This window comes from Trifolium pratense, linkage group LG7 (assembly GCF_020283565.1).
Source record: "Trifolium pratense cultivar HEN17-A07 linkage group LG7, ARS_RC_1.1, whole genome shotgun sequence".
NCBI classification, from domain to species: domain Eukaryota; kingdom Viridiplantae; phylum Streptophyta; class Magnoliopsida; order Fabales; family Fabaceae; genus Trifolium; species Trifolium pratense.
The window spans coordinates 43,198,313-43,270,401 of NC_060065.1; the positions used below are offsets into that span (position 1 = coordinate 43,198,313).

The 72,089-nt window shown below is 31.6% G+C and overlaps 3 protein-coding genes and 1 long non-coding RNA gene across 7 annotated transcripts; 3 read left to right on the forward strand and 1 right to left on the reverse strand.

Moving 5' to 3' along the window:
- The first annotated feature begins 15,200 nt into the window (after positions 1 to 15,200).
- Positions 15,201 to 37,114, forward strand: LOC123895104. 4 transcript variants are annotated; one of them, XR_006804102.1, is made up of 5 exons: positions 15,201 to 15,616; positions 16,004 to 16,275; positions 35,712 to 35,840; positions 36,314 to 36,691; positions 36,792 to 37,114. It is a non-coding gene; the product is annotated as an uncharacterized LOC123895104 (long non-coding RNA). The 4 variants fall into 4 exon arrangements; XR_006804104.1 differs by lacking the exons at positions 15,201 to 15,616; positions 16,004 to 16,275; positions 35,712 to 35,840 and adding an exon at positions 35,847 to 36,118; XR_006804103.1 differs by lacking the exons at positions 15,201 to 15,616; positions 16,004 to 16,275; positions 35,712 to 35,840 and having other exon boundaries at positions 35,855 to 36,429; positions 36,558 to 36,691.
- Positions 37,115 to 40,498: 3,384 nt separating this feature from the next.
- LOC123895106 (transcription factor TCP4-like) lies at positions 40,499 to 42,421 on the forward strand. The gene has a single exon (XM_045945312.1). The coding sequence runs from the start codon at positions 40,998 to 41,000 to the stop codon at positions 41,970 to 41,972; it is 975 nt and encodes a 324-aa protein (XP_045801268.1). The 5' UTR covers positions 40,499 to 40,997; the 3' UTR covers positions 41,973 to 42,421.
- A 1,889-nt stretch (positions 42,422 to 44,310) lies between these two features.
- LOC123895107 (protein IQ-DOMAIN 10-like) lies at positions 44,311 to 47,499 on the reverse strand. Its single transcript, XM_045945313.1, has 6 exons — positions 47,383 to 47,499; positions 46,728 to 46,833; positions 46,195 to 46,365; positions 45,158 to 45,385; positions 44,919 to 45,032; positions 44,311 to 44,842 (listed from the first exon to the last, which is right to left on the reverse strand). Exons 2-6 carry the CDS (start codon positions 46,803 to 46,805, stop codon positions 44,525 to 44,527), a joined length of 909 nt encoding a protein of 302 aa, XP_045801269.1. The 5' UTR covers positions 46,806 to 46,833; positions 47,383 to 47,499; the 3' UTR covers positions 44,311 to 44,524.
- An 18,321-nt stretch (positions 47,500 to 65,820) lies between these two features.
- On the forward strand, positions 65,821 to 69,602 carry LOC123895108. Its single transcript, XM_045945315.1, has 5 exons — positions 65,821 to 66,510; positions 66,712 to 66,825; positions 67,636 to 67,808; positions 67,974 to 68,112; positions 69,378 to 69,602. Exons 1-5 carry the CDS (start codon positions 65,854 to 65,856, stop codon positions 69,543 to 69,545), a joined length of 1,251 nt encoding a protein of 416 aa, XP_045801271.1. The 5' UTR covers positions 65,821 to 65,853; the 3' UTR covers positions 69,546 to 69,602.
- The last annotated feature ends 2,487 nt before the right edge of the window (positions 69,603 to 72,089 follow it).

A 72,089-nucleotide genomic window follows, 5' to 3' on the forward strand; every position in this document is an offset into this window, starting at 1 on the left:
GCTAGGGCGTGGCTATTCATATATTTTCTCACTCTTATCCAATGTAGGCTTGCTCCGCATACAAAGGCTACATCTGGGTTCCCAATCCTAAGTGAAATAAATATCGCAACTTCTATTTATCACGAGTGAACTAAATATAATATTTCTACAAGTAGACTGTTTATCTTTTCGAAAGAAAAAAAGCGTAAAAAGGGTCAACCATCTAACTGGTTGGACCAAAATGAACCATTTGTTTTCGAATATGTAATTAAGAAGACGAGTCTACTGACCTATTGGATCGGGCCGAAATTGACATTGGAGCTTTTTTTTTACTAAACATAGGAGCTGCATTTTAAACTCTACAAGTATTGAAATAGAGAACTGAGATCAATATCAAAATCTTGTTTTGGTGATCCTACATCCACTTTTGATCCCACATTTTTGCTTAATAAAGTGATTCATTAAAAGGTTGCAAATAACAACACCTTGTTTGAGTTTTCATCCACCAATAATTATAGAAAGGACACAACTTTTCTGCATTTGACATTTTACAATAGAAAATAATAAAATGAGTAACACTAATGACCATAGAGTTTGGTGTGTGGCTACAAATAAATTTTATGTTAAGTGCAATATTTATTTTTTTTCCAATTTGTGTGAGATTATGCACAAGAGGAACACTACACCAACAATTTCAATTCAATACGTCAGCAGTGACAAATACCATAAGAAAATTTTTTAATAGAAAGGACACAATAAAGGTATATATAAATTTTATAAAAGAATATATACTATATTTAATGATTAAAACCTATTAATCACTTTGTCCTCATCAAAAAATTCAAATTGTCAAACTTAAGCACATTAGGAAAACAAAGATAATACAATAAAATAGAAGCATTGACACAAAGGCCACAAGTTTTTGTCCCTTTATTTTCTAGTTTTTGTTTTTGTTTTTTCTTGATTTGCCTTGTTGGCTACAAATTATAAAGTGATCTTAGCATGCTGATCTATTTTGTATTTTTGCTATTGTAAATTTTGAATTCATTCAATTGGGTTTTCATGAGATTGAATACATCATGGCACAATGGCATTTACAATTTCCTTCTTTTCTTGCTTGAATTCAACAATGAATCACGTTGGATTCATGCAATAGTAACACCAAACAAACTTCATTCCATAATTATAAACAATTATAAGGTTGATAAGATTTAAACAAATTGTGTTGACACATTTTCCATCTACATTGTAAGTCTACAACATAACAAAGTCAGATATGCACCAACAAAACACATAGGAACAAAAGTCAAAAGGGCATTTCCATATCAAAAGTTTGGTCTTCCTTTTCTCTTTAAACTTTATATCAAACTCAACGACCGACTAATTCAAAGTCCAATTTCACTGTTCACTTATGAGCAGGGGCGATTCTTCTCATGGGCAAGCTCGGACAGTTGCCCAGGCTCTCACAAAATTGTTTGGTATTTTTAGAGATTAATTTAGAGCAAAATTTAAAAAAAATAAAATTATTAGACTAAAATTTTGCCCGAGCTCAATTAAATTTCTAGCTCCAACACTACTTATGAGGACCCCACTTAAAGTTAAAGAACTTTACTTAGTTAAAGAACTTTACTTTATATGCACTAGCCTACCAAAATTAGCATTGAGAAGAACAGGATGCGAGACACAATCTAAGCTAACATCACTTAAAATAAACAACGGTTATTGCCATATATTATTCTCGAGTTAAGGACTTTGTTATATATAAATATAAATGATGGAGATGAAATTTTTAATTGCAAAAATAATTTGGACTCCGAAAATATATATATTGAACCCATCCTCTTAAAATTATTATAATATCAAACGGTATGTTATGAAACTTTTTTATGCAAAAGAATAGTCTTTGAGAAAATTTAATTTGCTGAGGTCTGAATTCAAATTCGAAAGATTTTATTTCTCCTCATATATTAATTAATATGCGAGTGTTACCACTATACATATAAAAAAATAGTCTAACTAACACAAAAAGTTATTTTTATGATAAGTAATATTGTTAGGGGCAGGATTGTAATTTAGATTTAACACTTTCTGTTGAGAATTTTTCTATCACTTTCGTTTCCTTATTTTTTGTACATTTCAATATGCCACCCCACTTATATTAAATTGTAAGTGAAAAAATGCTTTATATTATCCTCTATATATTTTCCACGCAAGAGAGCTTTTGTGAGTTGTGAGTGCATGGCTGACTCTCACATTGATCTTCCTCCAGCTGGATCAGCATCACACAATAAGGTTACTTTTTGTCTTGTTCCTATCTGACTCACTTTTTTTATGAGTTTAGAACCAAATTTTTATCACCATTAACGATGATTAATTTTTGTTGCAGAATCTATAAAGTATAAAGATGAGTTCTCCTCTCTCAACTGAATTCTTTTTATACGTAGAAGTCAAAAATTGAATTTTTAACCATCTACTTAAGAGCTCCAATATTTTTATTACTTAAATCAATTCATTTGTTGTAGGGATGGCAATGGGTAGGGTATGGGTAGGGTACTATAGTACCCATCCCCATACCCGCGGATTGAAAAAATACCCGTACCCATCCCCATACCCGTGTGGGTAACAATTTTTGCCCCCGTCCCCATACCCTATGGATACCTAGGTACCCATACCCATACCCGTTACCCACATTTTTACTAAAAATAAATTGATCAATTATAAAATATCATATAATTTTAATAGAATTAAAAAAAATTAAAGATTTTAATATTGACTAATGAAAATTATAAACAAAATTATTACTAACCTTATGTTAAAGTCCATATTTATGTTAAATATTCACATTATTTTTATATTATGTTATAAATAAACATTTTTATTAAAAATATGTAATAGTTTAGTAGAGTTGTATTGTTTTAAATTGATTTACATATATTATAATATACTAATATAAATAAAATAAATAAATATATATTATGCGGGTATGGGGCGGGGTGGGTACTAAGGTACCCGTACCCGCACCCATACCCGTTCATTTTTGCGGGTAATTACCCATACCCGTGCCCGTACCCAAAATGCGGGTTTTTACCCTACCCATTGTGGGTAATTTTTGCGGGTACCCTCTGGGTATGGGTCAAATTGTCATCCCTAATTTGTTGGTTCTATTTAACTCATTTAATATTATTTATTTGACAAGTTGATAAAAAAATTATTTGTTTAATGAATGGCTTATTATTTGAGGATGGAGTAACGTTAAATTTTTTAAAAGAACTTTAATGTTTATATAGATTTCATATGATTTGAACGATTATGCAATGCATATCTAGACAAATATTGCTGACTGCTTAAAAAGACAAACGGTGCAGACTTTTTTCATTAAGGTTTTGTGTTTGGATAAATAAATTACTCCACGTTATGTGTAAATTGGAAGAAAAAAAAGTTTACAGTTCGATCCTCCAACTTGATTGAAAGGGAGTTGGAATCACGTTAGAACTGACTTCGAACCAGATTAAGTAGTTCAGTGGACCGGATACTAGTGATGAAAAAAAAAAGAATAATACAGCTAAAAATGATTATTTTAGTTATTATTTGACAAAAAAAAAAACAAGTAAATGCTTTTATTTGTATTTACCTAATTAAACTCTGTTTTTTAGGCCAAAAGTATCTTTTATACTTTTTTTTTTCCTCATTTTAATATATTAATTTTGCTATTAAAAAAAATTATTTGTCTCTTTTACTTCTGGTTAGAGAGATACACATAATTGAAAAGTAAATAAAACCCCTTCAAATTCTTATCAATTATTGAACCCATATAGATAGCACTAGTAGTTTGTTTTTGGTCAACAAAGTAGATATGGGAGTGGATTTACTCATGAAATGTCTGCGCACGCACTTGGCATAGTGGGATCAATGAGTTTTGGCTTCATCTCTCTATTTGTTACTACTAGCTAGTAGCTAGTCAGTCGGCATAACACCGCAAATGTTAAATGAGATGGTCTAAATATGTGTTTATAATTGAGGACAATTTTTATAAGTCGGTTTTGTAGGATTGAGTAGTTAGTCCAACACCCAATTTTAAGACAGTATCAGAGTCTCTCCACGATCCTTTGAGCCATCTGTTATCAAATTTTGATCAGGTCATCCGCCATTTATATCTGCACACCAAGCCCAACAGTATTGGGCGCGAGGAGGTGTATTAAGAAAACTCTCACGTCGGTTACGCCCAATTTTAAGAGTTTGAGGAATGTAATATTTTTATTAACTGAATTAAGTTTACGCAGATAGAATATTTAATTTATCTAACAATTAACAATAAGTAAATTTATTTGTCAAAAGAATAATAAGTAAATTTATAAACCGTAAAAAAAATGTACTTCTTCCGTCCCAAATTATAAGGGAAAAAACAAAAATTACACTTATTAAGAAAAATTAAAACATGATAATTTGAACTATGTTTTTGTGGATTTTCTTTGGAATAAGTTGCATGGAAAGATGTAAAAACAATTTTTATTGGTTGTTGTTTATTGAGAAAAGGAGAGAGAAAGAAAATTAAATGCAATTTGCATTTAATTTTATGAGATTAAGGAAAAAAAACATTCTTAAAAATGATTTTTCCCTTATAATTTGGGACAAAAAATAAGGAGTTTTTTTCCTTATAATTTGGGACGGATAGAGTAAATTTATAAGAGGAGTAAAATTAATTTGTAAGTATACCCCATTTATTTAAGACTTCGCAGTTGTGTATGTAAGTTTCAATAATGTTTTGCGCAACGTTTAAAGACCAAAAACAAATCAGCAAAAATGAAACTCAAAATCACAATAATATATGAATAGAAATGGAGGTTTATATGTTTTTATTTTGAAATTGGAGAAAGCTTGTTCTACATAAATTGGTTGTAAAGATTGTGGAAAAGGAGTTAAATGGTTGCGAAATAAGAAAAATATGAAGGAAGTACAATGGAAGAGGAGAGAAAAGGTTTGGCATAGAATGAAGATGATGACAATTGAAAACTTAATTTCAATTTAGGGTATTTCAATTCATCCTTTTTGTTTTTAGCGATTTTAAATTTGTATTGCATCGATGTACTCTTATCAATTTAAATGAATAAATACCTTTTATTTAGTAAAAAATAAATAAAAATCAAATTTGAGGTGTAACCAGATGTTTAAAGGGTGTTATTTAAAAATCTTCATCCTAATATGTTTTTGTTATTTGAACCGTTGTTGTTGTTACAAAACCAAACATGGGCCAAAATATAAAGAATAAGAATACCCATTGGGCTCACTGGCCCAACATGCCACCTCAAGCCATGGTGGTTGGGAATCATTTTGGCAAATCGATATTCTCAATAGTTTTTTTTTTTCTTTTTCCCAAGGGATATTCTCATAATTTGTTTAATAAGTAATAACTTTTGTCTCAAAACCCATCAAATAAATTACGAGGTTAAAAAAATTGATGATATTATTTTATTTTTATTTTTACAGTAAATTGATGATAATATGATGATTTGTAAATTAAACATGTTTTAGATTGGGTCAAGGCACATTCTCATATTGGATAGGTCAATCATGTTTCGTCACTAATCACTATATATCCCTCAGGTGGACCACCACATGAACTCGTGGCGTATAGGAATAGGGTTAATAGACCATTACAAATCATTAGATCAAGGATTTTTAAAATTCGTATTCGTTATAATAAAATCGGTGACTTGTGCACAATACACCATATAGTACACTTGTGCATGTTAGCTAAAGCCTATATTACATCCTTGAATAAATGTTTCAACGTCACTACAAGTGAGAATGGGATAATATAATAGTATTGTTTTTCCTAATGTATGGGGGAAATGAGAAGACGACAAGTTAGTTAGAATATTTGATTAAATCATGCATGATTTCATATGTTGTCGTATTTTGCATTTTCTCCAATTGAAAGTTTGAAAGGGATTTGACTTAACATATTATATTAGGAGAATCAATCAAAGACAATACAATGATCTTAATATTATAAGGCAATGTCGACCAACAAGAGGTGGTGTTGTATAAGTTGATTATATGAAGCATGGGTATTATCTTTGAAGTTGAGTATCAGTACTGTCAATCGTAAATGGAAATTTAATGAAGGAATAAGTTCTTCCGAGAGAGGTTTGGGGACGAGATTTTATCTCCCGTCCCGTGGAGACTCCGTTCTCGAAAAATTTATTAAAATAATATTTATAAATGTATATTTATGTACTTTATATTTTTTTTTAATTATATTTTCACACAATATGTGTATACATTTGTTTATATATGTTGTTTATTATAATGTTATGTTAGTTTTTTTTCTCCTTGCCATGATATGAACCTTGGACCTCCAACACCTTAACCCTTAGCTCAACTAGCTTAACCAGTTGAGCTACTTACCCCACCCCAAATGAATTTAATTTGAATTTATCCACTTAAGCTAGTTGAGCTACCCACCCCACCCCAAATAAATTTAATTTGAATTTATCCACTTATAAAAATAGCAATCACAACTTATATAGAGAATTTACTTGTTTCAATAGCTAATTAAAGTTCACATATGCAACCAACAATGAATTAGTTCAAGTGGTAAGGGTTGGTCCCCTTAAGCATGTGTTCAGGAGTTCAATTCCCGACTCATGCGTTTGGAGAAAATTCGGTTGGGAGGGAAGAACCCACCTTGTGTGCCCCGCATGTTCGGTATGGATCACACTTTTTTTTTAACGACAAATATATTATTATTATTAAAACCGGTCTCTGCACAATACAAATAGAGGCCGGGAAAAGCGTAACTACAAAACAAAGGTGTCGTATATAAGCGGAACACCAATGAAGAAAACTAAAATTGGCACCACCTAATAGATGTCCTTCCAGACCACCAAAGAAGACATGAACTCGACCTACAAAGATGCCACTAGACTCTAACTCCCAATCTCGAATCAAAAGTGATCGGCCTATCAGAATCCAAGAAGCAGCTCTACGGGTCAAAATTGATGGGTCAACGGTAGCAGGAAAACCTAGGTCGACAAGTCTCGGCTCGCAATCCACCTCCAAAACAGTCAACACCGACGTGGAATAGGCCAAATCAGATACAAGGTATGGATCACACTATATGTGCAAAAGCTGAAGTTTGGACCTCAGACACTCAATTTATTCACCTTTAATGTGAAATTTCTAGCCACTAAACTACTTTAAAAAATTCACATATGTATTGTAACCCAAAAGAATTGAAAATATGTGAGTACGGATCGAAAATTCAATATTTTTTTCTCCATAATTGAAGATATAATATTTAGTCAAAAAATATGTTGTCTACCTTGATATGAGTCCCACCTATTGTCATCCTAAATGATCCTTAATTTTAGTGTAGAATATACTTCTGCAAATTTCATTATAATAGTCATACATTAACAAAATAGGAAGACAACTGAATGAATCTATCTAAACATACGAAGCTAAAACATCACAAACTATAATTAAAAATTTATTAAACTAATACTACCTTGTCATATTATTAATTTAAATTTGAGTATTTCATACAAATTAACAATATAATAAACTACAAACTCTCTTAAGAAAAGGACAAAAGGACAAATTACATACGAAAGAAAAATGGTTATATATTCTTCGTCAAAAAAAAAAATGGTTATATATTTATCAATAAATATTATCATGTAGTACTAATGTATTAGCTATTATTATAAATTTAAAGTGGAAATATATTTATTTGAAAGTGATGCACATAAGTATTAATTAAAGAGTACAATTGGATGAATATAAACAAGAGATTATATTAAAATATTAAAATAATAATTAAGTCATTAGGCTCAAGTGATTAATGAGTTTTGCCAATGACGGATTGTTCGGGAGAACCCGAGTTCGACTCTAAGTGAAACAATTTTTTTATCATACTTTACTTAACTCGTGACCGAACTCCAGATTACTAGGACCTCTTTCCCTAAAAACCGGAATATTTAACACAAAAAAATTGCGAATGTGGCACCATTAATAGCTGTCTAGTAGTTTTTGGATAATTTATTTTTAAAAGGAATTCTGCATAAAATATTATGTCATTTATTATATTAAAAAAAATATATTATGTCATTTTTCCTACAATAACTGTCATATTTGATAATCTTCCATAGATCGATTAAGTAAATAATTATAAATTTGTGAAATAGAATGGTGATATTACTAAATTATCTTTATTAACCATTGATGTGTGCAAAGTGAAAAATAATAATTTGAATGGAATTAGTGCTCATATATAAAAAAATAAAGCTAATATTAAGATTAAAGTGTACCCATGATTTTCTTGCATTCACTAAAAAGAAGATTAAAATGTCATCATCTTTTAAAATATTACCGAGGGTTAATTCTTGCATTTCTTCATTCTTGAGCCAGCACTATTTATTATGTTACAGATGGAGAATTAATTTTTGATTTTTACCATCAGTTTATTCTGCTTCGGCAGGGACGGATTCAAAGAGGGGCAGACAATGGCCAAGCCCCCCCCCCCCCCCCCCCCCCTCCCCCTCCCCCTCATATATGTATATAATACTATATATTATCAAGTCTCAATTCAACTATCTATTTACAACACTTTACCTTAGTACTATACATACATAAAATAATATTATAATACACGCATAATATATATATATATATAGAGCAATTTTTCTTTAAATATATGAGATGTTGTCAATACAGTGTATTGAAATTATTAAAATATTTTCAAATTTGTCTATTATTAGTAATGTTTTGGACAAATTAATACAAAGCATATTTGAGGACCAACTAACAAACAAAAGATAAATTTGAGGGTTTGAGAATCAAAATAACTATAAAAAAAAAAAGTTTAAGAGTCAAAATAATTGTTCATATTTTCGGCCCCTGTATAGTAAGTTTCTAGATCCGTCCCTGGCTTCGGGGATCAGTTCTGACATCAAGTGGTTATATTATATCTCTATCTCAATCGCAGTTGCGAGATCGAACCGTAATCCTCACTATCAAGTTCAACATCAATCATCACTAAACCAACTAATAATTGATTACAGATGGAGAATTTAAGTATGTGATTATCATTGATCTAAATAGTTCTCAAAGACATTTATGCATGTGGAATATACATATGTACGGGAAATTCTATTATAGGCACAACCCCAAATCAATAATATTTGGGCGCACACACATTAAAAAGAAATTTTTTAAAATAAATGATTAAGTCACATCAATTATTATTAATCAATTATTTTATCTTTAAACATTTTAAAATTATGTATGTGTGTGCCTAACGTATCATATTTGGGCTTGTACACAGCACATGACAATAGGACCCGCGCGCATGCGCTATTTAAGACTAATTCATTGTATCATTTGTATGTACCTTCTTTGAAAGAAACTTTGTGTTTGAAAACATGCAATGCGCTTTAGGAATAATCACCCCTAGTACTACACAAATTATCCATCAAAGTTCAAACCTAATGGGACCCTTTTTGGTTTAATTGCTTCCAAACCACGCACAATCAATTTGATATTACTTTTATCATTCTACTAGTTTCTCGCGCGCCATACGCGTCCCTTTCTCTACTTAAATAGCGAACATTATAGAAATATTGTCCGCTACTTAAGTAAAGAATGTTATAAAAGTAGAATGTTTTTGGAGGTATCCAATACCTAAGTAGTCAGGGCCGGTCCCGACAATTTAGAGGTCCGGCTTTCAATATTAAGCGTGGACCTCTTAATAAAAAAAGCAAAAAATTCAAAAAGAATAATGTCCTTTTAAAATGTAAACAATATAATTAAGTAATATAAAAAATAGTCATATTATAATCAATACCAACAAAAATATCTTCTTACTACTTAAAAAAAAAACTTCCTGTGCAAAACACCTCACACGCATTTCTATTTGTGTTTGAGACAAAAAAAACATTTTTTATTCATTTTATTTTTCTTAAACTTGAAGCTAGCAACTTTAGATTGGGGCAACAAAAATAGATTAAAAAAATATTAGTACTTTTTAATGAATTTTTGATTTTTTTTAAGAGATCTACTACCATATAAATTATTTTTTAGCCCTAAAAATCGAGGCCCGACGCCGTAGGGCACCCTGCACGCTCTCAAGGCCGGTCCTGTAAGTAATAGATGGAGGTATTTTGATAAATTCATAGAACGCGCGAGAAAATAAATATGATGACAAAAATAAATCTCCTTCAAAATAGCATAATACCAGAACTTGTTGATCTAACATGTTCAAGACAATTTAATTTTTCAAATCAATGTCAGAAAGTTTTGTACCCAAATTGAATTGTCAATTCACACACAAATTCATCTCCGAAAGTCGCTTGAATGAAATGGAATTTAAAGCTATTATTAGCTCATGATTTAGAGGGGGAGATGGGTGTGGCGGAGAAAGTTGTGGGCATGGAAGGAGGAAATGTTGGGGGGTGTTAGGCTTTACTTCACAATTTTGTTTTGCAGGCTAAGTCTCCAGACTTCTGGCAATTGCAGCCTGATCCTATCAGAGGCTACTCAGTCCGGGGGCTTATCAGATATTGACTTCTCATCAGTTTGTTCCTTTGGACGCCGATCTTATTTGACACAAACAGGTTCCTTTGAATGTGTCTATTTTGCTTTGAGATTGTTGAGAGACAGGCTGCCAACTAAAGTGAATTTGGTGTTTCGAGGCATCATCTCTCTAGAGACTCGGTCTTGTGTGGCCGGATGCGGAGGCATGAAATCAGCTTAGCACTTATTTATTTCTTCTAGCATCTTTGACTCTCTTTGGTCATCAGTTAAGTCACTGATTGATTTGTCATCGGTGGATCCTCAAAATTTATCAGATCATTTTATTCAGTTTACTTTTTCATCCGGTGGTCTCAGAGCGTATCGCTCCTTCCTACAGTTTATTTGGCTGTTATGTGTTTGGATTATTAATTTGGAACGAAATTAAGAAACAACAAGTTATTCAGAAACTTCGAACAATCCTTACCTCAGCTGTTGGACAAGGTCAGACTTTATTCTTACTAGTGGTTGAAGACAACAAATATTTATCTAGTCTTCAAATACTATAGCTGGTGGTCGAGCTCATTTACTTGTTTGGGTATGGTGTAACTTTGTTTTCACGATTGTTTCTTTCGATAGTTGTATTTGTAAATTTTTGTAGTCTTTTTCGACACGCCTTGTGCTGAATGGATTAGTTGGTTGGTTAATATGTCTTATTTTTGGCTTGTTAAAAAAGAAACTAAAAGAAAAATAGGTCATCTCATTGCCTCCAAAAATTCCCTTCCAAACAAACCAGTAATGATTAAGTAATCATTTATATAATAAAGGGAGTTAATAATTTACAAATCAATATATCGGTGCCACACTCAACAATAAAAAACAACCATGCACAAAATCGAAAATATAAATAATATATGAGAATTAGAAAAATAAATAATTATTGTACCAAAAAAAATAAAATATATAAATAAATAACTATGGTATAGGCTTTGGCTCTATCATATAGAAAACAAAATTCGACATTATATATATTGCATAAATAGTAGCATTGTTTATGAACTATAAGGTATAGGTACAATAATTTCAATTTTTTAATAAATAAGGTACAATAAATTTGAATTATTGGTTTCTTAGGGAAAAACGCAAAAGTATATTATATTATCTTTGTGGTACACTGTCAAAAAATAAATCTTTCTTTTATGTCTTTCTCATATGTACCATAGAAGCTCACAATTTTTATATGTATACCAAACTAGAACAATCAGCAATCATGGTTAGTTGTAAATGATAATATGGTTAGATAAACTTCACACTAACATATAATATATAGATTAATGTATGGTTTTTAATATGTTGTTAGTTTTTGTAAATATGCCATTTTTTTTAGTTTAATTAGTAATTCCTATAAAAAAAATTGTTTTTGCTATCTTGTGAATATACAACTTTTTATTTATATAGTTTGAATTTTCATTACATATATTTCTATCCACTGATCAATTATACCCACGGAGACTCGTTCTAATTTTTTTTCACCATCAGTTTAATTTGGTTTGGGGGTCAATTCTGACATCAAGTAGTTTCAATCCCTCTTAATTGGAGTTGTGTGAATCGAACCGTGATTCTCTCTACCAAATTCAGTGTCAATCAACACTGAAGCAACTAACGATTGATAAAAGATCAATACCGCTTGTTTTTAGTAGTACAGGATGACCACCACTTATTTTTAATTTCCACAGTCAACAGTTCTTAGAGAAAATTGCTTTACCATCGATAAGCCATTAGTTTATTTTTAAGGATTTTTTTTTTATTATTAATATATTTAAGGATGTTGATTAGCGGTTAATGTCGTTTCTTTTTAACTTTTTGCTGCATGATCACATACTCTAACTTACAAACAAAAAACTGTACTACTATATTCACAAAGAAAATATACTATCTATAAATATTTCGCAGAATATCATAAGAGAAAAAGTACTACACATGTAATCTTTTATTAATTTAAAAACATCAAATCTGATTCTCTACCTATTTCATTATTATAATAGTGTATAAAAAATGAAAGAGACATGTTGATTTAGTGATGATATATTGACATTGGACTTGGTAGGGAGGAATACAATTCGACCCCGACAATTGCTATTAGGAGAGGGTTGAAATCACTTGATGTCAGAACTGACACTCGAACCAGATTAAGGAGTCCAGTAGGCCGGATACTGACGGGAAAAGTAAACAAATAAAAAATAGAAAAATGAAAGGCAATATGAATGTAGTCAATTCGGTTTTCTGAAGAGATTAATCATCAGCTAAATTGATAGATAGCTCACACGAATAATGAGTTATGTTGATTAGATTTATATTTCTATATAAAAAAAAAAGTGTTCATTAAAGTTATGTTTTTGGTCCAATTCAAAAACAATGATTTGAAAATTTTCATACCCATGCATTGAATAGGATCACAAACCATGTTTGAAAATTTTCATACCCATGCATTGAATAGGATCACAAACCATGTCAAGAAACCAGAACCATTTTCAAACCTTTTGTGTTTGGTTACCAATGAAAATGGCTGTGTTTATTTATTTATTGTGATACGTCTCACGCACAAATATGTTACTAGTTATTATAATAGTTGTGTATCAAAAATGAAAGAGGCACTATAAACCAATAAACATTCGTATATTTGTGGTTAAAATTGTGCCCAGGCTTAATATTATTCCTAGAGTCGCCACTGAATGTAGTCAACTAGCTAGGTTTTTTGAAAAAATTAATCATCAGCAAAATTGATAGATAGTTCACATGAATAATATGGGTACAAAAAAATATAGTAGAGTTTTAGTTAATTATTAGTTCTTACACATTTAATTATCACAGACAAATTTGTCGATGAGTTAAATTTCATATGCATTAACATACTAACATTGATGTATGATCAACGTGTAATATCAATTATGAGAGGTATTATCACCAATAATTATGAGAGATGCTGTATTTTCTGCTTTAGGGAGGTGGAGGATTCTCAACATATTTTTTTCAATTGTCAAGTGACTCAACAAGTGTGGCATAACATATTTAGGTGGATGAACAGAAACTGCTTATCTTTTGAAGATATCCCTCAACATTTTATTTTGTTTGGAGACATTGCAAGAGGTAAATTTAGCAAAGGATTCCGACATATTATTTGGTTAGCGACGACATGGAGCATATGGCGTATGCGCAATAATATATTGTTTAAAGGTGAACATGTTAATATAGCTACTTTAGTGGACCAAATTATTTATATTTCTTGGTTTTGGTTCATAGGCCGAGGTAGTGATGTTAATGTTGTTTTCTCAGAATGGTGCAATAATCCGTTAGCTTGCTTTGATTGTATTTAATGTGATTAATCTTGAATTGTAAGGGTTGAGTACCCCATGTACTCCTTATAATTCAAATTTTACTTATCAAAAAAAAAAAAAACGTGTAATATCAATTAGTTCAAATCTATGTTGCCTAGGTACGGGTACGGTACCGGTATCCGGTACGGGTACCGGTACGCGGTATGACATTTTTAGAAAATTTAAGATACGGGTACGTTAGTATAAAATATTAGAAAAATTATTTTTAAGAGAATTATTATCATCATGCTTTGAAGATTTATTTTTTTCTCCACCGTCTCAACCATTTTCATAAAAAATGAGAGATAATTGAAATATAATAAAAAATTATAATATTTTAAGAGATTTTTCAACCGTCAATATGTTTTTTCCATATTCATCATCATAAATCAACCAAATAAAAATGGATACATAATCGGTGCGTACCATACGAGTATCATGGAGTATCCGGTACCGGTACGTACCCGGTAGTGTACTTCACCATTTTAGGAGTACCCATGCTACATAGGTTCAAATTCTTTCAGAAGCCAATGCTTTAGAATATTCCATTCTAGTAATCGCTTCGGATCCTGCACGTCTGCAATTTCTGACCCATATATAGTTAATATCTAAAAAATGATTCAAGTACAAATATCTTATTTAAGGTATTGTGTCATCAATTAATATTGATTTTTTTTTGTACTTAATATTAGATTAATACGAGGAACCTGTTTTGTAACCAAACAAAAAAAAAAAAGACTAATAGGAGGAACTATTTTTTTTTTGTTTTATTTCTACGAACTTATATTTGTACTTGTATATTAATACGTGGACCTATATTTTTTTTTTGTGATTTATAAAGACCCCATATTTTACTCATATATTAATAAGGATGTCTATTTTTGGATAATTTCTACGATACGTATATTTATACTCATATATAGTCATACCAAGGACATGTATAACCACCACTACTACAAAAAGGAGTTTTAATAGCGCCCATTTAATAGCGCTTATTGAAAAAGCGCTATTAAAACATAAATCGGAGGCCTTACTATAGCGCTTTTGGGAAAAGCGCTGTTAAATCCTTGAACCAAAGTATACTATAATAGCGTTTTGTTAAAAACCGCTATTAAAGCCATAAACGCGCAGCTTTATAATAGCACTTCTGAAAAAGTGCTATTAAAGTTGATACCTTATAATAGCGCATTTTACGTAACCGCTATAGTAGATGAAATTCATAAATAAAAACCTGTCGTGGGTGGGTCTCGAACCCTTGACCCCTTGTTGCTAACAATAATAATATAATATATTAATTAAATAATAATTAAAAAAAAAAAACAGAGATCTATCAAATTTTCGCACTCCCAATCTCAATCCCACGATCTTCAAACCACTTCCAGCAAACATAGAACTCAAATCCTAGAAACAAAATCAACTTCTTCTAGCTTCTTTCAAACCATTCCTAGGAAACATTGAACTCAAACCATAGATTCGAAATCAATCGTCTTCTAGCTTCAAACTTAAAGGATCGAACTTCGATAGAAATCGTTCCTCTATAATCAAACTCAGAGCAATCAGAACTCAGAGAAATCGAAGTTAGAGCAATCGTTTCCCATTAATCGTTCCTCTTCTCCAATCACACTCATCTTCTCCAATCACCCTCGTCAATCCTAATATCCAAGAACCCAGAAACCACTGTGAACCCTATCCCATAACCCATAAATTCTCTTCGTCGCCGTGCTCTTACAACTCAAATTGTTGTCATTAAGGTATGCTTAGGGATAAGTTACAGTATATGTTGGATATAGCTCACATTATAGAAGTTTGAGAAAATTGAATTTGCAAAATTGATTTAATTTAGTAGACAAAGTTGTTTTTGAGTGTTGGCTATTTGGATGTGATTTTTTCAACTGCAGTGCTGGTGTTGTTGAACATGTTTAGTGGAAAATATTAAATTGTGATTTTTAATTGCACTTATCTTTAGTTCATTGTTCCATATCAGGCTAGTAGATTTTTAATTCCACTTCTGGTTGTTCCATATCAGGCTAGTAGATTTTTAATTGCACTTATCTTTAGTTCATTGGATTGTTTGGCAGGGTGGGGGGGTAGGATTGATTTTTCTGCTTTAGGCTGCTCATACATATTTGATATTTTAGGTGTTGGGGACTTTCATCACTGAATGGGATGAGAGAAAGGCTAACTGTGATATACTACTTTCAACAAAGGAGTCTGCACAAATGTATGCAGAACGTCTGGCAGAGCTTGCTGTTCATTTAGGCTTTGATGGGTGGCTAATATATATTTCTTCATCTCTCTGTACTTATAAAGTTTCTATTCTTGAGCCCTATGTTCAATTGCAGATTTCTTTGAATTTTTTAGCTCTGACTACTGCAGGATGCCTCTTCTTCCTCCACTTTTGCTCTTTGTGGTATGTTACTACAATTGATTTAGGGTTTTAGGTGATTGGTTTGTGGTTTGTTACTACAATTAATTTAGGGTTTAAAGCGATTGTTTTGTATTTGTGGTTTGTTATTTTTCATATTTGGACTAGTGAGCCTATTATGCCCATCATGTGTATTGAACTTCATATTTACAAAGAATATATTTGATATATATTAGAATTAGAACTTTAGAAAAAGATGCTTTGAAATCAAATTAAATGGAGGATAAGACCATGCTTACCATTTAGTCAAAAAAAAAAAAAAGACTATGCCTACAATGTTTGATTTCTTATCATGCTTTAGAAGTTGTGAATTTGGCAAACAAAATCTTCAAGCTGTGATGCTTAGTGTTTTAGCTACAGCTGTTCTATATTTTTGTGTTGCTACAATTTTTTGATGTGTAGCTACTGCCTGTGTTTTTTTGCTATTCGGACTGCATTAGAGTTTTGTATTGGATTTGTTTTTGTAGCTTTAGAGAGGGGTGTTAGGAAATCGTTTCATAAAACACTTTTATAAACGCAGCGGAATTTTAAAATTAAGATTTCCCATCAATGGATTCTTGTGAATGAGCATGATCAGGTCTAGAATATTACCTTTGAAGAACAAAACTGTGGCCGCCTTTATCGATCACAAGCACCGCACTTGCAGCACCTCCACTTAGTCCACACGAACAGAAACCTTCAATCTCACAGTGCTAGCTGTTCTTGGATGAAGGCTGAGGGAATTTTGTGCGGTTTAGGGTTTAGAGAAATTCAGAATTTTCTAAACTCAGTTAGGGTTTCAAAAAGTGTAACTTCTGAACTTCATAAGGCTCTATTTATAGAGTTTCTTATGAGGTCTTTAGTTTACACGAAATTGGGCTTCTCAAGCCCAATAACCGTTTTTCACTAACTGCACCCCCACAATAAGTCTTACTTATTTTTCCCTTCTTAACTGTCCTTATGTGTGTGACCCTGTAGGTTCTTATGACGTTGGCAATAATATTAATCGTAATATTATAAACAGTGAGCGGTATCTAGCAACACATCACTGTTACCCAAGTCATAAGAATGTCACGTGATCTGACTAACCTTTCCGTGATAAATATCTTGTGCACAATTACCCTTTTGTCCTCATGTCTATATTGAACACAAGGCATAGTATGTCATCCTTGTCTAGTTCAATATTGGGCCCATAGACATATCTCCCGTTATGTAGGAGGGACAAATTCCATCTAGGTCACTCATGTCCCTCAGCATGATTCGTGGGATACCCATCAACCATCTTTATAATTATCCAGTTACGGATAACGTTTGAATGACAACAAGGTATTACACTCCTGCATCTAGGGTACATAGTGGTTTCAGGTCGAAGGGTGGAATACACCTTTTATCACTATGAGAAAACTTATGACATTTCATAACACTCTATGTAGTATTCTCATGGTGGGTCAATCCGATATAAAGTTACCCTTAACATTTATATCTATGTGAAGACTTGATAACTCATTATCCATGATCAGTGAGATATGATCATCAGTCTACCAACATAATAGTCTTTATGCTTTATTGTTATCCCATTTCACAATAAAACTTGACTATGGATATGTTTAAGAATAGTGTTCTTATATTTAATGGAATCTCACGATTAAGTCATACTTAACGTTCCATAAGTGAACTGACTATTCTAGGGACTTTATCATTTTATCATATATAAAATAAATAAAGAAAAGCCTTTTATTTGATAAGTAAATTATTCAATACATCTATTATTCAATTATAAGTAATTGGCCTCTAGGGCTTACACCAACAATCTCCCACTAGCACTAGAGCCAATCAGGCATACTCCTAATACCTATGCCCCTAGTGTGGCCCTCATGCTTCGGCTGAGCAAGAGGCTTTGTAAGTGGATCAGCAGCATTGTCAAGTGTTGGTACTCTGCATATTTTCACATCTCCTCTATCAATTATTTCTCGAATAAGATGATAGCGCCTGAGTATGTGTTTGGACTTTTGGTGAGATCTAGGTTCCTTAGCTTGTGCGATTGCACCATTGTTGTCACAAAATAATTCAATGGGATCCACAATACTAGGGAATATACCAAGTTCAGTAATGAACTTCTTTATCCAAACAGCTTCCTTTGCTGCATTTGATGCAGCGATGTACTCAGCTTCGGTTGTAGAATCAGCAACTGTATCTTGCTTTGAACTCTTCCAGCTCACAGCGCCACCATTTATGCAAAACACATAGCCTGATTGCGACCTAAAGTCATCCCTATCTGTTTGGAAGCTAGCATCAGTGTAACCAATTACATTTAGCTCTTCTTGGCCTCCATATATTAGGAATGAGTCTTTAGTCCTCCTTAAGTATTTAAGGATGTTCTTGACAGCCACCCAATGAGCCTCACCAGGATCAGACTGATAACGGCTTGTTGCGCTTAAGGCATATGAAACATCTGGTCGAGTACATATCATGGCATACATGATAGATCCTATATCCGATGCATAAGGGATCTTACTCATGCGGTCTCTTTCTTCTTTAGATGAAGGAGACTGTGTCTTTGAAAGACATAGGCCATGTTGCATAGGAATGAATCCTTTCTTGGAATCATGCATATTAAAGCGTCTTAACACTTTATCTATGTATGTACTCTGGCTCAGGCCAAGCAGTTTTTGTGATCTATCTCTATAGATTCTTATTCCTAATATATAGGCTGCTTCACCCAGATCTTTCATAGAAAAGCAATTCCCTAACCAAGTTTTAATTTGTTGCAAGGTAGGGATGTCGTTTCCTATTAGTAATATGTCATCTACATATAATACTAGGAATGCGACTATGCTCCCACTAACCTTCTTGTAAACACAAGGCTCATCTTCATTTTGAATGAATCCGTACTGTTTTACAGTTTCATCAAAACGAAGATTCCAACTTCTGGAAGCTTGCTTCAATCCGTAGATTGATCGCTGTAATTTGCATATCTTTTTGGCTTCTCCTGGAATGCAAAAGCCTTCAGGTTGTGTCATATACACATCCTCAAGGAGACTCCCATTAAGGAAGGCAGTTTTTACATCCATCTGCCAGATTTCATAATCATAGTATGCAGCGATGGCAAGTAAGATCCGAATGGATTTGATCATCGCAACTGGTGAAAATGTTTCATCATAGTCTACCCCATGAATTTGTTTGAAACCTTTAGCAACCAATCGCGCTTTGTAGGTCTGTACCTTTCCATCCATGTCAGTCTTCTTCTTGAAGACCCACTTGCATCCTATGGGTTTAATCCCATCAGGAGCTTCCACCAAGTTCCAAACTTGATTTGTGTACATGGAATCCATTTCAGATTTCATGGCTTCAAGCCACTTCTCAGATTCAGGGCCAGTGATGGCCTCTTGGTAAGTCACAGGCTCATCTTGATCCATGAGTAATACATCGCCTTGTTCCGATATGAAATATCCATATCTTTCAGGTTCTTGACGTATCCTGTTGGACCTACGTGGTTCTTGTGTTACATGAGCAGGATTTTCTGTCACAACATCTTGTGCATCCTGCTCTTGTTCCTCCATTGGTGTGTCACTACTTTGTGGATCGTGAATTTCTTCAAGATCTACTTTCCTCCCACTGATTCCTTTGGAAACAAAGTCCTTTTCTAGGAATACTCCTGTTCGAGCGACAAACACTTTGCCCTCAGAAGGATTGTAGAAGTGATATCCTTTTGTTTCTTTTGGATATCCCACAAAGAAGCACTTGTCAGATTTAGGTTCAAGTTTAGTAGAAATTTGACGTTTTACATAAACTTCGCAACCCCAAATCTTTAAGTAAGACATATGTGGTCTCTTGCCACTCCATATCTCATATGGTGTCTTTTCAACCGTTTTAGAAGGAACACGGTTAAGTGTATAAGCTGTTGAAGCAAAATCCTTTTTGATATGTGTTTTAATGACAACAAACCTTATGGAATAAATGTTAAGTTTTATGAATGGTGATCTACTGATGGTTGCACTTGAGTTTTTGTTTAAAGACAGATAATGATAAAAGTGGACGAGCTAGATGCCACTCACATCAACAAGTGCATTTTATATACTCAAACAATGAAAGAATTGGAGTATCATCAGATAATTACAACAATAGTATCACAAGCTTCATGAAGATTTTTAAAGACTGTTGTTTGAATCATACGAGGATTCATCGAACGTTCAAGCAAGAAAGTGAACTTCATGGTTAATAGTCTTCATCTTCACCACAAGGTTTACAATGGGAATTAAATATTCAAGGAAGATTAAGAGGATCGTAGTTGAAGAATCAAGATGGAAAAACCTGCATCACAAGCTACAAAAGAATATATTTGATGTTGTGTGACAAAACTTATATTGAGTTTTGTACTACATGCTTTGAAGAATTACAATTGCAATTAATATCAAAAGGAATGATGCATGTACGAAAGATCGTCAAAAGCTACTCAAAGTATCATCCTACCAAAGCTTGTCAAGATGACAATGTTTGAGAATAATCTTCCACGATGTTTTCAAAAGAGCTTATGCACAATGCATAAAAGTTTAATCATTCTCAATGATGAGTACACTCACGCCTCCACTAAATAATCTTAAAGATACTCATTGAACAAACAACAATGTGTGCAAAACGTCAAAGAAGAATTATGGGAAGTTTGCAACAACAAAAGAATTCAAAGTTGATTGACCAAAGAAGATATTATCTTCTCATAAAGAAAAGAAATATTATCAACTCTTATGAAACAATGTTCTCATCATGAACATGTTTATTTTCCTCAAGAGCATTCATATCAGTTCAGCACAATTACAAGAATCAACTTTGAAGAAGAAATCATTTCAAAGGTTGAATTATTTATAAGTCAGTAGAACGTTCTCAGAACGGTCTCCCAAGTTTGCGTGTTCAAGGATAATCACTTTTCATAAGTCAACTTGGTACAAGACAAGAAAGAACTTTTAAGTTGGACTTATTAAAGGATCATAACAGTGCAAATAAGTCATTTAAGGTAAAGAATTAATTTTGGTTCTTGAGCTTACTCGAATAAGCTTCTTTAAGGAATAATAACTTCACATCTTGCAACAAGGCTTTATGTTCTCCAAGAACATCATTAAAGAAGTTAATCTAGACCAATGAGAACTCAGCAACAAGTACATACAGCTTGCATAGAAGTTTCACATCTGATCCAAGTACAAGCTTATGACATGGGTGGCTACATTCTCCCATAAAAGAGTACTTATCTCACTATTCATGTGTCCTTTGAAGGACAAGTGAACAGTGGCTACTCTATGCCTTTGATGAAGAGTTTACAGCTGTTTGACAACTTGCAACAACTTGCAACAGCTATATTTTCGTTGGACCTTATCCACACCATCTCAGAGAATGGTCTCCAACGTCCTGGAGAATGATCTCCCAGTTTCTGCACTTAGGTGGCAATCTTATCCAAATGAATTCAAATCTTATTTTCCCACATGGGAAATACATTTGCAAAGGATATACACTCAGAGACAACTCATTGACAGTTGGTGGAAGAATATTTCTGACCAACAAGTACAATGTGACAGTCAGAGACCATTGGAAGAATGATCTCCTGAAGCATCTAAAGGACAGATTCACATGGACTGTTTTGTTTCTCTCACAACAGCTATTTCTATACTCTCAACGGTTATAATTGATGTTCAAACTACAGAGGGACATCTCCATCTATAAATAGCATGGTTGGTTGCACAAGAAGAGCAAGAGTTCAAGCTACAAATCATAAAACACTTGTTTTTGTCTACAAGTCATAAAACTCTTCTACACTCAAAGATCTTCATTCTCATCTATACTTCTGGTATATTGAGTGTTTTTATTTGCTTCTCAAACTAACCTTTGAGTTTCAACAAAGCAAATATCTTAAGAGACCACTTTGGTACACAACTCACTTTTAAGTGGTTGTATCTTTGTCTCTTCTTTTTCACTCATACTCCAAGCTCTCTAGAAAAATAGGATCTATATTTCATGAGTATTGTGAGTGTAATTCATTTGTAAGCTTCACAACCGGTTAGGTGTGATTAAAAGCTTAGATCCAAGAAACCATTGATAAATCCTTAGGATTCTCTCAAATCAATTGGGTATAATTGATTGAGGTTACCTTGTAAAGGTAGAGCAGCTGGTTATAGCTGGTTACTTTGTGATCTTGGTTTAGATCATAAAGGGTCTTTGATCTGGGCTTAGATCAAAGGGAAGTTTCTGTAATCTTGGTCTAGATTATAGTGGATAATCTCACGCAAGTGGGGACTGGAGTAGCCCATACTATTAAGGGGTGAACCAGGATAAATTCTTTGTGTGATTCTCTCTTCCCTCACTCTTTTATTTGTGCAAACACTAACTCACACAAATCACTTTATTGCACTTACATTCAAGGAGAACGTTCTCCGGTTAGTCTAACCATTTACTATCACAGTGTGTTATTGTGTTTAAATTGTTTTGCAGTTAAATTTTAAAAGGTCACAATTCAAACCCCCCTTTCTTGTGACAAACATTGTTACTTCAATTGGTATCAGAGCACTACCTCTAAAAGCTAAGCATCTAACAAGTGCTTGAGGAAAAGATTCAGGAAGGAAGTAATGTCTAAACCTGCAAATCAAGAGGAAAAAGAAAGCACGTGTCTAATGGTAAATGAAGAGGTAACAAATTCTAAACCTTGTTTTTTATGTATAGAAAGGGATGTTGAATTTGATAGTCTTCTAAAAGACTCAATCTGTTTATAAAAAAAAAAATGTACATTTTTAGAAAATCAATTGTTTAAGATAAAGAAAGAAAATGAGAAACTACAAATCTTGAATGATAAATATTTTAAAACTATTCAAGAATTGCAATACTCTCATTTGAAAATGTTTGAACAACAAAATATTAGTAATGAGAAACAATTCTCAAATCAACTTCCAAAATGTTCTAAAATCCATGAAGAGATTGTTGTTTTGAAAGAAAATGTTTTAGATTTGAAAAATGACACAACAAGGTTTATAAATTCTATACGAACTTTTCAAAACATAAAGGAATTACAAGTAGTAACTTTTGGAAAAACTAGTTTAGGTTGTAAAACTTTTCAAAAACAAGAGCCATCTGAGAATTTTATTGCTCATCATAAAGATCAAAAAATACAAAGATACAAATGCTCATATTGTTGGAAATATGATCATATTGAATCCTTTTGTTTTAAGAAAAAATTCAAAAGAAAAGAACATTCTCAGAACATTCTACAAAGACATTCTTACTCCAAAACTTCCTATAAGAGATCAACTTATTATCATAAGAAGAAATCCTATAAGAAGAATAACACTAACCTCCAAGGACCCAAATCATTATGGGTACCAAAATCATTACTAACTTGTGTTGCAGGAATGTTTCCAAGTAATCAAGAAAAAATTTTGAAGCTTGGAAAAGTAATACTCAATGAGTATGACTTTAGAAAGACAATATTTCCTCATATTTAAAAAGGAGTAACGGTGAATCTGCGGCCTTTGGAATCATTGACCAAAATCAAACCAAAGGTACATGTATCATTAGTAAAATTATTTTTGCATAAATTAAAGATGATTGATATGGTTAAAACTCAAACACATAACTTCTCTACATGTTATCAAAATTAAAATTGAAGTTATTTCACATTCATTCTTCTGATCATGATCTTTCTTTTAAAAATCTTTGTTTATATAATTAGATGAATTTTAAAACCAAATCATGTTTTCATGTGTTTTGAAAAAGACAAACGATTTTGGCATAAAAAGAGTTTGTCAAGTAAGTATGAAAACTATAGCAAATTTATTCAAATTTGGTCTAGTAAGATATTTTTCAAACAAACTGATTGAGAAAAGGATTAAGTTTATGAAACTTGTATTTATTATGACAAGAGTAGTGTTCATTTCAAAAATTCTTTTTCAACCATAAATTCTTGAAACTACTTTATACTAATTTATTTTGTCTTTTCTAAACTACAAGTCTTATGACTTTGTAATACTTGAGAATTTATTCAAAGATTCACTTGGAATTTATTTTTAACGCATAAGAGTGATGTCTTCTATACCTTTTGAGCTCTTTGAAAAATGATTCAAATTTTAATCTCAAAAGTCATTTTGTATAAATAGTGATCATGAGGAGATTTTGAAAAACCTTCTTTCAAAACATGTTTTGATCAAAATAAGTATTTCACTTTATTTTTCTTGCTTTAAAACTCTACAAAAGTATAGTTGTTATAGATAAAAAATAATTGATTGAAATATTTTTAATCTAGACTTGAAAAACACTTTTGAAAGAAACCATATATATTGCATGCTATGTTTTTGAATCATGTTTCTATCTTGAGTAAAATCCATGCCATTTTAAAAATATAGAAATTCAATCATATCATAATTTTATATTAATTATATTTTTTACATAGTAAAGAAAACATTGAGAAAATTGTTTTAACATAACAAAAGCATAGTTTTAGGGATACTACCCTCTTTACATTCACTAAAGATTATAGAATATACAATCTCAAAACTCATATTTGAAAAACAAATGCATATTATTTTTGATGAGTCAAACAATAAGATAAGACATGTTAATGGTGTTAATATATTATAATATCATATCTCCATATTTTAATAACCTTCTCCATTGGAAATGGTATTGGTACAACACTTTGAAATTTTGAAGAAATTAATTAATCATGGAGATGTTTAATGCTTTTGGTACTTAAATGAAAGAATCTTCCTCGTCAACTCTCAAGAAGGAAATGATCAAATCTTGCATTATCTTTGACTTTGAAAATGTTTTTCATATATATACATATATATATAAAAAGGAGAATAATTTGAAAAAGAAAGTAACTTGAATGAGTCACTTGAAGTTGTGTTCCAGCAGATCATTCTAAGAATGTTCTCCCTACCAAAACAAAGAAGTTTTACTTGAAGATAACCAATTTCATTCCTACCCTTCTTTTACCTTTGCATCTCATTGATTTTACCATTGACATTAATCTTGGATTAATCTCTTTTCAAATCTTTGCTATGACATTTGAAGGTTTTACTTTTACAACCTACCCGATTAACCAATCACTCTTTTCACCATTGGTGAATTCTACCCAAGAATCTTTAGAATCTTTTTTATCAGTTTTGAACTTTTAAAGGAATTGGTTAAAAACACTATTGATGGAATGAGAACTAAATTTTCTTTTGAATAAAGTAAAAGATGAATATACATATGGATGTCATTCTTGAAAAATCACAACGTTCTTAAGGAAAATCAAATGGTGATGAAATCACAATGTTTCTGGCTACAACATTGTGTCATGAGTAAATTGTTCTAAAAATTAAGGTCCTAGTCATCCATATTACCTAAAGTTACTCTACAAGGATGATATTTCTTAGAGAATATCTAAGAGGATGAATTTACTCAACATTGGAGAATGCATTAAAGGATAAATCTTCTCTCCTCAATCATCAATCAAGGGTCCTCTATTTACAATGATGAGCATATGGTGGAATTACAAAATAATTAAAGATTCTCTCATTATTGAATCTCACTTGAGGAAATCCATCTAATGAGGTACACTTTTGAATCTTAGAACATTTGCATCATAATAAGCTTGAATATCTTTATGCAATGTTAGTATGTGATTGATTGGATAATCTTGATATCTATAATGCATCATGAATTTTCTCCATGCATATATATAACTTTAAAGCTTAAATGATACATCATTTTTTGTCATGATTTGTATATGCATATGCTAAATTCATAGCTTAAATGCAATAAGTTTTGCAATCTTGATTCACACATACTATGATTTCTGTTCACACATTGCAAAATTATCTCTTTAAATTATCATGATAAGTGAGAAATGAATAAACATCATTGTTGTGCAAAATCACCTTTTAAACCCTTATAAGCAATACTATTTCAAAAAGATTATACTTATATTGCTATCTAAATTTTGTTGTTTTACCAAGTTAGATTTTCTCCATATACTTGGTCATTTTTTTTTTTTTAAATGATCAGTTTTTATTTTGACTTGCCAAAAGACAATTAAATTAACACTTGTCCAATTTCTTTTTTTTTTTTCTTTGTCTTGAGAAAAATGTTTTAAAAAATTGGTGCATTAATTACATCGTTGATTAATATTTTTTTAAGTGCAAGACATGTTATGTGCTTAATGAAAACTTATTCTTAATAATCAATGAATAATTTTTGGAGTTAGTCTCTTAATTATCCTTCATGATAGGCCAAAAATTTTAAAACAATAAAAATGACAAAAACTCATGATAATCAATTGTATATGTCGTATTTCGTTATTACATAAGCTTGACTGATAGTACACCTTTTATGAAAAATATTATTTCTACAAGTCTTATGTATGAACACTTATCTCAATATAAAGCTTTGGATGAAACCATTTTTGTTACACATCTTGATTTATATATATATATATTTTGCTTGATGCAAGTGTAACTTATTGAATATGGTTTTCAAAAAATTGAGACTTTGATATGGCTTTATCTAAAGATCATTCTTCAATGATTTTACATGAATATCCATTTTTTGTTGGATTTTTCTTTGAAGGATTTTAACAAAAGACCAAATGACCGGTCTTCATGAGAATAACTTATGTTTCTACTCTCCATAAGATTACAATTTGGTCTAAGAAGAAAAATTGTTACACATTATCTTTTTAAACTCACAATTTGACTATTTCTTAACATCAAAGTGTTGATTTTAATGTTTGATCATATTTCTAGACTTGTGTGTTATGTTGTCAAAGTTGACACGTGAACAAACTTTTTTTTTACAAATAATAATTCTTTCAATATTTTGCTTTGAAAAATAATCATCTTCAATGTGAGAATATTCAAAAAAGAGAGAAATCGTTTTTGACATGTTTTCAATTTACTCTGATTTCACAGCTTCCTAATATGCGTCATTTTCTTTCTAATTTTAAAAGTTCATGGACAATTTTCAAATAATCTTTTATTCTTTAAATAACTACAACATAGTCTTGTTCATCATTTTTAGAATAATCATGTTTTAAAGGAAATGTTACCTCTACCCAAGAAATTGAAACATTTGGAGAATATCTATCTCATAAAACTTAGGGGGAGTTTTCTAAATTTTAAAATGTGTGTTTCTTTACAACTTTCATTGTTATTAAGATCAAAACCACTTTTTCTAAAAATCGAGAATGTATAGCATCTATTTTTTTAAAAAAATAAAAATCAATTGCTTGCATGTGTTTACATATAATATAATCATTATTCATGTTATGATTGAAATATTGATTGAAAAAATTATTAATCATCGTACATGATATGTGCTTTAATGCTTAAATGCAAACTTGATAAGTTTGATATGTGAAAGAACTTCCCAATTATCTGATTTCTATATGCAATATATTCTTACTTTTGATCTCTATCATTGCACTTCAAATTTCATACTATTTTTAATACTTTTTGATAGATGACAAAAGGGGGAGAGATATATATGATGGGAGAGAAATGTGAGATGGAACTAATCAATGAAGAATGTTATGAATTAACCTCTTGCATGTATTTAGGGGGAGTTTAATTAAAATGATAAACATTAAACTCTTGCATGTGTTTAGGGGGAGCTTAATTGCATATCTATGAACATTCTTGCATTTGTTATTATATCCATCCATAAAACATAAGATTTATTCAATAGGTTTGTCATCATCAAAAAGGGGGAGATTGTTGAAGCAAAATCCTTTTTGATATGTGTTTTAATGACAACAAACCTTATGGAATAAATGTTAAGTTTTATGAATGGTGATCTACTGATGGTTGCACTTGAGTTTTTGTTTAAAGACAGATAATGATAAAAGTGGACGAGCTAGATGCCACTCACATCAACAAGTGCATTTTATATACTCAAACAATGAAAGAATTGGAGTATCATCAGATAATTACAACAATAGTATCACAAGCTTCATGAAGATTTTTAAAGACTGTTGTTTGAATCATACGAGGATTCATCGAACGTTCAAGCAAGAAAGTGAACTTCATGGTTAATAGTCTTCATCTTCACCACAAGGTTTACAATGGGAATTAAATATTCAAGGAAGATTAAGAGGATCGTAGTTGAAGAATCAAGATGGAAAAACCTGCATCACAAGCTACAAAAGAATATATTTGATGTTGTGTGACAAAACTTATATTGAGTTTTGTACTACATGCTTTGAAGAATTACAATTGCAATTAATATCAAAAGGAATGATGCATGTACGAAAGATCGTCAAAAGCTACTCAAAGTATCATCCTACCAAAGCTTGTCAAGATGACAATGTTTGAGAATAATCTTCCACGATGTTTTCAAAAGAGCTTATGCACAATGCATAAAAGTTTAATCATTCTCAATGATGAGTACACTCACGCCTCCACTAAATAATCTTAAAGATACTCATTGAACAAACAACAATGTGTGCAAAACGTCAAAGAAGAATTATGGGAAGTTTGCAACAACAAAAGAATTCAAAGTTGATTGACCAAAGAAGATATTATCTTCTCATAAAGAAAAGAAATATTATCAACTCTTATGAAACAATGTTCTCATCATGAACATGTTTATTTTCCTCAAGAGCATTCATATCAGTTCAGCACAATTACAAGAATCAACTTTGAAGAAGAAATCATTTCAAAGGTTGAATTATTTATAAGTCAGTAGAACGTTCTCAGAACGGTCTCCCAAGTTTGCGTGTTCAAGGATAATCACTTTTCATAAGTCAACTTGGTACAAGACAAGAAAGAACTTTTAAGTTGGACTTATTAAAGGATCATAACAGTGCAAATAAGTCATTTAAGGTAAAGAATTAATTTTGGTTCTTGAGCTTACTCGAATAAGCTTCTTTAAGGAATAATAACTTCACATCTTGCAACAAGGCTTTATGTTCTCCAAGAACATCATTAAAGAAGTTAATCTAGACCAATGAGAACTCAGCAACAAGTACATACAGCTTGCATAGAAGTTTCACATCTGATCCAAGTACAAGCTTATGACATGGGTGGCTACATTCTCCCATAAAAGAGTACTTATCTCACTATTCATGTGTCCTTTGAAGGACAAGTGAACAGTGGCTACTCTATGCCTTTGATGAAGAGTTTACAGCTGTTTGACAACTTGCAACAACTTGCAACAGCTATATTTTCGTTGGACCTTATCCACACCATCTCAGAGAATGGTCTCCAACGTCCTGGAGAATGATCTCCCAGTTTCTGCACTTAGGTGGCAATCTTATCCAAATGAATTCAAATCTTATTTTCCCACATGGGAAATACATTTGCAAAGGATATACACTCAGAGACAACTCATTGACAGTTGGTGGAAGAATATTTCTGACCAACAAGTACAATGTGACAGTCAGAGACCATTGGAAGAATGATCTCCTGAAGCATCTAAAGGACAGATTCACATGGACTGTTTTGTTTCTCTCACAACAGCTATTTCTATACTCTCAACGGTTATAATTGATGTTCAAACTACAGAGGGACATCTCCATCTATAAATAGCATGGTTGGTTGCACAAGAAGAGCAAGAGTTCAAGCTACAAATCATAAAACACTTGTTTTTGTCTACAAGTCATAAAACTCTTCTACACTCAAAGATCTTCATTCTCATCTATACTTCTGGTATATTGAGTGTTTTTATTTGCTTCTCAAACTAACCTTTGAGTTTCAACAAAGCAAATATCTTAAGAGACCACTTTGGTACACAACTCACTTTTAAGTGGTTGTATCTTTGTCTCTTCTTTTTCACTCATACTCCAAGCTCTCTAGAAAAATAGGATCTATATTTCATGAGTATTGTGAGTGTAATTCATTTGTAAGCTTCACAACCGGTTAGGTGTGATTAAAAGCTTAGATCCAAGAAACCATTGATAAATCCTTAGGATTCTCTCAAATCAATTGGGTATAATTGATTGAGGTTACCTTGTAAAGGTAGAGCAGCTGGTTATAGCTGGTTACTTTGTGATCTTGGTTTAGATCATAAAGGGTCTTTGATCTGGGCTTAGATCAAAGGGAAGTTTCTGTAATCTTGGTCTAGATTATAGTGGATAATCTCACGCAAGTGGGGACTGGAGTAGCCCATACTATTAAGGGGTGAACCAGGATAAATTCTTTGTGTGATTCTCTCTTCCCTCACTCTTTTATTTGTGCAAACACTAACTCACACAAATCACTTTATTGCACTTACATTCAAGGAGAACGTTCTCCGGTTAGTCTAACCATTTACTATCATAGTGTGTTATTGTGTTTAAATTGTTTTGCAGTTAAATTTTAAAAGGTCACAATTCAAACCCCCCTTTCTTGTGACAAACATTGTTACTTCATAAGCTGCTGTTAATAGGGCGTGTCCCCAAAAGGAGTTTGGAAGATCAGCGTGACTCATCATAGACCGCACCATGTCCAACAAGGTTCGGTTTCTTCTCTCAGACACACCATTCCATTGTGGTGTTCCAGGAGGAGTGAGTTGGGATAAGATCCCACACTCTTTTAGATGGTCATCAAACTCTAGGCTTAAATACTCACCTCCTCGATCTGATCAAAGGATTTTGATTTTCTTTCCTAGTTGGTTTTGTACTTCATTTTTAAATTCTTTGAACTTTTCAAAGGATTCGGATTTATGCTTCATTAGATACACATATCCATATCTACTGTAGTCATCAGTAAATGTGATGAAGTATTGAAAACCTCCTCTAGCATGTGTGTTCAATGGTCCACATACATCAGTATGTATGAGAGCCAAAAGATCACTTGCCCTTTCACCTTTACCAGTGAATGGGGTCTTTGTCATTTTTCCCAATAAGCAAGATCTGCATGTTTCAAAAGATTCATAATCAAATGAATCCAAGAGCCCATCTTTATGGAGCTTGGAAATGCGTTTCTCATTTATATGGCCTAAACGACAGTGCCAAAGGTATGTAGGATTTAACTCATTAGGTTTAATCCTTTTTGTATCAATGTTATATATTGGCATTTCAAGATCAAGAATATATAATCCATTACTCATTTGTGCTGTGGCATAAAAAAATATCATTTAAATAAATGGAGCAACAATTGTTCTTTATTGTAAATGAAAAGCCAAGTTTATCCAAACAAGAAACAGAAATAATATTCCTGCTAATGGCAGGTACATAAAAACAGTTCTCTAACTGTATTATTAAACCAGAAGGTAAAGTCAAATTATAAACTCCTACAGCTAATGCGGCAACTCTTGCTCCATTTCCCACTCGTAGGTCAACTTCACCTTTAGCCAATCCTCTACTCCTTTGCAGCCCCTGCACATTAGTACAAATGTGAGAACCACATCCGGTATCTAATACCCATGTAGAAGAAGTAGATAAATTAATTTCAATAACAAAGATACCTGCTGAATTAGAGCTCTCTACTCCATTCTTTTTATCTTCCAGGTATTTTGGGCAGTTCCTCTTCCAATGTCCAGTCTTGTTACAGTGGAAGCACCTACCCTCCTTTGCAACTCCCCCAGTGGGCTTCAAGGCTTTAGGGGTAGGTTTGGGTTTGGCAACTTCCTTGCCCTTCCCTTTGACTCCCTTCCCTTTGTTGCCCTTCCCTTTGTTTCCATTGCCAATCATAAGAACATGGTTGGACTTCCCTTTTGTTTTCATATTCTGCTCAGCTTGCCTCAACATGCCTAGCAGTTGTGGCAGAGTCTTCTCCATGTCCGACATGGTGAAGTTCAGAACAAACTGATTAAAACTCTCCGGCAACGATTGCAAGATCAGATCAGTTGCAAGCTCATTTCCAAGTGGAAATCCCAATTTTTCTAAGTTCCCCACGTACCCAATCATCTTGAGCACATGTGGACTTACTAGAGATCCCTCAGATAGCTTGGCTGAAAACAGGGCTTTGGAAACCTCAAACCTCTCAATCCTGGCTTGCTCTTGATAGAGCGTTTTCAAGTGTTCGATCATATCGAACGCATTCATGTCCTCATGTTGCTTCTGAAGCTCAGAGGTCATGGTAGCCAGCATGAGGCACTTTGCATCCATGGCATCATCAAGACGCTTCTGATAAGCATCCCTTTGTGCCTTTGGAGCATTGGCGGCAGGTTCATCCTCAGGGTTAGGTTGGGGTTCCTCAATAGCATACAGCTTTTTCTCGTGCATGAGGACTATCCTCAAGTTACGATGCCAATCAAGAAAATTTGTCCCAGACAATTTCTCTTTGTCAAGAATGCTTCGCAAAATGTTGTTCGAAGTATTGGTGTTTGACATGGTGATCTACAATTATAAAAGTGAAAATATAAGTATTGAACAATTTTAATACACATTTAATTAGGCCTTTAATTAAACATGCTCTCTCACTATTTTACTCAAAACAAATGACCCTCGACATTTGATTCGGAAAATCCCGTTGGAAGATTTTCTAGTGAGAATGAGATCCATATTTCACTTCGTTTTAAGTCAGCGTTGGGCTGATTACACAAAACTTAGTTATTTAGGTAGGAAACTCCTTTCCAATTGTATCTCATACAACTCTCATATCCTTTCTATTGGGTGAATAACACTTATTCTAATCCATCACATGGAATAACCCAATACTTGCTTCTAAAGTTATATAATCTTATTATATTTTCTTTAGTTAAGTTAGACCCATTAAATAGCGATCGGATAAATAAATTACCTCACCGCAACTTATCAATATTGACAATGCACTTCGCGTTGGCAAAACCTACATTGATCGATATTGATCTTGAAGGGCGCTATTCGTTGGAAAGCAATAAAACTTAATATTAATTCCTTTGAGGGCTTTTATAATTAATTTGATCTCACCTTACCACGGCTTACATACAATGACGTCACTCCATTCATAACATGCATCAACATACATAATATAATAAAATGATATGGTTATGGCCCCTAGCGTAATTGTTCCCTCAAGCCATTGAGAGAACCTATGCTATATCTAAGAATGACCTATACTTCTCCAAGATAGATCTTCATTGATGTCCTTCCTGTCCTATTTGCTAATCTTATATTACATCACTACAAGAAACTCGTGTTCATACGAGGGAGTGAGATGAGAAAAGAATTTACATCAAGAAAATATAAGAGAGGCACGACACGCAGGCCGTATTTAAAATCCCAAATAAAACGAAAAAGAACTAAGGCCATAACCATTCATCATGCAACTTTAATAACAATAAACACACAATTTATTATTATTACATTAGTCCAATTAATAAAATACTATGATTGATCACCTTACGCAGAGTTAGCCGGTGGTTAGTGCTTTAGAAGTTGTGAATTTGGCAAACAAAATCTTCAAGCTGTGATGCTTAGTGTTTTAGCTACAGCTGTTCTATATTTTTGTGTTGCTACAATTTTTTGATGTGTAGCTACTGCCTGTGTTTTTTTGCTATTCGGACTGCATTAGAGTTTTGTATTGGATTTGTTTTTGTAGCTTTAGAGAGGGGTGTTAGGAAATCGTTTCATAAAACACTTTTATAAACGCAGCGGAATTTTAAAATTAAGATTTCCCATCAATGGATTCTTGTGAATGAGCATGATCAGGTCTAGAATATTACCTTTGAAGAACAAAACTGTGGCCGCCTTTATCGATCACAAGCACCGCACTTGCAGCACCTCCACTTAGTCCACACGAACAGAAACCTTCAATCTCACAGTGCTAGCTGTTCTTGGATGAAGGCTGAGGGAATTTTGTGCGGTTTAGGGTTTAGAGAAATTCAGAATTTTCTAAACTCAGTTAGGGTTTCAAAAAGTGTAACTTCTGAACTTCATAAGGCTCTATTTATAGAGTTTCTTATGAGGTCTTTAGTTTACACGAAATTGGGCTTCTCAAGCCCAATAACCGTTTTTCACTAACTGCACCCCCACAATAAGTCTTACTTATTTTTCCCTTCTTAACTGTCCTTATGTGTGTGACCCTGTAGGTTCTTATGACGTTGGCAATAATATTAATCGTAATATTATAAACAGTGAGCGGTATCTAGCAACACATCACTGTTACCCAAGTCATAGGAATGTCACGTGATCTGACTAACCTTTCCGTGATAAATATCTTGTGCACAATTACCCTTTTGTCCTCATGTCTATATTGAACACAAGGCATAGTATGTCATCCTTGTCTAGTTCAATATTGGGCCCATAGACATATCTCCCGTTATGTAGGAGGGACAAATTCCATCTAGGTCACTCATGTCCCTCAGCATGATTCGTGGGATACCCATCAACCATCTTTATAATTATCCAGTTACGGATAACGTTTGAATGACAACAAGGTATTACACTCCTGCATCTAGGGTACATAGTGGTTTCAGGTCGAAGGGTGGAATACACCTTTTATCACTATGAGAAAACTTATGACATTTCATAACACTCTATGTAGTATTCTCATGGTGGGTCAATCCGATATAAAGTTACCCTTAACATTTATATCTATGTGAAGACTTGATAACTCATTATCCATGATCAGTGAGATATGATCATCAGTCTACCAACATAATAGTCTTTATGCTTTATTGTTATCCCATTTCACAATAAAACTTGACTATGGATATGTTTAAGAATAGTGTTCTTATATTTAATGGAATCTCACGATTAAGTCATACTTAACGTTCCATAAGTGAACTGACTATTCTAGGGACTTTATCATTTTATCATATATAAAATAAATAAAGAAAAGCCTTTTATTTGATAAGTAAATTATTCAATACATCTATTATTCAATTATAAGTAATTGGCCTCTAGGGCTTACACCAACAAGGGGTACTTTGTTTGGATGTAGCTAGCTTTTTTTAGTGTGCCTTCTGTTTTTTTGTCTCCATCTTGGGCATTTGGTGCTAGAAATGTTGTATCTTTGGCTGGTTTTTGGTGCCTTACAATTTAGTTGTGTGGTTGGTGTTTGTGGTATGTATTGAGAATGGGTAGTTTTGGTTTGTTTGTGGTTGCCATATATTACAGCTGTGTTGACATCACTACTAGGATGTCGTCCTTTATGATTAGGTATGGTAACTAGCAGCTTTCTCAATTTTGTTGTTCTTGTTGTTGTTCGTCGAAGAGGCCTGCTATTACTTTCTTTTTGGGTGTTTTTTTGGTCCCTGTATATGCTTCTTCCGGTGCCTGCTGGTCGTTACTATGTGTGTTTTATTGGCCTTGCAGTGCTTCTGTTTTGAGGCACAGTGTATTTTGTGCTTTGTGAATTTGAGAATAAGCTTTGTTAATCAGATATATAGAAGTATACATCTTTTAGTTTTATGTGAAACTGTATTGGTGTGTGTGTGTTTCTAGATTCTTTCTTTGATATAAACTGTGATTCTTCTATAGAAAATCAAAAGATAGTTAAGATTAAGTGGTTACCAGGGAGCCGAAGAATGTTGGAATTGAATAGTATTAAGTATAATTGCTCTATTTTAAGTTTGAACAGGTACAATGTAAGAAACAAGATGGTGGCAGGTCTTGTCTTCTCTACTTTTCTTCTGTTTTGTGGTTTGCAAGTGTTATTTATTTACTTCATCTTACATTTGGCTTCAGGTATATCCTTGCTACTCTCGAGGTAAAATCCCCTTCTTTAGATTCATAATCAACTGGTTCTGTTATCATTTGCATTCTACCATGGTTGCTGCAATAGTAACCTCATTCTATTATTACAGTCATGAAGTGTAACAACCCGACTTTAATTAAAATAAGTAATATTAATTAGAAATGGTGATTGAAGTTACTCGAAGAATTATTGATCAAAGTATGAGATAGTTCAAAGGCATAAACATGTTTTAGTAATAAGTTGGAGGGTATAGTGGACAAGTATCATTACTAGTAAGACTAGTATTACAGGTATGTATTGGGAGGAAGCAAACATCAGTATAGTGAAGACCCATTCCCTTCTTTCTTCTCTGTCCGTTCATTCCCTTTCTTAACTCCACCCCACACAAAAATCCAAATCTCAACCAAAGAGAAATGCATGTGTAGCTTCAGATTCATTTGCCCTTCTTCATGAACTCACCTTTCCCTTGCTTTTCTCTCTCTCAGGCAACGTGATTCTCTCCTCTCCACACCTTGAACCAGTTTCATGTGCTCTCATGGCCAAAGGGTTGCATGTGTTGGAAACAATCTTAATCTGCTGGTTTTGAGTATTAAAAGCTAAGGTAAAATTAGTAATTTCAATTCCACTCTCTTTCCCTCTTTTTATGAACACTAAACTCACCCTTAAAGCCTTCACTCATTTGGGGTCAATTGCATGTACACATACTCTGTAAATTGGGGTAATTGAAAGTGTTAGGGAACTGATTGAAATGGAGAAAAGAATTGAAGGTCGGAGCTTGGAAGGACTGTTGATGGAACAAGAAAACAAGAGGAATTGCTTAAGTTGTGTAAAATCCGTATTTGGGACAGGGCTCCACTCAAACGGTAATAAATCTCTCTCTGTAACTCTGAACTTAGTGTGGTTTGTTTCTATGGATAGCTAACGAAATTATCTTCGTCTGGGTGTCGATTTGGTGGAATTCAGAGTTATATTGAGGTCTAGGCATGATTTCGAAGTGGAGGGTCTGAAGCTGAGTTTGTGCAGGAATATGGACTGTTCGTGAAGGCATGCTTTCGAATTTTGGCTTTATCAATGCTTAGCAATGCATTTAATGCTCTGTAATTCATATACTGATTAGTTTAAATGTAAATTATATTTGGATTTGAAGATATCCATTGTATTCTAGTAACTTGTAAAGAGATTTGAGTAACATATTTTCTAACCAATACTTTTGTATGGTACCTCTTCGAATGTCTTATGTGGTGTTTAATTATAATCAATGAAATTTGTTGGCTCTTTTTTTTTTTGTATTCAAGTATAGCCTAATAAAAAAAATGGATTTTTTTTTTTATTTTAAAAAAGACTTTTAATAGCGTTTATTCAAGAAAGCGTTATTATAGGTAGGTGCGGGCGCTATTAAAGCTAGTATATTTGAAGACTATAATAGCGCTTTATGCACGGGAGCTATTAAATATATGACCTATAATAGCTGTTTCACAATAAAGCGCTATTAAAGCTCTTTCCAAGAAAGCAGAAAACAACGTACGACAGCGGTTTTATAAATAAGCGCTATTAAATGTAGACAAATGATAGCGTTTTTAAGCGCTATTATAGGTACAGAACCTATAATAGCGGTATCAGTAATAGCGTTTTTAAGCGCTATTAAAAGTCAAAACAAGTGCTATTAAAGCCCCTTTTTTGTTGTAGTGCACAAATTTGTTTAAATTAATAATTTCTTCAAAAAAAAAGCGGGGGGGGGGGGGGGAGGGGGGGGAATATCTAAAGGAATTTCATAAGCTAATAATCTACACCTTAAATTTTTCTCCAATGTCATGACGTGACGTGATGAATATCTAAAAACTTATTCAAGTATAAATATCTTATTTAAGGTATTGTATCATCATCAATCGATATTAATTTCTTTTTGTACTTAATATTAGATTATTTAAGGTCTTATATCACAAGTAATATTACCTTACTATATAGTTATCATATACAATACTCGCCTTACGATGTCTATTTTTGTAAAGGTGAATAATTTTATAATGGGACTAATTTTGTACTTTACAATACTCGCCTTACGATAAAAAAATATCGCGGCAATGCCGCGACCCGTGCGAACGCACAGGTATTATACTAGTTTTATATAATTTTGATGACAATATTTACCTATTCATTGACATATATAGATTTGATTTTAATTTATTATTTTTTTGACCGAATTTGATTTTAATTTATAAAATTGTACTAAAAAAGTAGAACATAAAATAAATAATTGTAGTTGTGTCCACAAGCATGAAAAAAACACAAACAAACAATGTTGTTCCTAAAGGGCAAAAAAAGGGATGCCCTTTGAGATGCCATATATGTACGGTAAGGTTACTGCCAAGAGAAAAGGAAAGTAGATTGGAAGAAGTAAATCTAACCATCCATGTTATGTTGTTTCTTTCGAGCCAAGCAGAAACGATAGATAAAAAAAGACGTGTTAGTAGGGCGTGTCCTTCCGGAAAGGTAGGGTAAGATATTTCATGCACTAACAATGTTATGCTATAATAGATATGGATCGTCCGATTTTAAATCGACGGTCGAGATTGTTTTAATATATGAAATTGTATTTGTAATTTAGATTGTTCGATATCAAATGAATGGTTGGAATTATCTACAGCAAAAAACTATGTTAAATTATTACAGCAGGAAATGTGAAACCAAAAAATACAGCGGTGGCTAGTGAAAAAATTGATCAGTCTCGGTAAAGAGGTATTCTTGCATAGGCACAAGACATATAGACACAAATTTAGGCGCACACACATGAATTTAAAAAATTAAAAGAAAAATAAAATGGTCACATCAATCAATATCACTTTAATTATTTTTTCTTTAATTTTTATACATTGTTGTGAGTGTGCCTAAATGAAATTTATTTGTGCTTGTGCCTATGATAGAATTCCTCCCCGGTAAATATAACCCGCAATCTAACTGCTCTAGTAATTTTTTTTTACAGTAAACTGCTCTAGTAAATTTGTTTTACAAAAAATTAGCAAGTAAAACTCTACAAATCTATATACTATTATATAAAAATGATAATAGACATGTAAAAAGTAAATTAAATTTTACTTTAGTAATTTATAAAAAAAATTACCATCTATTCAATTGAGCATAAGATAAACAGAATATGTCAGAGAGTTTGACAAAAAATTATTTTCTATTTAATTTGTTTGATTTATATATTCTTGTTTCTCAAGACATGTATGCAGGGGAAGGATTAAAAAATGCAAATAAAACACTTTTTATAAGATGGAGGTATTAGATACATATGAAGTTTTTGTTTCCCAAAAATATCGCTTAGTCGCAAGTTAGAGATTAATCCTTTGAGGTACAAAGATCCATTAGAAGCGTTAAGCTCTTCCAATAGTTGTTTTTTCATATACATTAGTCAATGATCATCTATGAACACGTTCTTAAAAGGGGAAACAACATCACCAAATAAAAGCAAACTCATTTAAAATTCAACAAGCACACACTATCTTCCTACTCCAACCCAAAAAACGAAACCAAGAGTGGAACACTGCTGAAGCAAACCGAGAGAAAACATTCACAACTACCAACAACCACCACTATAAACAACATACTAAAACACCACCAGATTAAACTGCTCCATCACCAGAAGCCAACAACCACCAGCTGAAACTATAGTGAACAAACAAACACTGCCAAAAGCCAACACCCCTACTGCAAACACCACCACCAAACCACCGCTTGAACCGCGGCTGAAGGGAACAATCATCGTTGTAACGTCGAAAACCACCCAATGACATCCAGACTTATGAAGGATGAGTTGCTGGAGAACTAGGAAATAAGGTGGTGCGGAGGGCCAACTGCCACTCATCACACCACCAACTAGGATGAAAAGAGTGTGTCGCATATACTATTAATTATTTTTTTCAATTTTATCATCTAATTAATATTGGGCAATCAACTATTTTAGTCCTTAGAAGTGAATCTTGATCTTGCTATCATATGATCTATCTTTGGTTCTATGGAAAGAAAGTGAGAGGAAAGAAAATTATGCAAACAATGCATGAACTTAAACTAAAGTTAGTCTAAATTCATGCATTAATTTGGATAGTTTTTTTTTCTCACTTTCTTTTCATATATAGAACCAAACATACCATAAATGTATCAAAATTGTAGTGAAGTCTACGAATGTCCTTTTTATTAATCATTTTGGTCATCAAATATACTTTTACACTATCTTGCCTAGGTATGGGTACGGTACCGGTATCCGATACGGGTACTGGTACGCAGTACGACATTTTTAAAAAATTTAAGGTACGGGTACGTTAATATAAATTATTAGAAAAATTATTTTTAAGTGAATTATAATCATCATGCTTTGAAGATTTAATTTTTTTTGTCCACCGTCTCAACTATTTTCATAAAAAATAAGAGATAATTGAAATATAATAAAAAATTATAATATTTTAAGAGATTTTTCAACCGCCATTATGTTTTTTTCGTATTCATCATCATATATCAACCAAATAAAAATGGGTACGAAATCGGTACATACTATACGAATATCATGGAGTATCCGGTACTGATACGTACTCGGTACGAGTACTTCACTATTTTAGGAGTACCCATACTACCTAGCCTTTGCGTAGTCAACTTAGTACTTAAATGTATTTTTTTTCCATAGTCAATTTAATTCATAGGAAGGGTGGTACACTATTATTATGTATGAGTAGCAGCTAGCTTACACTAGAGCACAGTACAATACAAAGAACAGCTACAGCAGTGATGAAAATCACACAGAAACTTTCACCCTTTTAACTCACTCACTCTGACCAAACCAACCAACACCACTCCAATGAATTCTTCATCCCAACAATACCCTTCTCTTTCTTTCTCTCTTCTCTTTATCATTACCCTAACCTAATAATTCTACTTGTAAATTATTTTCAATTTTAGCATGGGACTATCAAAATTCAATGCCAATAACTTCATTTACTCACAATAATCAAAACTAAGAGTCTGGATCCACTAAGTAACAACCATCACTACTACTACCATCACCAAAACGACGTCGTTTTAAACACAAAACATGATGTAGAATTAACACCGTTATTACAACAAGGAAATAAGAAACGGTGTCGTTCTACAACAACTTCAGTTGATTATGTAGGAAAAATGAACGGTGGAGAGATAGTGGAAGTTGACGGCGGTCACATTATAAGGTCAAGAGGTAGAAAAGACCGTCATAGTAAAGTTTGCACGGCGAAAGGGCCGAGAGATAGACGCGTCCGTCTCTCGGCCCATACCGCCATTGAATTTTATGATGTTCAAGATCGATTGGGCTTTGATAGGCCCAGTAAAGCCCTTGATTGGCTCATTAATAAAGCTAAGCCCGCCATCGATCAACTCGATCAACTTCCTCCATGGAAACCAAGTCTTCTTACTAAACAACAGCAACAAAACGACGACGTTTCGGAGAAACTGAACGATAACGGTAACGGAAATGAAAACGGCAACGAAAACGAGTTTCGTTTTCTTCAGAATTTTAACAGTAATAGCAACGGTTTTGTTTCGTTTGAAAGTGAAATTGGTGAAACGACGCCGTCTTCGCCGATTCAGTTTCCTGATTTGCTTTCGAGAACAGATAGTAATGATTTGAGGCTTTCGCTTCAACAGAATCAGCACGTGCAACCTCATGTGCTTTTCGCCGGAAACTTTGATGGAATGTTAGCGTGGAATTCCGGTGGCGGTGGTGGTGGTGCTGCTATTGATACTGGTGGTAGCGGTGGTGGTGGTGGTGGTGGTGGTAATAATGATGATGCTTCAGGTGGAGGTTTTGTGTTTCATGCTCCTTCACCGTCGCCGGTGGTTTTTCCGGCGGTGATGTATGGTCAGAATCAGTATCTTTCTCAGAGGGGACCCCTTCAGTCCAGTTACAATCCTTCAGTTCGTGCTTGGATAGATGCGCCGACGTTCGTTGCTGATTATCGACGTCAGGTAGCTGCCACGGCTGCTTTGGGTGCCGGATTTGCTTCTGGTGGCTTTTCTGGTTTCCGTGTGCCGGCACGAATTGGAGGTGATGATGATGATGAGGTGCATGGCGGTTTATCTAACAGGCCTTCGTCTGCTTCCTCAGATTCTCGCCGTTGAACTAGCCAACAATTTCCTTATCCTTCAAGAGCCTGACTTGGAAACCCTAATTTTGGAAATCATGTTGGTATGTGATTGTTTTATGCTTGTTTCGAAGATTTTTGATTGACAACTTGCTGTGTTTCTCGCTGGATCAAGATGCGGAGTTGGATTTGGAATGGTTCAGTTTGGTTCAATGGTTTATGCTTACTTAGGGAATGAAGAAAATCTGGAGTTGAATTTTCAGGTTTTCCATTCCCCAAATTTCTTATGTTATGCTAATTTTCATGTTAGAGTATTGTGTTTGTTTGTATGTTTGGTTATCTTTGTTGTATTGCTATGTTTGTTTCTATATTTGGTTATCTTTGTTGTAATGCTATGTTTGATGTTGTTTACTATGTTACAATATATAAGTGGCTATGTATCTTTTGTATAATTTGTTATCAAGTTTTAGTTTTGGTATGAAAACATGCATCATATTTCAAAGCTAGTTTGCTTGATTTATCTTATATACTTTCCATGTTAGTGAAGAGTTAGATGAAAAGTGAGTTTTCTCTCTATTACAAAACAAGGAAAATTCCCAAATAAGCCAACATATGAACTTGTAGTTATGCTCAAGGTTTAGTTTTTTGTTGTTATGTCATGTTTCAAATGAGGGTAAGAGATTAAAGAGGTGTTCTTTTTTGCGAGAAATGATTGTTTTCTTAGTTTTCCTATTGTGACCTTTCATCATCCTTCTGTTGATTCTTCATACTGCTAAAGGGAATTTAAAGATCAATCTACTTCTACAGTTTTATTAAATCTATGATCTATCTCTTTCATGCTTGAATTTTGGGGAGCATTTAGCTGAGAAGTCGTTGTCTATGAACAGTGGAAACTGTTTTACTAAAGAAACTAGTTGCGTGAGAGTTGATTCTGAGCTTGCTATTAGGTAAAATTTCCTAAATTTGATGTGGTTTTCTGCTTTTTCTTTCAAATGTCATATGTGTAGTTCCTCTTTAGCATGTGATGGTTCATGAGTGTGACTGATTCAGACTGAAGGGTTTAATTAGGGGTCATTCATAGTTATAGGTCATGGTAAAAAAGGAAGGGAAGGGATCCAAGTTATCTTGATTGGTGAATGGTAGCTTACCTACTTACTCAGCTGATTTGGGGACCTAGATTCTCTGCTATAACAAATTCACAGTTATTGATTCAAACATGAGTTTGGAAAATTAGTCTTCTGATCCTTATCCAACGGTTCTGATTTCCTCCTTAATTACAGTGACTGTGAATTTGCAGTAATCTGAATATGAATCCAGCTTAGTCCAAAGGAAAGCTTTAACTTCTGGTTTTGGGAAGTGGTTTCGATTATTGTGTTCGGAATGATCTTCCCTCCGAAACAAAATATTAGGTGCATGTTTGCATTAGCAGCGGTAAGTTTGGCAGAATCATTGTGTGCCACCGTGATTATGGCAAAAGTTGTAGTTTATAACTTCAACAAAATCACGGTTCCATTGTGATTTCGTTGAACTCAATGTGATTCCAAACACGCACTAAGTATATTTTTTTTATTCAAGTTCTTCACCTTTTCTGAAATCAGATGAGGTTGAGTAGTCTGCAGGTCACAGTCCATTCTGAATATCTAATGAGTTGGGTTAGATTTTAATTCTAGTAGGTAGAACAAGTTGGGAAAGTGCAAGACATCTGCAGGGGATGAGCAGAACTATGCTCAATTATGGAAAAATTTAACACACATAAGTGCTACCAAAGTGTTGTTCTTGTTCATATGTCTATGGTCCCCTACTCCCCTGAAACCTCCCTCAATGCCTAAAAATACATTTTGGCCAGCTGGAAATGCTCTTGCATAAAGGGAAAATTAAATTACTGGCTTATACTGAAATCGTAGTAATTATTTTTTTGAGTTGTTTTTTGGTACTTCTAGTCCATTTTTAAATAACCTTACTTCAAAAGGTTTAATTGGTCATTTTACAGCACACAATTCTGGGTTTTCGTATGTCCAGAATAAGGCTATAATTAATGACTATGTTTCCATAAAGAAGCCAACCATGCCCTGTCTTTATCTGTCTGAAACTATGCAATAAGTAGAGGATAGTTTGAAAAAGAAGCTAAATTATCTAAAACTTAGCTACAGATTTTGTGGTGGGAAGCTACGTCATTATTTTTATTGTTTCAATGTGTCTTAAAATCAATTGAATGGTTGTAGGTAAATAAAATGGACCAGCTCTGCCTTTTATTTTATTTTTTGCTTCTTGGTAGTTATTATGAAACTATTTGATCTGTGAAGTTTAATACATTAGCATAAAAATGTGGCTTTATCTAATGTGTACAAGATAGATATGAATCACTACTACAGAAATGAAGGGAATAATAGACCATTCTCAAGTTTCAATCCATACTAGGGAATTCATGATCATACAAAAGTAGATAACAAGTGAAACTCTTCTAGTGATACACACTACACACCAAATGGTAGATTCTCACAAGCCAAATATGGGAAAATAAACCCCAAAATAATATATGAAAAAACCAAGATCCATCAAACATTCTGCCTCAGTATTTTTTGGCAGCCCTCAAGTTTTGTTTTTCTTTCCTTTCTCAGACTCCTTCCCATTTGACAGGGCAGCTTTAGCCAATGGTGATTTGGTTTCATTATGGTTAATGTTATCTAACTGGGCAGCTTTAGCCAATGGTGATTTGGTTTCATTATGGTTCATCTTATCTAATTTGGTTTTTTTCTGTTGGCCATTGAGTTTCTTTGTTTTGGGGGACTCAACTTGAACCCGAACTTCCCAAGGACGCGCTGCGACCCAACGCTCCATCCAGCTCCAACCCCAGCTTTCTTTACCAAGGCTATAAGAAGCCTGACCAAAATACTGGTTTGGTCTCCACTGCAATATAACAATCACATAAGTGATCAAATTTTTATTTTTTTAGAGTATAAAGTTAGTAGAACAAGTTATGCACCTGATGAGAGAAAGCATATGCCATGGCTCGCTCTCGTTTAATTGCTGCTTCTTCTCGCTGATATATCCTTGAAAGTATCTCTTCCATTGTTTCAGAACCGCTGCACCATTCCGTCTGAGATACATTTACAAAATGTCATGCTTTGTTATGATTGAAAGGATAGCCAAAATTGCCACATTGCAAAAAATAAGTGATCGCTATAGTGGCGATAAACTTGTGAAAATTTAACTATCTACTACCTCGAGCTCATTAATCTTAGCCTCAACTTTTAACTGGCTTTCCAACCTCCTTTGCTTAATCTTGGCTGCTGTTATCATACAGATTCTGCGAGCTCTAATTTCATCTTGTATTCTGCTCCATGAATGTATGTAGTTAAGTGTAGTTGCTGTTTGGTCGCCGGCCGTATGGTCTTGAATGAAAGCTTCAAATTTCTTTGCTCCGCTTAGATTTTGAAATGTTCTTCTTGCCTATACAGGTTTGGGAGCAGGAAGTTTCCTCATGTCATTAATGCATTTTGAAAATTGCTAAATTTTGGTAGGAAAAAAGCATCAAATCAACATTTCTAACTAAATAGATAGGCATGTATAAAATTTGTGCCATTTTATTGAACCAAGAAATTTGGCTCAAGTGGTTAATGAGCTTTTCCTCTAGGACGGATTGTTCGGGAGAACCCGAGTTCGATTCCTGGTGGGAACAATTCTTGGCCAGATTTTCCTAACCTCGCGGCCGAACTTTGGATTACCTTCCCTAGGGAACCAGAGGGTTAAATGCCGAAATAAAAATTAGTGCCATATTTTGGGGATTTAAAACTAAGTTAATCCTTAAAAATAAAATTTGTGGTCAAGCAGCTAAGTATAAAAAACATAGGGGGAAAACAGAAGTTAAAGATGAGGGAAATAATTGCCACATTTCCAACTGTCATAAAAAAAAAGGTGATAAGTGCATAACAGATAATATCATCATATCCCTAGGACTTAACTCACCTTCCAGAATCAGAGCTGTGTGTGATCTTCATTGCTTTAAGTTTAATTCTTTCCAGTAGTATTAAAAATATGTGAAGACATAAGTGGTCCATGTTCTAAAGTCATTATTAAAAAATAAATGATACCTTGGAAATACAAAAATTTGATTTTCTTACTCAGTTACTTGGTCCCAAAAAAAAGCTACTTGCAGTTGCAGCATGAATGAAATACAATACAACAATACAAACCCAACTACCATGAAAATTGTAACAATAATGGAATAAAAAGAGTGAAGCATCAAATAAATGTTGTACCATAAATGAACGAAATGCATTTTGAATCCTAGTAGCAGCAATGTTGTCATTCAACCTGGAGGGAACTGTTCTCTCCATCATCAAACCTTCATTGGGAGTGCTACTTGATTCTTCATGAGGGTTTTGGTTCCCAATTGAGGGTTCATTGGATATTTCATCAGTAGATTGTACCTATTCAAAGAGTGCTAACTGCTAAGAGAATAAGAAACAGCTTTGGATATGCCAAAGTATTGTAAAAGTGTATTACTCATATTGAGATTATATATTAAATTAGAGAAATACTAGCAACACATTTTCTAAAAAACTCGATTTTAATACATTTTCTCTTATCGGTTGAAATTCACGAGTAAACTCAACTAGGCACAGAATAGTAGGATGTAGATATAGTTGAATTTCAACCAATAAAAGTGTGTTGAAAACATCGAGTTAGAAAGTTTGCTACCACTATATAATTGAGGTTTTTTTGAGTACATAGACGAAATGATTCCAAACTTTAAAGATCAAGGATTGAAAATTAAGAGAAAAGAAAAAACCATTTCTTGTTTGGATTTATCTTCCTTAGGTTTCTTCCTTCTGAATATTATCTTAAAACACCCTTTCTTTAGACCCATTTTTGTTGAGGCTCAGCTAAAACCAATCCTGCAAAGAAATATTCAAACAATTTGTAGTAATTATCATGCATAAACAGACTATATTTCAAGTAAACATTAAAATTGAAAGACCAATTTTTTTTGTTACAAACTCAACTTGATTTCAACTTACATAGTTTCTTGATTATTTAAAATATATGGCAAATGGTAATAGTTGGTTTCAGAAAATTTTCAAAGGTAAAATGAAAAAGACTATTGTACCATCATGTGCATCTTCAAATAGCAATAGCATTAAACAACTATATAATTTCAAGGCCAAAACTATCTGAAATCAATTCTAAACCAAGTTAATGCACATTAACAAACATTAATCCCATGATTCTTTTTTTTTTTTGTTGGATTTTTTTTTTATTAAATTTAATCCTATGATTCTCTTTCAATATGAGGTAACAAAGAAACATATATACACCCAAATAATTAACTATATATACACCACATATAATGATATATTTAGACTGTAAAAAAAAAAAAACACATGATAATCACAATTGGTAAATGCTGAGAGAAAATTGCATAAAAATCCAAGGTGGTGCAATACCAAGAACTTGAAAGGAAGATGCAAATGAAATGAAATGGTGGTAATTAGGAGAAAATGCAAGATGTTTGCAATTTGAGATGATGATTTATTAATGATGGATATATTGTAATGGTAAGACGTGGTACATTATAACACAACACATAAAAAGAAAGAGTTAAGAGAGATTTCCATAATACAGTAATGTGGAGTGACAACTTAACCATAGTGAAGTAGATGTTTGATCTCTTGTAGGTTTAGGAGTCCAGATAAAGGTTAGGGAAGGTAGTAGTGTTGTTCAATATTTCATGACTAATTGTGTTTCTGAAAATGATTTTTACTTTGATTTAATCATTGAAACAAAAACTAAATGAAACACACAAACCATTTAAAAGCAAATTAATTAGCTCCAACTTTTTTTAAAAATAATTATAAGCTCCAAATTTAGATAAATTTTAACAAGATTAAAATCAAGCCTTGAGGATGAAATTATTAAAATTGGCATATATTACTAATTGACAGTGTTTTAAAAACCGGACCGGACATCGAACCGATGAGGGTACTGGTTCACTGGTTCATTGGTCGAACCACTGGGTCACTAGTCGAACCGCATGACAAATCGAATTAAACCGAATTAAATCGGTGGAATGAACCGGTCTCTATATAGTTATTGAATCGGTCGCTATATAGTTAAAAAAATCATTGTTACTTTTTTTTTCCTTAGATCTTTCATTGTTACTTAGGCCCCATTTGACCTTACTTATTTTCTACTTTTCTACTTTTTTACTTTATTTCGGTAATTCTTTTAAGGAGAAATAGGGCAAAATACAATTTTATACTTCTCTATTTCTTTTAAGGAGAAGTAGAAAAGTAGAAAATAAGTAGGTCAAACGAAGCGTATTATTATTAGAAAGACACACTTTCGTTGATAATAAATAAAATAAAATCAGTGATCTAATATTAAATGAAGTCTTGTGGTGAGAGGTTTATATATACTCCGTATGAATGAAGTCTTGAGTTCAATCATCAACTTTATTGTAAACAAAAAAGCGAGAGTTGAAAAATTAAATCAACACAAGACAAACAATAAACAAAATATGAAGTTTATCTAAAAAATATAAAAATCAAAAAATCAAAAGTAATTGTGTAATTAAAAAAATCAAAATTTATGTAGAAAGTTGTTTTCATACAATAAGTAGAAGACTATATGTTGTAATATATAAAATAAAATGTAAATTTATTAACAAGTTACATTTGTAGCATAGTGGTAGCAAACCTTTACTTTCATCTAAAGATTAAGGGTTCAACACTCATCGGTGTCACTTTTCTAATATTTTTACACATTAAATGAAAACACATGTTGTGCCAAAAAAAATGGAATAACTTGATTTTAAAAAAAAAAAAAACGCGTTCTGAAAAAAAAAAACATAAAAAAAAACGAATTCTGAAAAAAAATTCCAAATTTGAGTTGAACCGACCGGTTTGAATAAACCGCCGGTTCACCGGTTTTCTGTGGTTTATTCCGGTTCACATCAGTTCACTGCGGTTCAATAATATGGGCGGTCTGATTGTCGAACCAGACTGGTTACCCTCCGGTTCTCGGTCCGACCGGCCGGTCCGGTCTGGTTTTTAAAACACTGCTAATTGAATTTAGGACCTCTCCAACATGTTTTGAGACCTTTATTAAAAAATGTTTTGAGACCTAAAATAAATACCTCCAATTATGAGTATAGCTCAATTGGTAGAGATATCGTATTGTACGGATTGAGGTTTGAATTCAGAAATTCTCCACTTATTCATCTTAAAATGTGAATTTCTAACCACTAAATTATTTGACTAAAAAAAATAAAATACTTTTTTTAGTGAGTTCTATTTTTTTTAAAAAAAACTTGAAAAAGTACAATAAAATAAATCAAGTTTTGTGGAGTCCAAGGTTTAACTAGTGCGAAGTATTCCTACACAATCATAATAACTAAGAAGTTGCGTTCACTAAACGTTAAATAAATGTAGCGTTTATGCTCTTGCAAGAGCAATTTATCCCACACTTTTCGCAATATTTTTTATTTAATTTTAAGTTGCATTGCTACTACTATTTTTAATGAAATGTTTTAAGTTTACTTGCGTAAAAAAAAAATTAAAAAGGTTTGTCGTATATAACTAATTTGTCGTATTATATATTTTGTAGATGATATAAATGTTTTTAGGTCTTTAATTATTGTGGAAACTTTGAGGTTTAAAAGTTAAAACCCTAATTTAAGTTGTTTGGCCTCGACCAAAATCTATACTTTTTTTACCAAAACAAACTTAACTTACATCATTAATCAAATAATACTCGATACAATAAATCTCAATAATTCGGCTGACTATCCTAAAAAATAACCACCCTCACAAGGGAATGAACCACCAGTATACTTATTAAAATTTTAATAATTGATTGATTATACATGATGATACCTAACGCAAGTTGAACAAAACAGAAGAGATTTTTTGGATTTATGTGTGTTTTAAATTTTCTTTAGTTATTAATTTGTTGGGTTGATTTTTTTTTTCTTCTGAATTTGTTTAAGGGTTAAATATGTTTTTTTTACTATGGTTAAATAAGTTTTTAGTTCCTATACATTGTAACCTATCAATTGTAATCTCTATTAAATATTAGTCCTTAGAGTCAAACGATTGATGACTAGGCAGATGGAAAGCTAATTGTGCATGCCACACGGCGTCCACATGGCATGCTAACATGGACATTTTAGTAAATTCACCAAGTTAAAATTCCAAAAACTCTACAATAATCTTACTAACATAAATCCTACTTTCTTTTCTTCCCAAATTATTAGTGGTCGTCTAGTCTAGAAAGAAGAAGAAGAAGATAGACCATCAGCATAAATGTTCATCACAATCCACTTCAAATAATCCTCCACTCCCATATAAACCTTCATTGTTATGAACAAGAACCCAAAACCTACAAATCAAAGTTTTAAGCTTAATCCTTTATTTTGCTGACAAGATCTAGAATGTGTCATCAATAACAAACATAAACTTTTGGAGAAGAAAAAATATTGCCCATTGTATGTGTGCGGCTGCAATGGGTACAAGATACATTTAATACATAATTTATTAATATTTTATTAATTGCTAAGTGGATGTCATGTCATCTAAAATGTCCATGTGGCATGTCTAGTCATTTTTCCATTTGCACTATCAGCTAGAATTTGATGACAGGGACTAATTGTGATAATGGTCATTTTAGTAGGGTCTAAACTTAAAAACTCACTAAACATATTTAACCTTTGTTTAAAGATCTGTGTTTATTTGAAGAGGAGGGGGGAGAACATAAAATTTGGTGTTGGTAGTTCACTATTAAATATAATAGACCTACAAGATTTAATAGTCTTTCTTTTGACAAAAAAAAAGTTAAATGGTTAAAATTTAAAATATTAATAAGGTCTTCGGTGGGCCACCTCAAATGTTGATTAACATCGTAATTTTTGGGTTAAAATTTAACGGAAGTGACTATATTGACTAACGGAAATACAATCTAGGGAGCTAAACGTAACGATAATTAGATATGGAACCAAAAAGAAATCAACAAATTAGTTTTTTTTTTTTTAAGCAATCAACAAATTAGTTAAGAGACTAATTTGTAAAAAAAAAGTAATTTAACTTTAATTAAATTAGGTTAGTTTAGTAATTTACAAATTGATTATGATGTTTTCTCTTTAGGCCCCCAATGGTTCATTTTCCTTCCTGGATTTTACTTTTTTGTCATTCAATGAAAACTTCGGTTTCTACGAACCGGATTTTTTTTGCCTTGAAAATAAAATTCAGTTTCTATTAACCGAATTTTTCCAGAATTTGAACTAGAAAAAACTTCGATTTCTGCGAACCGAGGTTTTTATCAAGAGCAAAATTGGTTTTTTTGGAGTATAAAAGATACCTTGGGCTAAAGAGAAAATGTGATTCATTAATGTGTGCTTTGAACTAGCCCATTATAAAAATATTCCTTCGCCTTCATATATGTTTAGATCAGCCCAACACAAAGTAAATTTTTTTGACAATATCAACACAAAGTAAATTAAGAATGGCTTGTTTTCCGGACAGCCCCTTAGTTGAGGAGTCACTTTGTAACCTAGAGGTATTTGGTTCGAAACTTGACATTAAAAAAAGAAAATAAGAATGACTCTATTACAAAAGTATAATATTTGTCTTTAAATAGAGTGTCTTTAAATAGACAAAAGTATAATATATTTTTTTTACTAGAAAACAATATTCGTTAATTCAAATTGGTAAAATACATCAATCGAAACAATAACATATTCAAGTTCACTAAAAATGATGAATCTGCGAACAAGCTTATAACATCTGAGTTAATAACATAAAATGACATAATGTCTACATATGTGACAAATCCTACAATTAATGATAAAATTCAAGTGTCCGGACCAAAAAAAGCATGCTTCAATATTTGTTCAATATTTTATAAGTTTATTACTTGTAATTGTTGTTATGTTTGTGTTGTTTTGTCTAATACTTACTTTTTACAAATCAAACGAAACTGATATGTATTTTTGTCTGTCGTGTCAGTTTTTTGAAAATACCAAAATAATATCTTGTCCATCAAACATCATACAAAATAAAAAAAATTGTTCAATATTTTAAAAATTTATTACTTGTAATTATTATTATGTTTGTGTTGTTTTTTCTAATACTTACTTTTTACAAATCAAACGAAACTAATTTGCATTTTTGTCTGTTGTGTCAGCTTTTTGAATGCGTCAATGACTAAAAATAAATATATCCAATGTAACAATACATGAGCAAATTAAACAATAAATATATATATATATATTTGTAGCAATTAAAATATAGTTAAATCTACTGGATTGTACAGGTAGTTTGATTGGTGATGTAAGAGATATGAAGAGAGTTTTAAGAAAGAGATATTGGATTTCATCACGGAAAACATAACTGCTAATATTTGTATGTTAAAATATACTCCTTAGTTTTAAAATGAGTGAATCATTTTGACTATATACACTATTTACATATCTTATTTTGATCCTATTTTTCTACTAATAAATTAAAAACAAATATTAGCATATAAGATGTTGGATTCATCTCGATGAATATTTTCAAAATATCAATTTTTTATAATTTTTACTATTATACAATTAAAAATATTAATCGTCAAAGTTATGCATTGGCATGCGTGACGCAGTCAACTGACTCACTCATTGTGGGACGGAGGGAATATATATTTAGGTTGTGGTTGATTGTCAAGTCTCACATTGTTCAGATTCTTAAATAAAGAAGAAGGTTAAAAATTATCTATTTGGAGAAGTTCACATTGCTTAGTATGGTGAAGTAAGTGGGAGACCAACATGTGCACCAATGACACATGTTAAGATTCTAAATATAGAAAATTGCATTTAATGTTAGAAAAAAATTTAATGTTTAAATAGTTAAATGCACAAATTTCAATATATTATTTCTACTTTTACTTCCTTAACATGTGTCTTTGGTGCACATGTTAACATTTTCCTATTATATATTGGACATATGTTCTTTGTTTATAGATGCACCGGTCAAAAGCACTTTAAGCTTATATTTGACTTTTTGTTTTTCTCTTATACTTTTGTGTTAGTGTTTTGTGAGAATAGTTAGGTATTTGGATTGGGGAATGTGGGTGTACTAGGGATTGTGAAATGATTGAGGGTAGTCTATGTGTCGTAACAATTTTCACATTGTGTTATTATCTGATTGTCATTTGACAACAATCATAGTTTTTTCTCTGAGTTTTCACATTATATTCTTCTATTATAATTGTGCTTATTTTTCTTCTTCTTCTTTGTTATTTTCTAACAATTTAAACGTGTAGCAACAAGGGCTAGACTCTCGCTATGTAGCAAAATAAAATTTGGATCCGGGTGAGAGAAGTACTTCCGTGGAAGCAATCAATAGGAAACAAAAAAAGGTAAAAAAAACCCTACCGATGAAGCATAGACTGCCTTTAAAGAATTGTAATTTATTCAACAACTAATAAATTTGTCAGAGTTATTCATAAACTAATTTTTAGTCCACTTACAAATTTACTTATGTAACTAATTTTTATTGGTTGTTGGATAAATTATCAAAATTAATATATAAAAAATGGAAAACTCTATGGTACATATAATGATTTCTAATGTACTGGTACATTAGATCATCAAATTTATAGGTAAATGAATTTTTTTAAAAAGAAATCATTTTTCTTATTATTAAAACAATTATAATAACCAAATATCATTTATCAAAACTGTCAAAAATATAAAATTTGATATTTTTTGAATTTTTATTCCTCATAATAGTTAATCTTGAATTTTTTATGAAAAAATGTTAAAAAAATAGTGTAAAGTTTATAAACAATAAAATTGTGTTTTTCCTTGTGATATTATTATCTCTTAAATATAATAATCGGCTAATAGTTTTTTAATTCATATAAATAAAAACTTATTTATCAATTTAATGACCTAATGTACCAGTACATTCAAATTATTCGAATGTACAGTAGAAGGTCTCATAAAAAATAACTAATACTTAAACCTATAATTAGTTTACACTCTTGGATGCATAGTCACACACACTTACATCACGTATCTAATTCTTATTTGGTGCAATATATGGTAGATGCAAAAGCCCAACAAAACATAGCTCATAAATGTGATAATTGTGGTAACAAATCTTATCAAAGAGACCTTGATAAAAAGCCATATATATCGTGTATCTAACAAAATCTTAAGTTTCTTACACATCAGACAAAATTTTGGTGTCAAATTTTACTCATATAAATGGTCCCAAATTCTCAATCTCCACTTCCCTCATATTAGGGCTTCAAGGACGGTGGTGTGTGTCTCTTTGTTCATGACAAAATCTCTTATGCAATCTTACATCTATTTTTAAGTAACATGAATTTTATTTTTATTAGCTTTTTTCAATCTTTTGACCCTCTTTTATGAAAATGATGTGTAGTTTGTTGTGCCTGAATATGAGCAAAAGTGAGGTACCCCCTAAATAAAGGTTTAGATAACTTTTCTCATCAGCATGACATAGAGAAACAAGTAGATTTTAATTAAAGCTACCAATATATGGTGTATACATACATATTTATAATGACTTCTCACCTTATTTTCAGCACAACTTTCGTTTTCTTTCTTTCATATGCATGATATCTAAGTTTTCTAAAATTATGAAATTGAGACATTTAAATTTTTGCCCTTATCCAAAGTACATAGTGAAGGACACTTATTTGAATGATACAAGTAAGTAAATTTATGGATTTGGATATATGTGCAGCACTCCTACACATCCGTAGTCGTTAGAACGAGATTCAACGGTTTAATTTTTTAGTTTAATATTTTATCTGTTAAGAAAGAGGTGTTTGTGAACTTTTTTACTGACCCACAAGAATGCAGATCGGCGCTTAGACCTGCAGATGTTCTAGTGTATGGTTGGATAGGGGGGAAACATGTTTGTGTGGACTTTACTAGAATTTCCCCACTTGTGAGATTGAGGACGAGAGATTTTATTATGGGACAAACAACCTTCAAAGTTGCTCAAATAAAGTGGTCAAACATGAGAATATGTGTTCTGACAATCAACATGCTTTTATATCATTCGCGTTTGACATTTTTGGATTCCTAGCATCAGATGATGTTGATCTTTTTGAAAGAGTTCAAAGGGTCATGCATAAAAATATTGGGTCATTCTAAACAGTGCCCCCGGAGCACTATTTAAGCATACTAAAAAAGGAAACGAGTGATAAAGTTAATGATAAGAGATAATAACTTTTTACATCATGAAAGTTTTGAATGCACAATATACGATATAAAATTTCTAATATTTAAATTGTGCCCCGGGGGCACCATTTAGCATTTTCCAAAAATATTTTCTCTCATAGGTCTGGATGTAATTTTCAAAAGGATTAGTTTTTCCATTCATAAAATATTAGCGCATCTTGTTCCCCGTTTACTTTTTCATTCATGTGTAACTATTTTCGATATATATATTTTAGGAATAGATATTGACATTTAAAAAAAAATATTTATACACTTGTTTTAAAATATGCATTAAAATTTAAATAATCTGCTTTTGATCTAAGTACATAGACGCTTGTACAATAGGATAGCTAGTATCCTCCCTCCTCCAAGATAATAGTCGTATTTTATTTTACTCCCTCCGGTCCTTTTTATAAGGAACACTTTGAAAAAATCACACAGACCAAGGAAACACATTTAACATAGTTATTTTTATTTAATACTCTTATAAATTTAAATTTATTCCATGTTTACCCTTATTTAATTACTTTTTATTCAACTAACTTACTTATTTTTAAATTCTCTTTCATAATAAATAAGGGCATAAGTGAAATTGAACATTTAGAACATTTGAAAATTGGTCAAAGTTTCTTATAAAAAGGACCAAATTTTTTCCCAAAGTGTTCCTTATAATAAGGACCGGAGGGAGTACTTTTTTTAATATTAAAAATTAAATGTGTCCCTACTAAATTAATGATTATTTATAAAAAAATATTTATAGAAATTAAAATATATATTATGTATCCAATGATATATTTACTTTTAAAGTTAATTTGAGTTAGTATCTCTCTAGGATAGTAACCATTCTCTCAATAAAAACTGAAAAAATGTATCCCCAATATATATACTTAGAGCATATTTATATAGACACAAAAAATAGGCACAAATTTAAGCACATATTCATAAATTAAAAAAAAAAAATTATCACATCAATTAATTTCATTTTAATTATTTTTCTTTAATTTTTTTAATATATACTTATTCTCTTTTTTTTGAAAAAAAATATATATAACTCAATAACCTATCAAATGATTTTCAATTTCTTTAAAAATTTGTATGGAATATCTGTATGGTAAACTTTCAATCCAACGATAAATTTAATAAAATTCGTATTCGTTATAAAGTTATTGACAAGTGGTGCACCTTGTACCACTTATCCAACTCTTTCATTTTAGCCAAAACCCTAATTGTAAAACTTATTGATCCATTGTACTCAAAAAACATGTCACATATGTACACATTAAATAAAGTCTAATTAACAAACAAAGAATTAGTGCAAATGATAAAGTATTAATCCTCTTAAGTAGGTGGTGCAGTGAAAATTCCGTACTTATATCTTTAAAAAACAAAGCTTTATTAACACCGGTTGTTTAAAAAAATAGTCTTTTTTATCATTAAAAAACAGTTTAAAAATATAGTTAAATTGGATAACAGTTCGGATTTATGATGGGCTTTGTGTCATGATCAAAAAGTTTCAAATTCACACTATCGACGTGTTCATATTGAACTCGTACATATGCGATAATGCGAAGTACAAAGTCATGTATTTTTGAAGGAGGGAGAAGGATGAAATTAAAGGAGAATTTGAGTTCATTGCTTACCTTAATATACCTTTTTCCTTTTAATATGAACATTGATTCTTTTCATTTATATAAATAAATGTTTATATTTAATTTAATTTAAATGTTTATATAAATAAATGTTTATATTTAATTTTTTATAAAAAATTTAATGTCCGCCAATTTTTTATTGGTCTAGGAGGAGATAAGAAGTTGATTCAGATATCGGCGCCTCGTAAAAGCAGGTGTCAGCATAGGATCTTGATGGGAGATTTGCATATATTTGTTGAACGTGAAATTGTGTTGTCGGAAATTGTTTGAAGTTCCACATTGCTTAGGTTCACATGACGTAAAGTGTATAAATATGTGAGGACAACCTCAGCCTTTGAGCTAGCTTTTGGGGATGAGATCCAAACATATTTAACATGGTATCAGAGCCGGGTTAAGGACTGCAATGTGGGCATTTGACCCAGGATCACGCTAGGCGTGAGGGTGGGTGTTGAATGTGAAATTGTGTTGTCGAAAATTGTTTGAAGTCTACATTGCTTAAGTTCTCGGGATATGAAGTGTATAAATATGTGAGGACAACCTCACTCTTTGAGCTAGATTTTGGGAATGAGATCCAAACATATTTAAGATATTTGTAAGAATTTTTTGAATCTTAAGGTCTGGGTTGACTATAGTAAGCTCTTGGACCCAAACTCACTTAAAAATAATAAAAAAATAATGAGTACACTTTGCCGTCTCTCATCTTTAAAGTATATAAAATTCATCAATTTAGTAGATGTTATTAACATGTTAAAGATTAATATGGCACACCATTAGAGAGAAAAAGGAAGTGGTTTGTGGAGCTGGGAAGCTTTACTATGCTCTCTATTTTTCTGCGGGATCTACACTTATTTAATATTAAAATATAATGATATCAAGATATTAAGACCTATTTAGAAAATTTTGTTGAGGTGTTGAATTGGATGAATAAAGTGTTTATTATCATTAAAAAAATTATAAATAAATGATGTATACGTGAGATTTAGTTAACAGAGTATCATACAATGAGATTTTCTACTTAGATGCTCTTAAATACGAATTGAGATCCCTTTATAATCCAACAACTTCCATTATACAGCATGGATTTCAATAGTTTCACGCTGTTTGAAATTTTAAGTTAATTATAGATCGGACGGTCTAAATTAATTATAATAACTTGCATGGTATTTAAATCCCTTAAATATATATATTTGAATTGACGTAAATTGTTAAAATCACATTAAATCGGCGTAATTTTAATAAAAATTACCTTTTAAAACTTTAACAAAGTCACGTCAGAACTGACTTTCGGATTAGATTAAATTGATGGTAAAAGTAAAAAAATAAAAAAAAACTTAGCAAAGTCACAATTCTACTGTAATTTTGTCAAATCTACCATTAATTTGCACGTGACAATTGTAACGGTAAATCTAGAAATCTAAAAGACTAAAAACATCCATCAAAATTGAATTTTACTCCCTTAAACCCCAAAGCATTAGTATTTATGACGGGCAAACATGGCACATGCCTTACGTGTGTTTCACCAAATTATTAATTAAGAATCCATTGATCTCATTCGTTAATAAATTATGTGAACAATTGCACATAATTTAATGCTTTTTTTTTTTGGTAGAATTTTTAATGCTTGTTTATTACTGGAAAATTACTCACAATGTTAACATGTGCGCTCACAATGCATGATAAATTATCTAAATATAAGGAATTTAACGAATTTAATTATATATATATATATATATATATATAGACTATTAGGGCCCCTTCTTCTAGGAACCAGAGGGTGAAAAACAAAAAAAAAATTGTGTCTTAAGACATAAGTTAACATTTCCTTAAAAAAAATGATTGTATAATTTATAAATGAATATTAGATGTACTATATTTAATATCTAGTATAATTAATTATGATTAAATTTAAAAATAAATAGCAAATGCATCTAGTAATTTAAAAGAGAGATTATATTTAGTGACAACTTTTTTTTCTCTCAAATGATGCTTATATATAAGGACGGAGAGAGTATGTCCCAAAGAGTTTCGGTTTTTCAATTTAATTGATATCTAAAATTCTGCTTACCGGAAATGTTTTGATTTAATTGCAGTTTTGCTTTTTTATTTTCACCATTTTGAGTCGGTTCCATTATTTTAAAATTTGACAGTTTTGGTTCATCAATCAAATATTTTGTATAAACATTGATAATATGACATGTTTTAAAGTTTAAACAACGTGATATGTGACAATAATGAAAAAAATATCAACATCGATAAAATTGTAAGAAAAATCATTTATAATCTTAATTTAAAAATGTGGTATCACTGTGATTAGGACAATATTTGATGGATGCACTAAAACTGTAAAATTTTAAAATAGAGAGACCAATTATGCAAAATGGTGAAAATAGGGGACGAAACCTTCACTTAACCAAACATTTTTTATTTTCTTTTTCTAAAAATCGTGTTAATTTTACGTGGTCCAAATAGTAAGAAATTTAGATTCCTTAAGTAAGTGGTTAGATGCCAGATCACTGACTCTTGCACATGGAAAAAAATTATGTTTAAGGAGAGAATTCACTTTATATCTTCAATAGATTCTAAGAGAAGATTAGTCAACTCTAAAAGGTATTAGAAACAACAATAGTAGAAACTTCGTACAAAGGGACACAAAGGGTGTTTTTCCCTCCTAATCAAATTCACTGTGACGACTAATCTTCATCAAAAAAATTGTGTGGCACACAAAGAGAGTTTTTTCCTCCCAATTAATTTTTTTTTTCATACGCAAGAGTCTATTAACAAACATTTGTCCACTTGTTTAAGACAATAAATAATTATGTGGAAAATGTTTATTGTTATGACTTATGAGAGATATATTTAATAACAAATACAAGAATTATATGTGGTCTGCCAAAATATGATTGACATATATCATATTTTTATTCAGCCATAAAGCGAGAGGTGAAGGTTTGTCATGAGTATCGTGAAGCAAATGTTTGAGCAATATTCTTGCAAAATGGGATGTGAACATGGGGAAGTTTTAATATTTTATGAAATTTGTCTTGCTCGCGTTAATTCTTTATTTTTTGCTGATTTAATGGACATAGCTACCCCTAGAATAATTGTTATGTAATTTTCTCCGGCCCTCATTTATTCCAAAAGAAATAAACATATTTTTATGCATTTTTCACCTTTTCTTTTTATAAAGTTATTTTGTTCCATATTTTTATAACAAAATTATTCTCTTTCTTGTATAACTCTTTTTTTTTTTACGTTGTTTCTTGTATAACTCATTTGTAGCAAATAACATTGATCTTCTCCTGTATAACATTAAAATTGAACTTATTTAAAGTTCAAATACTTGAATTATTTACTTTAAAATTTGTATTTATATTTTGTCGATATCGATATATAATATCTATAACTCTTGACTTCTCAGCAGCATATCACTTTGGATGTAACTGAAGAATTTGTTTGGTACAAAGATGTTTTCTTGAAGGTGTCTATTTTGGAGTAATGCAGTGTTAGAGGAAAATATTGCTTAACATCATCAAACCCTGTCTAATTTGGAAACAAATTTACATTTAATGTTATGGTTGCTAGTATGACATATCTCAATGTTCGTTTCTGATGATAATTTAAATGTCAAAGTTGCTCATAACTTGGAGGTATTACAACATGTTTTGAAGGATAAATATGATAGAGAAACTAATGATAGACTAACATTTATGAGGGGAGACACAAGAGTTATTAGATATTTGCATAATCATTTTACAACAAGTGAATAACCTTTGACAAAGGTTTTCTTTATAATGACAAAGGTGATTTTTTTTTTTAGTCAAGTAGTTTAGTGATTAGAATTTTACTTTTTAAGTTGAATAAGTGGAGGTATCAGGATTCAAACTCCGATCTCTATAAATAACATGCAATGTCCTAGCCAACTAAACTAAACAGTAAAAAAAACATGTAGCATAAATCTTAGTTATATAATATCCACTTAAGCTTAAAAAATCAACTTAATATGATCAGCCTTTTTTTTTTATCTTTTACTTTTTCTTCTTCCATTTCTGGGGTTAGATATTTATGTCCCTGTTTTTATTTTCCTTAATAATTATTTAGCTTATGTATAAAAGTTGTTATATTTTACTTCATTTGATAATTTAATTCTTATCTTCAAAATATTTAAGAAAAATTATTTATTAATTACCAATTATCAATCAATTATAATTATTTGATTCATGTATATATGTGTCAATTATTCATTCCTAAAAAAATTAATTTATTATAAGATAATAATTTTATCAATTATATCCATATATATGTGATGATGATGATGATAATTATATTATTATACTTATTATAATTTATATTCGGAGATGCCAATTCTTTTTGTACATTTGATATGCTATAGTTGAGTTGTGATAGTTTAGACTTGTAACATTAAGGTGCTGAGTTCAAATTTCATTAGAAAATTTTCATTAGAAATTGTTGTAAAATGATCATTAGTGGCACTTAAATTAATAAAAAATTTCCTTCCGCAATTTTTTTTTTAATAAAATAACAATTTTTGTGTACTTCTTTTCCTCCACAATTAATCTTAATTTAAATTATCTAATTTTAATTTTTTATCCCATTAAAAAATTGAATTTCTATTATCAAAAAATTAATTATCTCATTTTCTATCTATATCTTTAAAAGTTATAGTAATTTTCTATCTATCATATATATAAAAGAATTCCATAAAAGATTATATAAAAAAGAATATGAACTTTTGGTGTAACCTTTTTCTTCCAATTTTACCATTCATCTAAACTAATTATACTTTTTTTATCTATTTATCCCATTAAATAATTTAATTTCTATTATAAAAAAAGTAATTATCTCATTTTCTATCAATAGAATTTTCTATCTATACTATATATAAAAGAATTCCATAAAAGATTATGTAAAAAAAAATATAACTTTTGGTGTAGCCTTTTTCGTCCAATTTTACTCTTCACCTAACTAATTATACTTTTTCAATTCTTTATCCCATTAAATAATTGAATTTCTATTATCAAGAAAATTAATTATCTCATTTTCTATCGATAGAATTTTATATCTATTTCTTCAAAAATTATAGTAATTTTCTATCTATACTATATATAAAATAATTCCATAAAAGATTATATAAAAAAGAATATGAACTTTTGGTATACCCTTTTTCTTCCAATTTTACCCTTCACCTAACTAATTATACTTTTTAACTATTTATCCCATCAAATAATTTAATTTCTATTATCAAAAAATTAATTATTTCATTTTCTATCAATAGATATTTTCTATCTATTTGTTCAAAAATAATAGTAATTTTCTATCTATACTATATATAAAAGAATTCCATAATATATTATGTAAAAAAGAATATGAACTTTTGGTGTAGCCTTATTCTTCCATTTTTACCCTTCACCAAAACTAATTATACTTTTTAAATTCCTTATCCCATTAAATAATTGAATTTCTGTTATCAAAAATTAATTATCTCAATTTCTATCAATAGAATTTTCTATCTATTTTTCTTCAAAAATAATATATATATATATATATATATATATATATATATATATATATATATATATATATATATATATATATATATATATAAAAGAATTCCATAAAACATTATATAAAAAAGAATATGAACTTTTGACGTAGCCATTTTCTTCCAATTTTACTCTTCATCAAAACTAATTTATGTATAATGTTGTTTTTCTTAAACTCAATTATATACTAGAATTATTTAGGTGGAGTTATGTTGACTCCATGTGTTACTCTTCATAATAATGCATTATTATAATATATATTTTTGTTTTCACCACGGTATCGGTTCACTAGACCACCTAATCTGGTTCGGGAGTTAGTTCTAGACGCTAAAAGATAAAAAATGGACGCTAAAATCATTTTAGCGTCTAAAAAATTGACAGCAATAAAAGTTTTGTTGCTAAACAGTAGCGTCCATGTTGACGCTAATTTGCATTAAACAGAATGGACGCTAAAACTGATGAGAACATCGATAAATGAAATTAGGGATTTTCAGTTGGCTGGAAAATAGGAATGAAAGGGTTTTGTTCATCGGGCTAAGAAATGAGAGTGATGAGTGAAAGGGGAAAATGATTTAGGGTTGAGGCATTGTGATCGAAATTTTTGGTAAAAGTAGGGGAATGTGAAAATAATAGCGGAAAAAAAAGTGTGGGAAATGTGAAAATAAAAATGGAAAAAACATAAGTTGGATAAAAAGTTTTTTAGCTTTCAAATTTATTGATGCTAATTAAAAAGTTTTAGCGTTCAAAACTGTAGGTCTTATTTACAAAATTGTATTTTGAAAACATTAGCGTCCACAATAGAGTCCACCCTACTGATGTAAAGTTTCTTAAAAAAATTAAATTCCAAAAACATCATTTACGTTATAATTTGTAGACGCTAAATAGACGCTAATAGCATAAAAAATTGTCTGACGCTAAAATATTTGAAGCTAAATCACAATTTTATTGTAGTGTGTGGAATTGATATCCTTAACATATAAGAACTTTTGAATTGATAGTTACTCCTAAAATCAACATATCTTTTATATGAGATACTCCGCCTTATAACTCATAACTAACAATGAAATCCACTAATCTAATTGTAAGAATATCGACTTCTAGTGTAACTTTTTGTTCTTCTTCATTTAAACTATTTTATTAACAATTTTCACATTCGTTATTACCTCACCAAAGAGAAAAGATGAGAGGATGAAAGAGAAGTAGATAAAAGCGGACTAACACACATGTTTGTATTGCGTGCACGCTAATAACAGTAATTACGATAGATATTACTCGGGTTTAGATTTTTGCATTCACGCAATCGTAAATCTTGGTCATTTGATGAAAATTGAATAACTTCTATTTTGAGATATATTTCAAAGTAAACTCATTATAATTAGAATATGAACAATACAATCCTCATTCAACTGCTGAGATTCCTCAATTGCGAGCTTTTTCCAACTGCGGATGAGAGGGAAGCGGTGCAGTTCATTTTTTCTTCCTTTTCTTTCGATAAAATTAAATGAAAAGCAATATATTTTGCTGGTTTCGCAGGATATCATCTTATCTGAGGTGGATCGGGCTCAGTCACGTCATACACACGCAACTCAAAAGACTAGCCTTTTCGAAGATCAAAAGCACATATTTAAGGATTACACTATTTAAGCAAAAGTCTTTCATCAAATATGTCAATGCATATTTAAACAATCTTTTGGTTGCCCATCACTCAAACCAATTTAGGTAAATGAAAGCAACACGCATTATGCGTCGGTGATGTGATATGGTAGAAAGAGAAATAGATAATAGGTGTTGAACAAAGTGTTCAAAATTTAAAAGTGTTCAAATTTCATCGCTATTAGTATAAACATAATTCTTATCAATGTTGTAAATATGCGTAAAAAAGTAAAATAATTTAACAATATAAATAATAATTAACTCAACAGACTAAACCAACCAACAAGATTCTCAATTCTATTGAATGGATCAGATAGGTTGGATCTTCTCTTCTTTGTAATTTTTTTTGGTCAAGTAATTTAAACACTAGACTAAAGTACTTATTAGGTTTGATCTTTAAAATACTAATTATTTTAAAAAATTAAAAAATAAAAATAAAGGATCACCAAAAATGGAGCCCACAGTTGGGTCCCAATAGCCAACCAAGGTCCACTCATGAAACAAACAACCTAAGATGACACTTTCTAGTTCTCCCAAATCTGTCTCTTAGCTACTTTTAGTACTAAAAAAAAATGATTTAGAGAGAGAAATGTGATCTACAAAAGACTTCAACTACAACTTAGGATTGAGTGACAGAAAGAGAAATTTAATGAGAGTAAGTCTAGGAACAAAATGAGGAGTGTGGAGCGAGGATTTGGGCTAAAACTATGAGAATATTACTCTCATTCATAGTTGCTTTAGATTTGCATCCTTTGAACTTTTAAAAAAATAATATATAAGGGCTTTTATCATTATTATTATTCTTTTATGATAAAGTAGTGCTTTTATCATTATTATTATTACTCTGTAAAAAAATATATCATTTATTATTTTTTTGACCAAAATTATTATTTAATTACATTAAAAATATCATATATTACTTTTTTTTTATCATATATCATTTATATAGTTCTTTTATCATTATTATTATATATATTTTTGACCAAAAAATATCATATATTACTTTTTTTTGACCAAATTCTCATTTTTTAATAGAATTGACCAAAATTATTATTGCTGTTATTAATTATTATGTTTATTTTTTATAGAAATTATTATACTAATTATTATTTGGTCTATATTATAAATTAAATATTCTCTCTCCAAACAATTCACTTTATAGATTCATTAGATAACTAATGTATCTGGTCTATATTATAGTTAAAATATATTAATTATTGAATGAATCTAAAAAATCAAGTATCTCTTACAAAAATGACCAAAGAAAATACATTAGAAACTTAATAAATCTAAAATGCAAATTTTCTCTTATATTAAGTAAGAAATATAATTTATAATATATATACACTCTGCATCCATCTCAGACAAGCAACATGATTTCATATAAATCTTAGAGATCTTTCAGAATTCAGATATCTCTCTCTGTCTCTCTCACTATATCTCTCTCTGCCTCTCTCACTCTCTTTCTCTCAGTTCAGCAGATACACTTTTCTGCTCAATTGTTGCCTGGCCTATTGGATATTTAGGTAATTTTGAAAATGACTCTTTTAGATTTTGCTCTCAGATACTGTTCCGTATTGTAAGCATTTTAGATTTCAAAATTAAAATAAATAAATTTGACTCTTTTATCTCTCCCTATTAAATCTCTCTCTATTAATAAAAGGGTATCTGATTTTTGCTTAAAAATCTCATCTTGCAAAAGGGTTTTCATTTTTTTCTTCATTGAACAATGCAAGCATTTAGGCCATAGTTGAGCTTTAGGTGTGACACTTTCAACAATTTTTTCTGTTTTTTTTCATCAATTTTTATTTTTTATTTTTTATGGAAGATGACACAAAAATGGCTCAAGAACAAGAAGATCAATCTAGGAACAATTGTATCAATGGTGGAAGTAGATCTACTAAAAAACCAAAGCAAAAGAAGGTTCCACAAAGAGGACTTGGTGTAGCACAACTTGAAAAAATTCTTGAAGAACAATCATCACAAAATGTTACACCATCACCATCATCATCAACAACTATATCTTCATTTTTACCTCTACCAATTAACAATTTTAATCACTCAAATCATATGAAAGAAGGTACTTTCATTTTACCATCACCAAATTCTACATCATTATCATCATCATCATCAACAACTATATCTCACTATTTACCTCCTCCAATTACCAATTATAATCTTATGAACCAAAATTCATCTAGTGGCCATTTACCTTTACCATCATTAGGTGAATTTAGATCTTCAATGTCAATGCAACATTTGGATGGTAATAATGGTAAAGTTCCTAGTACTGTTTCATTGCCTAATAATGGTGTGTTTGGAAATGTACCTAAGTTGTGGAATTCTCATGAGCTGGATTTTGAGAAAGAAAATGGTTTGCCATTTCTTCCAAGTTTGCCCTTTGATTCTAATCAAATTTGGCCTATGCCTAATTGGGTTCAGAGAACACAGTTTCATCATCAACATTCTTCACAAGTGGTAAAGATACTTTTTTTTTTTTTTTTCATTTTTCTTTTTCAATTGATGGTTTTTAATTTTTATATGCTATACAGAAAGGTTTAGCAGCAGATTGTTGTCCGTCTACCTTTCGTTCAATTTATATGATTTGATTATCTTTGGTGTCATTTTATCAATTTTGTTGTTATGGTATATGAAAGATATGTTTTTTGATTCATGTAGGTGAATAATTCAGCTGGAACTTCATCAACACATGTGCCTCAGTTGTCAATTGAGCCCCCTTCAAACCAAAATCATAGTATCAACGGCGGCACGCCTGCCAGACCGGCAGAGAAGGTATGTGATTCACAATTCATATGCATAGTTCTGTTGGATCTGTATTTGTATTATGTATATAGTATATTTGAACGTTTTAGACCGAGGTTGTGTACCGATGTTGATATTATTGAAATTTATGGTCAAGTGCGGATGATGCAATCCTAATTTTGCTTTCATGGCTGATGCGGCCATAATTGCGTTTGTGTGAGGTTGAGACATCAATAACGTTGATGTCACGGCCTGAATTACGATCGCCAACTGTTTTTTAAAACCTTGATATGCATATCACATTTTTGTTGTTTAATGGGAAGGTAGTTTTTAATCGGATTTAGATTTGCTGCAGTCACAAATTTACGCAAGCATACCGAGCTTGAGATATAGACGGTTTCATCTTGATCCAAGGGTTACCGATGTAGTAACCGCTTGAATGTGTTGAATTTGTGGCCGCAGAAAATCTAAATCATTTTTTGCAACTGTAATACTAATTTTCTCATTTATTATGTATATGACTAAATTTTTTTGCTTGTTTGGTTAAAATGTTCACAACTACTTAATCACTTATGTTTTCAATGAATTCAGTAAAATTTTGATGTCATATATTTTGAAAGATGTTTTGTTATTCCTCAATACTTTTTTCGAGTTTATTTTATTAATCAAAGTGGCACTAATAACCATTTTATAACTGTTTTCGAGGGGATTTGAACTCAGGACCTTAAAGTTATAAGGCTAAGCTCTTCCCACTGAGCTAGCACCTCAAGCGTGAAATTATTTAAAACTTATTTTTTCAATTTTATGAAATTTAGTATAAGTATCTGAAATTTGGTGCAGATGATGATTGGCATGAAAAGGCCATATCCTTTCTCCCTGGATTTTCCACAAGCCCCTGCTTTAAATTACAAGTTGCCTCCTCCCAATGCTGAAATAGGAGGCACAAATTCAAGAAGAACTTCATGTGAAAGTGAAAGTGGATTTCACTTTGTAGCTGGCAATTCAACTTTCAGGTTCTTTCAGTTATTATTATATCACTTAAGCCCTTTTGACGTAGTTATACTCGCTCTGGAATGAAATATGAGCAAAAAAGACGTAGTTTTGCTTATATTTCATTCCAGAAGGAGTATCTTGTAAATGTTGTGTTCTCATACCATGTGTTTCTGAACTATATGCAGAGAATCTCAATCCTGCTCAGCATCCAACTCTGATCCAAATTCAAAGAGAAGAGATAAAGGGATTAAGGAACTTGATGGAAATTTTCTCACTTTGGCTCCTCCATCCCCTGTTTCATTGAACAACCAAGAATCCCCTGAGGTTTGTGCAACACTCCTTTAGAGATTTTTTCCATTTCATCACTATGGTTTTATAAAATACTTAGATGCAGTGCTATATGGTCAATGTGACAATGTTTTTGTTGTTCCTCTCACATAGAGATGTTTCTTTTTTATAAAATAAAAACACCCTTTCAAAATTATCAGTGTCTAATGATGAAGGACCAATACCGTTAGGGTTAAGCGTATCGTGGTGTCTGATATTCGTATGACACTTGTACCAAGTCTCGGACAATTTAGACAAATGTCGCATAAAAATTATTTTTTTGTTTCTTTCGACACTACTTGAATCGGTGTCTGACATCTATAAGATACTCGAATAACATGTGTCGAAGACAAGTGTTCTAAAAAAAAAATTTTGTTTGCTCCGACACATTTTAGACACTTCTTATAGGCATAGTATATAAAACACATCTATAAACATGGATAAATAAATGTCTAATATATATAATTTATTATAATCAGTACAATTGTAATGCTGACATATTCGTGTCATATCATATATTTCCTCCGTCCCTTATTATAAGCTTCTATTGGAGTTTTTCACGCATATTAAAAAAAGTTGGTAGTGTAATTAATATGTACTTTTTGAGTGTTACAATTACTAGATTGTCCTTGTAAAAAAATGTATTTGTAGTTGACTTGTCGGATTCCAATGTAAAGTAGGTTATGTTTGGAAAAGTAGTAATAAATGTGTCTAGGGATTTGAAAATGGACTTATATATAGAGACAAATTTTATGTTTGAAATGAGGCTTATAATTAGGGACGGAGGGAGTATTCGTGTCGAAGTCTATCCTACATAGTTCATAGCACTGTACTTAAGTTTTGTCATTAAGGTGTACTTGGAGGGTCTTTGATTTGAGAATTTATTCAAAACCCTTTAAAGTCTTCATAAATATCCTTACAAGATGAGGGTGTCCTTTAGTCTAGGTTTACCTGTTCAATCTGATGACCCAAACTAAACTAGTACACTTTAAATTGTATTTTTGTTAGTGGACTTTAAAATTATTATGTGTTAATCTATTGGAATTTTCATGAAATATAATACATTTAATTATATTTTTATTTAAATTTATGCATCAATAATTCGATGACTCGACCCAACATGGTCACCATGGGATTGAGTTAATTAAGATTTGACAAGTGTTTGACCTAAATCGATGTAATTTGATTGGTTCGGATAACGAGTCAGACAATTTTTATAATATCATAAGTACTCATTCTTAATTCTATTTTATATTCGACAGGAACATGTAGAAGATCGATTTCATACCGGGTACAAACTAGCCAGACAACAAAAGCAACCTTTGTACAGCTTCATCATTCCAAGGGAGACACAAAATGGACAACCAGCATTAAGAATTCAGAATGGTCATGAAGTGGAAGAAAATATTGATCTCAATTTGAAGCTATAAAGAAACTTGAATATTCATCTTTGATTTTTGATTCTCTACAGGTGATATGATACATATTCCTAAATCCTCACATGTAGAATTGAGTATGAAAAGGACTATAAGTCCTTCACATGTGGGAAATAGAAGGATAGATGTTGATCTTTTTGTTTGTGATACTATTTAATAATTACCTATGTGCTTTCAAGACACCAAACCTATATAATGTTGTACCATTGAGTTGTTTTTGTTGTTTTTTAAACGGATTTGTTGCAGTAACTGTGTCAAGCAGTACTAAATTTTTACCGTTTTACATGTGGATCTGAGTATAAAAATTGTTTAAATTGACAATTTTATTATGTAATATTGAATCTTTTGTTTTTAAATTAACAGTTGAGATCGTTTAATGGCGTGATTTCGATATGTTTTTGTAAGACGTGGTTTGTGTTCTTTTGGATGAGTCAGGAACTGGAGTTGTAACAAACTTTTGCATGTGGGTTGGAAGAAATGAGGGATCTGATTGTTCTATGTTTTCTTTCTTTGTTTTTGTGGGTCCCAAAAATCTGATCTTCATTATTATGGTTCTAAAATAATTGACAGAACTGTCAAAAACAATTGACAGATTTGTGGTAGGGCCCTTAGCATCCAATTGCACGTGTGTCAATCTAAGTTGTAAATTCATTTTGGATGCTCCGAAGCTGTATCAATGGAAATCTTGGATACTGGCTAGTACTATGTCTAGTACAAGGATATGGATCGAGTGTAATTAATGTATGCGGTCGGAGACATCACAACTGTTTAATTAAAATTGGACGATTTTTTTAAAAAAAATTAAAATTGTATTAATATTTGAGCCGTCTAATTTTAATTAAACGGTTCAAAGAAGATTATTGTAGCCTGATTACATCCAGACTGATTTTCACTGAATCCATTTTTCTAGTACTCACACACTCTTGTTTCAAGGTTCTAGTTCTCGGGATTTAAAAACAGGTAAAAATAATTTTTACAGCCACCGAAGAGATTACTGGGTTGAGTCGCGGACTAGGTTGCTCTCTTTAAGACGTTTCGTGTCACTGCACAAAATTGTGCAAGCAGACTATCAACCACGCCGTCCCCAGGATAAAACAGCTCAGTTACAACTGTATGCCGATTTTCTACTGCACGATAGAAATCGTTCAAAGAATACACCTTCATGAATGGTACTACAATACCACTCGAATTGATGCTACGACATCAATCTATGATTCATCGGTGATTCAGTGGTACTACAATACCACTCAGATTGATGCAACAACATCAATCTATGAATCAACGGTACTACGATACCACATGTGGTACTACAATACCACATGTATTGATGATACTACAATATCAATCAATATAATGACACTAAGGTCATTCCAATATGGTACTAAGACCAATTTTAAATCAAAGGGATTATGGTACTAATACCATTCTTTATTTGAAGGAACAAGTGATACTTGATCACTCTCAAACCAATTAACACTAATAATAATGTTATTAGTATCATATATAATACATAGAATAAACATTGTTTTTCTATAAAACAATTACGAATGCAAATCTTTCTAATAAAGAAAATAAAGAAACAATATAAACTATATTTTCATTAATCCAAAGTCATATAGAGGACAGATTATGAACTATAAACAAATAGAAAATTATATTCAACTTATATAATATCAAGTTATTCAATTTCCTCTATATATGATTCATCGACCCACCGCCAAGTTAGACTTATATAATGAATTATCACAACAAATAACAATATAAATTAATTACTTCAAGCTATCACCAATCTAAGTATATACTACACATATTCCTAACCAATTAAACAGATTAAGAATTTAGCTTCAAAGTAATGAACATGATCATTTATCAATGGCCAAGATATCTAATAATAATAGTCATATAAGCATAATTCTTATAATAACAAAGTTGTGTTACCTGATCATGTTCTTAAGACATAATGGCACTAGATGCCTCGTCAACGAATTGGATGTTTAATCCTCTGAATCTACCAAATGGTTTTAGCAAGGGAAATCAATACAATTGAGTATATGAAAATGCTAAGCTGATTATAATGGTGGCTTAGCAACTGGTTTTTTTCTTGTTAGCAATTAGCAACCCAATTCAAAAATAGATTAAATTATATCTCTTGGCAGCAACCAATACACCATATATTCCGTAGCCATGCTTGTATCTCATTTTCTATATATTTCAAGGAATCTACTCCTTCTTCAATGATATATTGTATCCACTAAAAAAGAACATAGAAAACTATGGTAGGTAGTCTTAGTATAGCCATAAAATAGAGTTATTCTCCCATCAACTTAACCGTTACAAATTAATGGAAAATAAATCACAATAAATCAAATAAATAATTGCGAGACTTAATAAATTTATTTCCTCAAAATACACACTAGTATGCTACAACACACTAGTATGTTCTAGTACCCGATATGAGACTCAATTTTATTTTCAATTCACACACCAATGTGAATTTTGTTCCAACATATTTTGAATATTTAGGGTGTTCTAACTTCT

What these genes read in the sequence shown, in the direction of transcription:
- LOC123895106 (XM_045945312.1), top strand. Translation starts at nt 40,998, where the DNA reads ATGAACGGTGGAGAGATAGTGGAAGTTGACGGCGGTCACATTATAAGG.
- LOC123895107 (XM_045945313.1), bottom strand. Translation starts at nt 46,805, where the DNA reads ATGGGTCTAAAGAAAGGGTGTTTTAAGATAATATTCAGAAGGAAGAAA. An exon ending in CTAAGATTAATGAGCTCGAG is followed by an intron (nt 45,033 to 45,157) that starts GTAGTAGATAGT and finishes AATGTATCTCAG; the next exon opens with ACGGAATGGTGCAGCGGTTC. An exon ending in CATATGCTTTCTCTCATCAG is followed by an intron (nt 44,843 to 44,918) that starts GTGCATAACTTG and finishes GTTATATTGCAG; the next exon opens with TGGAGACCAAACCAGTATTT.
- LOC123895108 (XM_045945315.1), top strand. Translation starts at nt 65,854, where the DNA reads ATGGAAGATGACACAAAAATGGCTCAAGAACAAGAAGATCAATCTAGG. An exon ending in ATCAACATTCTTCACAAGTG is followed by an intron (nt 66,511 to 66,711) that starts GTAAAGATACTT and finishes TGATTCATGTAG; the next exon opens with GTGAATAATTCAGCTGGAAC. An exon ending in CTGCCAGACCGGCAGAGAAG is followed by an intron (nt 66,826 to 67,635) that starts GTATGTGATTCA and finishes AATTTGGTGCAG; the next exon opens with ATGATGATTGGCATGAAAAG.